The following is a 72,089-nucleotide window of genomic DNA, read 5'->3' on the forward strand; positions in this document are numbered from 1 at the left end:
GTTACAAATCTCACCCAATGCTACTCCGTTGCTCACCAACATTTTTTTTTTCTTCTAACCTCTGACGCTACTGATATACTAAACCAAATTGATTTCTCAAACCCTGTTACACCCATGCTTATCCAAAGCTCCTCTTAATCTAGCCTCCGAACCCCACTCTTCTTGTGGAACGTACAATAGCTGATCTTCTGACTCTGCTCTTGAGAACTTTTTCTTCACCTAAAACATTACTTCTAAATTCCAATATCTTCACTTGTCCTTTAAAGCCTAAATTTTTAGTCTTCTAACTCCTTATCTTCGAGGCCAGAATTTGCCTCAAAGGCTTTAACCAATTCTAATGAAGGTATACAGGTCAAGTTGTCCTTGAATCTGCATTCCTCTACTACTATAGAGCACATTACACCACTACAAAGGCAAGAACAAGACAGGAATTACTACAGGAAACAACACTGGAACCCTAACTCTTTCTTACCTCAAACCTTCAGAATTAAGAAAGGAAAATCATCTATGGTAAAAGTCATGAGTGTGCACCCTCATCACTCCTATCAAGACGTTTTCTGTTCTCAAAACCTCCAGTTAGATACAATACTATACTATCTAGACTTGGAGGAAATGGTAAATTATACCATTTACACTCAATTCTTCACAGAGAAGACACGACAAGCCCTCAACTCACAGGTCATCCTAAGGACAAACTGCTCTGATACCATTAATGTAACATCCCAAAATATATAGCAATGTATATATGTAGAATGCATCGATTATAATAATAGAAAGCAGTTAAGAGTACACAATAGATAGGATTAAGGAGTACAGTTATCCAAGTCTGGCTGGGAAGTTTTAAAACTTAAGTACAAGTTCATAATTCTCCAAAATACATGATTGAATAAAGATTCAATGGGACCTAAAGAGTGTTTCCAAAATACAGATCATGATAAAATGAAGTCTAGAAGTCTTTCAAAATGAAGAGCTATTTAACATAAGAGCTAGTAGAAATCCTAAGCACTAGGTGCTGGGTCTTCCTCAACTTCCAAAGCTTGCTCCAAAGGTACATCATCACCTACTGCTCACATCCAAAGGATTGGATGATCATCGCAAGGGGGAAAGCAAACACATGCAACACATACAAATGCAAGGGTGAGCTAGGTCTCAAACAATCATACAATTCATTTTCAATCAATCTAGCATTTCCCAGAATATCCATACGCACATAAACACCTTAGTCATCATAAACATAAGCATTTATTTCATAAAACTCATCAAGACAAGCATCCTATCATGTTAAGACTCTAGACACGTCCGGACATAGAATGTATGTAGAGCTGGGGCGGGTTGTGCACTTGTGATGGCCTCTACTGCTTTGCAAAGCCATTGCCGAGGGGTTCCACCCGACCATACACAAGGCTAGTCCGTTACCGCGGAATAGACCTTCAGTGATAGCGCCTACCCTAGGACCTCCCACTACTCCCACCACACGCGTCAATCCTCTCTAAGTGAGAATGAAAGACCGTTGGAGTGTTAGGGATAACCCCCCCATATGGAAGCCTCTCACATTCATTCAATACACTAACTGATCCCACCGAGAGATCTTAATTTCATATTCAATCCGACCACTTTAAATCACATGATATTCCTCTTGGATCAATAATGTACCTCATAAACCACTTTGATTCAATCAACATAAAATTTCATAGTCATTCAAGTGCATTCTTACTATATTGTCTCATACCAAACCCATACACCCTCATACAACATTAACCATGTCATAAAACAACTCATACATTACATACTTTCACAAAACCATCACTTATCAACACAAAATTCTTTAGGACTTTTAATTACCAATACTTAAGTAATTCAAACAGCTTGGAGACCCTCACCAATGGCTCCGGAAGGGTCAAAAACCCCCAGAACGAACTAAAGAACGTCCAAAACGGACATCCGGAACTCCCAAAACATCAAAAACACCAAAAACACTCCACCTGCGACACATAATTCGCTCAGCGCACCCCCCCTTGTGCGCTGTGCGAATTTCCCAGACAAAAGGACCGCTAAAATTCGCATAGCGCACCCTATTTCGCATGGCGAATTGATTCGCAGCGTACATAACTTCAAACCTCTCGCTATGCACCTCACTCGCTCTTCGAATTAAATAGGCAGTGATCCTAAACCACCACCAGTCGCATAGCGACAGGATTCGCCATGGCGAGTCCAAAAACAGTGAGCATCACCCTCTGGAAATTCGCACAGCGCACTAACTCGCACAGCGAATTTCCAAAACAGTGAGTACCCCTTTTCAGGGTCTCGCTATGCGAGACAACTCGCATAGCGACACTGCATAATCTGCAGTACGTGAATTCTGCATAATCACTCACTTACACTAACCCTTACCATTTCTAGGACTCTTGGTTAATTTCTAAGACCTCTTATTCGATTATTACTGGTAATTCTTCTTGTCTAGATGATCCAAACCCTCCCTAGTATTAATGTAAAGTGATTAAATTCAGTTTTACCATTTAAAACATCAATCCTTGCCACTTATGAACACATTCTCATCTCAACCATTATCTCAGGACTTACTCAGTTCTCTGACCCCTCACCAGTTCTGTTGGCTCAACTAAACTATCCCAACTGCCCAATTAGTCACCGGAGAAGAATCAGATGTCTGAACGCATCAGTCTCACCTTCGCCGCCAACACATATGACTAGTCACAACGTACTGGACCAGGCCAGGGCTGCTCTATGATCAGGGATGTGCCAACTCAGGTTTTTAAGATTCTTCTATCCTACCAACACAGTGCTCTCAACAAGTCCTAATTGCCTTATAGTACTCTAGACCCCATTCACCCAATTTTAGTACTCCACTTCCCTCACAGTAACCTAAAGCAGTACATGTATCCACTCACCATCCATTTTAATTATTTCCCAGAGATCTTACTCAAATCCAGAAACCCAGTACAGCCAACGTAATGCTCATTCAAGTCAAACAAAGTTCAGCACACTATGGTTACATAACTTCCACACATCCAGTAGATACAAATCAACATGCTCATCACAAAACATAATTAAACAGTACATAGCAGTTCAAGTCAACACACCAATTCAGGACTTAACATGCAAATATCTCAAAATAATTTCAAACAAAGAACTAGCTCCCCTTACCTCAAAGTCGAACTACCAAGCTCACAGAGACGCTCCCTCACGGTATTTCACTAACTGAGAACTGAACCAAACCTGGTCCAATCGAAAATGCGATCGGTTCAAAAGGAAGCCTTCGGTGAGATGAACGCCTGAGCACCTTCCATCCCAAGATTGAACGGTTCAAAGAGCTGAAAAATTTAGAGAGAAGGCAGAGAAGAGTTTAGGGCAAAATGTTTTCTTTTTAGAGAGAGAAAGGGAAAGGCAGAAATGGATTTTCTCTAGCTTTTGGGGAATGACCCTGGCTAAGTTAAGGTTCCCTTAGTCTGGGCCTGACTGCCTCCAACTAGGGCCCAATGGCCTTATAATTTTCCAGGTCCTCACATAAAGCCTACTCTTATTCATTTGGTGCAAAATTAATCAATTATCTAATAAAGTAGGTTAAGCAAATAAGTCATAATAAAAAAGTTTGATTCCTAGTAAAATAATTGTTACAAAAAGAAGACTTTTATAGGATGTATAAATTTCATTTTATCAATTTAAGAGATTTAACTCTGATAAAGCCTCTAGTTTATATATTTCATTTAATCAATTTAATAGTTTTTTATAAATTAGATTTATTTTATTAAAAGATAAATATTTTTCATTACTTCAAGATTTTCATCTAAATAAATAAAGAATCACAATTTCACTCAATCAACAATAGTCTATTGGGATATTTATTTGGATTTTTCATTTTATTATTTACACGATACACTTGTTAATATTGTAATAAGTTTTTGACGTCATTGTCAAAAATTTATGTTTGATTTAATAAATTGTGTTTTTTTACGAATTTAGGTTTAAAGTGTTTATAATTTGTTTATATTATTTTTATTTTTGTTATTTGTGATTTAGTGGAATTTTAGTTATATTTAATTTAAAATGTTTAACTCATTCTTATAGTGTTTCTTATTTTGTATGAGAGGCAGGATACTGGTTGATTAATTACTTTGCAATCCTAGAATTAAACGAACAATCCATAGCAATAACAATATACGTCGAAGGCTTTTCAAAGAAACATCGAAGCCTCATTAAGAAAAGCAAAAACTGTTTTAGATTTCTCAAATTTGTCTCATCTTCAATCGTCATATCAATAAAAAGAGATAAATATGGCGAAAGAACGTAAAGACATCGTATTTTGGAACAATATTCAACATTTGTGTAGGACCATTAAATTTCAATTGTATTATCAAACTGGTGGTGAATGTAGCCAACATATATATGTAGCCAATATATATTAAGTGAAAAAAAGTTGAGTACTTCCTATGATCATGTTTTGTGTCTCTAGAATAAAGACGTAATAGCCATAAGATATAGTTAATTATACAAATACTTGAATTATTGTATATTTTTCAGTCTAGTACAGCTTGATTGTTAATTATGAAAAAATAATCATTTGTAATTATCAATTACTTATTGTTCATATATATTTGATAAATATATATAATCAATTATATTCAATTATGATTATATTTTCTGAGTTCCTAAGATGTTAGTGAATATATAAAATTATAAGACTCAATTAAGTTTTACATCTTCTATAAATTTAAATGCTAAAATTAATTATTTTTTACATCTATTAATTGTTTTCATCAATTTATGAAAAAAATATTAGATCTAAAAAGTATTTGATGTTTAAAATACATTATTTCTTTATGTTGTAGTTGAGGATGACATGCTTACTTATAAAGCATGCTTTTGTAGTGTTCAATGCTTTACCCACTGAAATCATTATATATTAGAAAGTCATTAATTCTATGTAATAACATATAAAATACTGATTCGCATAGTCATTAAATCTATAAAAAAAATTAATATCATGTGGGTAACACTTATTGTTATATAAAAAAGTAATACATAAATTGTCTCATAACAATAAACCAACCAAATTACAATTATAAATTGTGGTATTTAAATTGTTATATGCTTAAATAGAAAAAAATACACTTAAAGTACAAATATTTGACATAATAATATATTAGTATATTGTTTATTCAACCATTAATATCATAACAAAAGTAACAAATTCTATTAAATTATGTTTGGAAGTTGTATTCTATATTATATTGGTGCAACCAAATAATGGTAAAGTTTTTTTACATTAGATTGGTTTTGGAAGTATAATTTATATTACATTTATCTGTCGATAATTTGATTCAATGATTACTTGTGAAGACCGTTACCTACGGATGGCAGACAGTAAATAAATTATCAAGTGATTTTATTACTTAAAAGACAAAATTTTGTTCAAAATTTACTAATATCATTGTTACGAGAAACGAATTCAACGACTTTTGGACGGAAACGTTACGTAACTTTGTATTTATAGGAATAATAAACAAATTATTTTTTAATAATTTTTTAAAAAAATAAATAAAATATATTTTGATAACTTTAAAATTACGTGACTTTATCTGTTCGAAAATAACTGGATCTGTTTTTTATTGGCTACGTCAACATACAGATAGATTTTATGTAATTGGAAATTCATCGCCAGTAATGTTTTTTACCCAATGGTATTTTTCATTTCTGACGAACTTTTGTTATAAATAATATAACTTTATAATAAAAAGACAATACGAAATATTCATGGGCATAAAAATGACACTGAATTCTTAAATGATAAAAGGTATGATGAGGTACTCTGCGTAGAATAGCTGGAAGAAGAAAACAGAATCAAAATCAGAAACATAAGAGATTTACGGAATCAAAACATAAAACATAAAAGGTATCTTTGACTACTTAATAATGTTGTGTTGAATAAACTCATGGGTCCACCCCAATGCTTTTAACATGTCACAAGCAAAACATAGGAGAAATGACTTTGATTTATGCTAGATGATGTTGGAATAAACACTTTGTAATGTGGAAACATTTTTCTAAACAGGATTTTGTAATTTTTCTCGAAAGGATTTCCACGTAAAAATCATCTTCTCTACTCTTTCAATTATTTCCCACTATTAGAAAGCTAAGATGTTAGTGCAAAAGAATAAAACAAAGGAATTCAAGATGCTTATATATTTTAACTCATGCAAAGAAAAAAACTTATAGGGTTAATTGTTACCTTCCAAAGAAACATGTGGAAGGATTCTGTGGCAGAGCTGCTTTTCACATCAACAGACTTAGAACGATACCAGAGGACTGAAGCAAGAACACCATGTGCAGAAACCTAACACAAAAATGATCAAATCATCATCCATGTCCACATTCATTAGATATATCCGTCTTAAAAGGTATGACATAATTTGATATTAGTGTTCTATTATCTGAGGAGGAAGTCACCGTGATCATTCTGCTCCAGTGGTAGGAACATGTTGTTGCACCCACAAGAATGGCAACTCCATAAATCATTTCAAGAAGTGAAACACAAATCCAGAATACCTGAAAAAAACTTATTTATGGTAAATCAAGGATAGAAAGACAAAGCCTTCTGAGATTATACATAAGAAGAACGTACCCTCTTCTGACCCAAATGCACTGACAAAGATTGAATGCCAAATTTTTCATCTCCTTCATGGTCAGGTATATCCTTTACGAAAGTCAACAGAGAGTAATTTTACTTTCCTATCGGGTACACGTGTATAATTTAAGAAAACAGGAAGCTTTTATCCTTTTACCTTGAACAGTGCTAAAACTAAACAGAAGAAGCTCATGAATGTTGTAGCAAAAATCACTGATCTTGGAAGCATAGTTGGCCTCTTGAACACATAGGTCTGCACATTTAATTTTACACAAAAATATTAACCAAAATCGTTTGACTTGGTTGGAGGGTTGCTTTGATGTATTTGAAATTGAGAGCTGCCAGACAGTATGTTATGTAAACTACTAAAAAAGCCAAAAATTCATTATTAAATTAGTTTCTATCGTGAATTAAACTAAACCTACCCAATCGCTTGGATAAAAGATTTTTTGTTGCAATTATGTGTACAAAAGCTAATTTATGCACAAATACATGACAACTGAGAGCACTTTTTGGAAGGACAAACCACCTGCATATGAAGAAAATAGGCAACTTGAAAGATTATTCCTTGAACAACTACAATGCACATGGCTGCAAGCACTGCAATTCTCTTCCATCTCAACAGGGGTAGCTGCGAAATTTCAGAGACAGAGTTATAGAAAAATAAATGTAGTGGCTATCAAATAAAGTTTCCAAACAGGTTTTAGAGAAGCTTAAATTCAAATATAACTACTGAAAAAGAACACAAGTGTCACATAATTTCAATCCTTAAACCCTTCCTCCAATATACAAAGTTTCCTCCTAACAGGAAAATTAAGTGTAAATACAGAGGTCGTATAACATTTATTGCCTAGGGTTTTCAGTAGACAATTACTGCACAGTGTTCAGAAAACTCTGATAAAGCAGAACAAAACTGGCTATTGAAAATGAGCAAATCGTACGATGACCATTAATAATTATGCCAAAAATTACCAGGGGAAAATGAAGTGTAAATGCCATAAAAATGAACTTACATCGATTGAATAAGCAGTCCCAAGCAAAAAAGTGATGGAAAGAGCCCACAGCAATGGAGGTGAACCTACAATCCATCCAATCCCAAAACTCTGTAAAGGAGATTAAAATGATAGTTTAATAACCATTGCAATGGAAAGCTTTTAATAGATTTTCTTTCCATTTCAGATATTAAAAAGGGAATGTAATACACGAGGAAATTTATACCAAGTAATTGACCAATGAGAAACGAATCGGTTCCTTAAACTCAATAGAAAAGAAGTTATATCATAAACGAGGAAAATCAAATAAGAGTGATGGTGTGCATTAGAAAGAGGAGAATGTTGTATAGAATACCAGAATCAAACATGCTGCACTGAGAATAACACCAGTCTCAAAAGAATACTCCCCTGATGCCAATGGACGATTCGGCTTGTTTATCTGCAATACAATATGTTTGCACACATCACTATTCTTTCTCAAACTAAAATTGGGTATGCCTATTATGTGCTATTCAGCATATTGATCCATATTGTTAGTAAGTTACATATACCTTGTCTATTTCAACATCAGTTAAATGATTCAAGACTGTAATATAACAGGCCATCAAAGCAGCAACTACTATGGCCTGAAATAATGATAAAAAATCTAGTTATATATATATATATATATATATATGCTCACAGGTAGGAGTAAAAGTTACGTAAAGTAGTCATGCGTTAATAAGGTATATTTTTAAGACCAACAGAGTTAAGTTCCCACCTGGAACAAGCCAATGAAATATGTTAGAGAAATATCTGATAACTTCTCTACCGCAAGGAGAGACATAGACGTTATGCTTATTGCCTGTACAAACAAAAACAACTTAAGTAAAATGATTCAAAAAAACATTACACGTTTTCTTTATAGAATACGAGGTTCATGCAAAAGAATTTGATTGATATTATATAAAAGATTGACTAATTAGTTCTAAAGTAAAAAGAAAAGGATTCGACTTAACTGTGGCAATGAGTATGTTTGGTTTGAGAAACCTGGTAAATGCATCCAAGTAATATTTGATAGAGCCCCTATTGGTTTTTTGAAAATGTTGAGGTTTAGCAGATTCAAATGATTCTCCACTGCCTGCGTTCACAACATATCTTCTAGCACGTTGGTGAAATGTGGATCCAACCTTAATGCCTCTGTAATGATTCTGATGATGCCTCGTGATATGATAGTCATTCTGGATTTTCTCAGTTTTGTACCTTGTAGCTTCTTTTACGTAAGAACCTAGAATATCAAATATGAATTTTCATTTAGATGATGAAAAGTTTCTCAAAAGTATTCGAAATGATAACAAGTACTTTGTAACAACAAAAAGAAAACATGGTCCAATTTTCATGGCTCACCAGAAGAAGAAGCTACAGGGAAAGACCCAACAAGGATAGAAACCATTGATGGTTGGTTGTAGTTTGTTTACAAGAGGCTCTCTGGCACAGTTCATACTACTAGATACCATATTTAACAGCAACTTAATCTAGATGATGTATGTATGTGTTGTTGGATAAAAAAAACAAAAATGGGATTCATCTACGTGCTGAAAAGAATGGTCAATATTTTCATATATCATATATTAAGGAAGAATGTCTTCCACCTTCACAAAAGCTTCATAAATTGCTCCAATGCACCAACCATGTTTCTTGTCCTTTCTTCCTTCATTCATTATAAAATGAATGCAAAATGTGCAGCAAAACACAATTCACTAAGAATCAAACGATGAAGAAAGAATTCAAGAGGAGAAAGAGAGAAAGCCACGGGTATTACCGTGAAGAGAGAAACATCACCGAAAGGTGAAAGACACTGTGTAGTAGAAACTGTGAGTGTGCAAAAGAGAGTTTTTTTTTATATCATCCGAGAGGGTGAGATTTATTGAGAGATCCTCAGAGAGTGAGAGAAACACTGTAATCCTACTTTTATAGTGAAGATAATTTTCTGGACTAGGTCCCGTGATTTTTTCGGAGAGGATTTTTCACTTTAAAATTTTCAGTGTTATTTTTTCCTACGTTTACACTTTTATTTTTACTCTTCCGCATAGTGTCCATTTTGGGTTAGGAGAGGAGGGAACAAATAACGCTGTTTTCCATCATGTGTATATCCTTTTTATTTTCTAAATTTAAAAGTCAGTTCCCTGGTCACCATTTTTGTTCTTATTGGAGTAAATTTCCATTCAACATTCAAAGTCTGTTAAGTGATAAAAGTACATGATGGTCGAAGTCAATCTAAAAGAAATACTTTTCCATTTCTTCTCCTTGGGATGAAATACTAATTAATGGTTGAAGATTTTTCAATAATGGTTTCATAATCCAATTATATATATCTCTCGTATGTTGTATTCAAATTTACAATTTAAAAGAGATGCATACAAATTTATTCTGATTAAGAAAAAGTCGTGTCTACCTTGTTCTTTTCGGTAAACACACCATTTTTATAATTTGTTAATAATAAATCATGCTTTAAATGACACTTTTATAATATTGTGTTTTAAATTACCAGTTACTTATTGATGATTATTTATGTAATTATCACAATTTAATTTTTTTTTCTTGTTCTTTGTTTCTTCCTTTCTTCCACTAATTTCTCTTTTTCCTTTTTCCTTTTTCTCTTCCTACTTTCCTACTCCACAACTCGCGTATTTCAGAATATCTTGGGTAAATCAGTAAATTATGAACAAATTCATATAAGATATTAAAACATTATTACACTTAACTCAAAACCTAAATCTTAAAATATTAAATTTAAAAACCATTCTACTTATATATGGTTTATCTTATCCATTTTTAAACGATGTGATACTTTATTTTAATTTTCTAACTATATTCTAATAAATTTAGATACCAATAAGAATATGAGAAGTTAACCTTTAGAATTTTGCATTTCATTCTTGCACACATTCTCATCAAAACTATATTCAAAACTTTTTAACATCAATCTTAATTTTCATGAACACAATCTTTTTTTTTCCATAGACTCCAAACATCAACTCTCTACATCCTTTCTCTATATCATGTTCTCTTTATAGTTAAGTTCCACTAAATGAAATTGTTGGAAAGATACTTTAGCTTGGTTATGATATACATTCACCACCCTTACCCAACTTATGCAATGATATATGACCACAAAAAGTATTCTATAATTATATTTGAAAGTTGTATTCTATATTATTGGTGCTTAAGATTTTCTTTGGAAATACCTATGAACTTTTATCATAACTAATACGTGCTTTGACCCAATGATTACTCATGGAGACGGTTGGCTACGTATGGGACACAGTAAATAAATTATCGACAGATGCAAGGAAATTATCCACTAATTTTATTAGTTAAAAGACAAAAATCCATTCAAGATTTACCTAATTTACATTGTTACGTCAACATTTTTGATAGATTTTATGTCATTATAAATTCATCTATAGTAATGTTTTACCTATAGGTATTTTTAATTTCGGACGTAATTTTTGCTATAAGTAATATAATTTCGAGCTTAATGCAATTTACTTAATTTAATTTGGTGTTGTGTGTAAGAACCTAAATATATATATATATATATATATATATATATATATATATATATATATATATATATATATATTAAAAGAAGATGGGTGAAAACATTATTAAGAAAAAGGGGTCATTCATTTCTTGAATTTTTTAAGAAGCACAATTATTTGCTTGGAAGCACCAGCCGCCCATATGAAGAAGTTGATTATTTTTATTTGGCAAAATGGAGAGCAGCACAATTGATGTTTTTGTCTTCTTTTGAAAAAAAATAAAATTAAATGATGGTGCATTCATTCTGCTGAAGTAGAAAGTGGAGATGCAACTTTAGGATATTCATTTTCCTTAGCCTTTTGAGAAAAGCACAAGGAGGGCCCCTTACTTTCATTTTGCACCATCCAGGGAGCACAAGGGCTTGTTCTTTTGAGTGGATTTGAAGATAATCTTTTTTTGTCGTTTTTTTGAGTGAATTTGGAGGTAAATGAGAGTAAATTTGAAAATAATTTTTTTTAATTTGTCACGTCAATACAATTCTATACTAATTCTCATAAATTTTATTTTCAAATTCATTCTCATTTACCTCCAAATTTGCTCAAAAAAATGACAAAAAAAATTATCTTCAAATCCTCTCAAATCCCCTCAAATCCATTCCCTCAAATCCACTCAAAAGAACAAGGCCGTAGGGAAGCAAGACTTGGCTTTAAAAATGTTGCACGGAGGGGATAAAAGGAGGAAGTTTTGGTCATCAAAAGAAGTTTCAAGGTAGCAAAGAAGTTTCAAGGTAAGGGGAGCTGACTCAACTTAATTTCTAGAATTTTTGTGGTTGTGAGTATGGTTCAAGTTGCTTGATTTTGATGTAGGGGAGCTAATCCTTCTTATATATGATTTTTGTACATGTTATGATCATGAATATGAGTTATGAACATGTTAAAATTTTGGTAATGGTAGTTATCTATTCACTTGTATAAATTTAGTTTTCATGATTATAATTTTCTTATTTTCGAATTACTGTGGTAAAACCTTCCTTTTAATTGTTTTTACCATTGGATTTAGCTAAAATTTTAATATATGAATCCTAAGACTTATTTCTTCACTTTGACCGTTCGAATCATCAATTAGAAGTCTCTACTTGGAGAAATAAATCCTGCATGTTTGAGTAAATTAATTACCCCTTTAGTTCCGTTACTGAGTCCTCTCAGTAAAATATAGATTCTGACCTATTTGACCGTTAGATCAACCTGAAAATTTTATATATGATTCCTAAGATATATTAATACACTTTGACCGTTCGGATTTGTAATTAGAAGTCTGTACTTGGAGAAATAAATCCTGCATGTTTGCATAAATTAATTACCCCTATAGTTCTGTTACTGAGTTCTCTCGGTAAAATATAGATTCTAACCTATTTGACCGTTAGATCAACCTGCAAATTGGATATATGATTCTTATGATGTATTACTACACTTTGACCGATCGGATTTGTAATTTGAGTATAACCGAAAACCACTTAAAATTTTGTCCCTGAGTTACCTCGGTAAAACCTCAATATCTATCTAGTTGACTGTTGGATCAATCGGAAATTTTAATATGTAGTTTCTAACACATAGTGAATTACTTTGACCGTTCAGATTTGAAATCAGAGTTACAAATTTAGAGATATTAATTTCGTATCTTCTCAGGGATCTCAATATTGCTTAATTTCTGTTTTTGGACCATTTATACAAAAATTATGAATTATAATTGTGATGATTGTATTTTATTTTATTGGATTTGAATTTATGCATCTGAACATGGTTGTGAACTATAATGATGTATTTGAGTATGAATTGGACATCTCAGGGTGAGATGATTAGAAGTGGTTGTGCGAGGTGTTGTTGTTGTTCTGTTTAACTGTATGGAGCTTTGAACTGGTATGTCTATTCCTACACTCAAAGCACTGTTTATGCTCACATAGAGGAGAACAATGTGAGTGGTGAGAGTAGAGGGAGGTCCTCGTCTATAGTCTTAGAGTTTAGACATAAACAGATTGGGGGATTTACCTTGTATAGTGTTGGGGAGAGCCAGCTGAACTATGCAAGTGCAAAGACGACCAATAGTTCGACAGTTATACAAATCCGGATGAGTCGTGTGAGTGTTTAAGTCATGGTTTAAAGGGTATGCTTTAATTGTTCTTCTATATGTGATTAAGCATGATGACCTCGATTGATTGTACTATATGATTATTGCTTGTTTACCTAGCTCACCCTTGCTTCTGTGTTGTGTGCTGCTTGTGTATGTTTTTCTTTTGCGATGATCATCCACTTGGATGGGAGCAGAAATTGTTGAGGAGATACTTTTGGAGCAAGAACTAGAGGATACTGATGCTGCAGTGCAGTCTACTTAGGAATTTCCTATTTGAACGCTTGAAGTGTTGAATACTCTAAACTGTTAAGTTTAAAATTCTGTCTTCATATTTGGATGACTGTAATTCTGTACTTAATTGCAAGTCATACTCTAATTGTTCTCTTTATTTAGATGTTGACTCCTATATTATATGATTGTGGTTATATAATTGGGATGTCACATTATAGGTAATTTTTTTCATATTTCAATACGATTTCTACAATCTTTCCAAACATACATACATACATATATATATATATATATATATATATATATATATATATATATATATATATACATACATACATATATATATATATATATATATTTGAATTTGTTTATTATTATTATTATTTCACCAACCCACCGGTGGTTTTGTTTTTAGTGAAGAAGTTAGCAACGCTCTTTGAAAATTTGAAAAGTCAACAAATAAAAGCGAAACCTACTTGTGGTCTAAAACAAAGTGTTTCAAGGACTTTAAGAATATGAAATTATAGCTATTTGTTCTTAAAAGATAAAATAAAAAAGAAGAAGATAAGCATGAGCAAGAAGGTTTGTAGAGGTCAATTATTTGTTCCAACATGGCTGCACCAATTCAAGTTTCAGAAGAACACTGAAATTCATTAATAAACTTTTTTTTGTGTGTGTTTAAATTAACTAAATCATAAGGGCCTTTCTATTATTAGTCAAACTCAAGTTTATTGAAAATTGTTCATTAGTGGTATATATATAAATATATATAATATCATGTGTGAATGTTCAGAAAGAACAACGATGGTAATTATGAATTTGAGAATGGCCACTGAAGTCAGTGTCCAATCATGTTTGTCTTCAACACACAAATGCTGACTTTTAACTATTCTTTATAACCCCTTCCCCAGTTGTTCCTTCTCCTTTTTCCTTTCGTTTTCAGCTTTTAGTCTAAGAACTACCATCTGTAAATAATATTTTAGATTTTTTTTTCAATTTCTTACGTAATTAGACTATATTTTTGTATTATATACATTGATTAAATATTTATGTGTAAGCTTTATCTTCATAGTTATATATAAAGGGTTAAAAGTATTTAATGTGTTTCGTTAGTATTGTAGAAAAGACAACACTGCAGTTTAACTAAAACATGTAGATCGTTGAATAAATCTTAACAATTTATAATATATATATATATATATATATATATGTATGAATTTTAATACGACATTATCAAAGCTTAAAATGAAAAATTTGAGACTCATTAATAAACTAAAATATCCGTTAATAATAAAATATTTAAATTATCAACAAATTTATTACTGACAAAAATATCTGTTAATAAATATCTATTTGTAAATATCTATTAGTAAATAAGAAATTTGAGCCTCATTAGTCAAAAAACTTTTATTAATAATTGAAATTAAATTTCAATAGTATTCTTTTAAACAATATTATTATTCTAAAATAAAATAATAGTAATGATAATAATATAAATAATAAGAATTGGAAAGTTGTAGATAAATTTGTGGGTATCTAAGCGGATGAAAAAGGTCTTGCTACCTCTTAGGGTATCACGCAAGTCGATACACCACCAATAACTTGCAAATAATTAAATTATACAATTTATATTATATAGTTTTAAGACCTAACATGCAAGCATGTGAAGTGATATATATTGGACACTGAACATAAAAAATGCTAGTCTCACAAGATCAAACCTCATTATTTGATCACAGGTAAACTTTGGTGTCATGCCCCATTAATCAATGTCACACAATTTATTATTTTAATTACGATAATGTCATTAACGTATCTCATTATTTTTTTATAATTATGTAACTTATACGAAGATAATTATTTTAGGTTAAAAAAGCTGTAATCCAATAATGTGAGTTTCTTTTTCTAAATCTATTGTGGTTTTGAATTTGTATTTTCTGAAAAAATATTCCCTTACTTTAAACCCTTTATTTTATATAAAGTGGAATTTAGTGCGAAGATCCATAAAATATATATCTTACATTCAGTTCGGGACTACATATTATATATATATATATATATGTATATGTGTATATGTATATGTGTATGTATATGTATATGTATGTATATGTGTATGTATGTATACGTGCGTTATGCCTATATTTGTTTGTTGGAAAAGGAACGAAGCTAAGGCAAATATATATTCATGCTCAGAAGATTCTTAAAAATTGTTGTTATGCACTTGAGCTTTTAGCCACTCAAAATAATAATATAAAAAAATTGAAGTTGCTATATATTAGAAGCAAGTTTTCTCAAGGTATTGTAACATCTCAAAAATACAGCAATAAACCATATGATAGAATAATTACATTAATAATAATCTAGATTAGTCTTACACTAGAGACGAGCGTAAGCTCATGGCCGAACGGCCTTACTGAAAGAGTTACAAATTTAAGCCGTACCTCACTACCCAAACTATGCGACCGGTTTACAAAATAACAATACCGATAGTTCATACTTAAACAAAAGGGAAGGTGAGTGGACGTCCACCTTACTATAACTAGACTATTGACCGAACGTCCTACTCTTCGGTCTTGACTTCGATTTCTTCCAAATTTTCTCCTTCCAGCGCCTTTTCCAGCAGCTCGATCCTTCTGCTCACATCCACACGGATGATCATTGCAATGACAAGGACGGACATACAAAACCAGACACGACAGGAAACGCAGGGTAAGCTTATGTAATTTAATTCAAGTAATAACATACATTTATCATATTCAAACACATCAAGTGCATTTCAACATACGATTCAAACAAGGCCTACTACTAGACTGACTATCCGGACGGTATGAATTTTGTGTAGCTACGACGTTCGTGCACCCGGGTGATGTAGTAACTGGAATACTCTCATCAGCTGCCACCCGAGGTTAGTCCGTTCCGTCCAAAGTACCCCTAAGGATTACGACCTCCTGCCGTTCCCACACATGACCTACCCTCCTCTACGTGAGGACGCGTACTCACGGAACATCAGGATGAACCGCCAGCCAAGCATTACCACATTCATACTTTACAATTTCAATATTCAAACATGAGTCGTTCCTCCCCGGAACGCTCGTTCATAATTCCAACATATTTCATTCATATCATATTCTCCTCATCTTCTATTTTCAATCATCTTAGTTTCATTTTTTTCATTATCAATCATTTCAATTTCCTCTTTGTTCAAAGATTTATAAAGACACCAAGTACTGAACGTTCAATCCTCACTCAAAACGAGGACGAACACTTGGAACGAGACAGAGAGGTCTCCAGTTCCATAATAGAATAAGACCGAGAGGTTTACTGTCGGTTTGAGAGAAAAACCGAGTGTAATAGATATAGCAAGGAAAGAATGAACCGAACGTTCATTACAAAGTGAATCAATTATATGAACTGACTCTTGATAACTCTGACCGAACGCTGAAAAGACCTCGCCAAAGGCTACGACTCTATGCTGGAATCAATCGATACAAACTCATCAAGACATTTCAGTAATAATACTTAGAAGAATTTACATGAAGAAACCGAATCGCTTATGAATATTTAGCTTAGTTGAATTTACATCAAGAAATCCGAATGTCAGTCAATGACCGAACACGGTAAAAGGAATTTTTACTGAATTTGGACGAACGCCGTTTCATCAAGTTTGATAAATTAAAACGAGTACGAGCGTTCGGTATAAGACCGAGCGCCACTCATTACAAGAGCTTGGGTTGATACCTATCACTAATTTAAACTTATAATAGAAACATTAAGAATAATAAATATGATAAGACACGTTGGAAACCAGGTTGAAGAATAACTAACTATACCACTACATATTTACAAGATTTTCAGTTCCTCACATAACACTCAGGTACATCTACGTTTGGCCGAACGCTCAAACATAGCACTATTACAAAAAGACGCTCGTCCTCCACTAGAATTCTTCCCAATTGAAAGAATTCCATTTCAAACAAATTTAACAAAACCACCGAACGGTTAAGGACCGTTCAATGACGAACGTACACTATCATGGGGAATACATATTCAGATTTCATTTATATTCAATTCATTTCTCAATACATAGTTTCATAACTTTATAAAATTCTAATCATAATCAATTTGATTACTTCATACAATCCATATCATACCAAGAAATCATATTCCACATCAACCACCATATCAGTATTCATACTTGATACATACATTCAACCATTCATCAACAAGCATTCATTATCAACGAACGTACAACAACATATAATTAAATTAGATAAGCTTCCCTTACCTCTGAGCGTGAACGTACGTCCTACAGACTGAGACTCAGTTCGCCGAACTACGATCCTTTCTACCCTTAATGCTCAACGACTCTTCGAACCAAAATAAAACAACAGCCCAAACTCATTCAGAATGAAACTAAGGACCCATGCAACCAGAACTTGGTTTGCATGTTTTCAAGAACGAACGGTTAAAGACAAGGAAAACTTACCCGTTCAGAATTTGAAACCAATCGGATCAAACTAAAGCTTGGGACGCCGGAAGTGCTCCTACGATGCCTGAATGGAGATCGGAGAAGAGAAAGTGAGTGTTTACTCAGAGAGAAGATGAAGAGGATGTAGAGAGAAGGAGGAGAGAATGAGGTTCTTCAGAAACGTGAAAAGAGGGTGTATGCAGAGAGTGAAGCAGATTTTCTGAAAATCCAAGTTTTGCTGCACACGTCACAACGAAAGTCCCCTCTTCAGTCGACACCTGCTTTCCACTAACTGATTTTCCGGGTCTCCTTCACTTGACACCTGGCGTTCGTCATCTGAATGTCGAGCCTCCCTCTTGACACGTGAATTCCACTAACTACACGTGTTTGGATTTTTACTGGTCCTGACAGGTATACTCATCAGTTTCACATTATAATTGTTTTTAAAGTAATGTAAGAAATTAATTAATTACACAATGATTATGAAAAGTAATTTTGTTGTGCTAATGTTTTTTTTATTAAAAAAGTTATAATATATTTGTGAATTTATTTGAATATGATAAATACTAAACAGTGTTGAAAGATATTATACAAGGAAAAAATGTACCGTAAATTTTTTAATATCGTTAAAAAATAAAAAAATATTGGTGGTATATATTATAATGCTATTTTTATAAATGTTAAGAAATTTGGTATAATGATTATATAAGACGGAAATTTTTTTTTACTCCCAATACATACGTTATTTACTCTTATTAACAAAATAATAGTCTTTCTTTTTTTTTTGTTTATCAAAATAATAGGAACTCCTTTAGGGTTTTGAAAGCCAGTTTTCTTTTTTCGGTATTACTAATTAAGAGAAATTAATACAGAGTTTCTTACATAACAGATAAACATAAAAGTAATAAAAAAATGACATTTTTGACTAAATTTGTACTATTATACTTGATTGAATAATATTTTTTAGTTTGTGTAGTAGAAAAAATTAAAAGATCATTTATTTAGATAATCAAGGGTGTGTTAATTATTAATAAACTTTTATCATAATTCTCAATTCATCTTAGTTTCTGTAAAACAATAATAATGATTTTTAGTAAAACTATTTTATTACCAAGTTTTTAAGTGAAATACTGAAAATAAAGACCACTCCATAATAATTTAATTTTTAAAATAATACATATCTCAGACAAATTAAAAATGTACTGAGTGTGATTTAGCAACTTACAATTGTTCACACTGATAATTAAGAACTCTAATTTTGTTTTTTGATTGGAGAAGTAATTAATAAGAACTAATTGGCAAAGACAAGTTCAAATCACGAGCCATAATCTTTCATTGATTCCATAATCAAATCTTTGATTGTTTCAGAGTCCTTAGTGAGATGTCGTTGTTTCATTCATATAATTAGTGTTTAATTTATTGCAAAGTTGGAATCTTTCTTAATCTTTGTTTAAGAATATCATTAATGAACATCAGACAACTGAAAACTGTACAAAACAAACATAAAGCAGCAACACTAATCAAACAAAAGAACAACAGAAAAGCTACCAAAAGAAGCAACAGCACCGAAGAACAGATGTTTTAAACAAATGAAGCCATTACTCGTGCCCAATCCAAAGGCTTGTTTGTTTATTTGCCCTAGTTTTGAGATAGAAGAAAGGTACACACAAAATTCATAAAATACTAACCAAAGCTTTATATAGTGATATATATTTTTTTTATAAAAAAAAATAACTAATTTAAGTGTTTATAATTCAAGTCTCACAAATTACATATTAAATAATAACATATTTATTATCTATTCGTAAATATAAAATTTATTATGTATTTTTGTTTATATTATTATATTTATGAATGTACTTCGATTTATGCTAGTTTTTATAAAAAAGAAAAATCTCTTTCTTAGAGACAAAACCCTAATTGTATTTTATAATCCAACATCAATCAAGTTAGATTTTATTTTATTTTTATTTTATTCTATTATAACTTCTCATAATAATTAATGTCTTTATATTTTGTTAAATCACATTTTCATCCATCTTAATATTTCAAATGAGTCACATAATAGAATTAATTTGTCAATTAATTATAACGTTAAAAGTATATTATTTATTGTTTTTCATATTATAATTTGATGTATGAAATCTAACAGAATGAAGATTTTATCACGTAGTAATTTCATAAATTTTATTGATTTCTCAGTCTTAAATCTATTTCATACATATAAATTATTTTCATTCTTTTAAAATTCTTAATCTTAATTAATGAATAAACAAAATTTTTTTAAACTATATCTAACTTATTCACTTTATTACTTATACAATTTAATATATTTGTCAATTTTCTAACAACTATCTGTCTCGTCCCATCTATTATTGGAAACATAGCATAAATAACATTAACTATGATCCAATGAACCAATAAGAATGGCATAAAAAGGAAAGCTGTCAAGAATTATTGGCTCTAAAAAGCAAAGCACTTGAAATAGGAATTTTTAGAGATGTTCTGTACCCATTTATTTCTGTCTGCCTCTTCTCTTCTTCCATTGTTCTTTTTATTTTGGAGGATTGCAGCATTTTGTAAGGAAATAGTATATATAGTTGCTTGCTTGAAAAGGTTCTCAACTTCAACTATTATTCATAACTTGCAGACATATTTTATGTGTTGTCGGATACTTTGCACCAAATACGCCTTCAAAGTTTTGGGGAATGTTAAAGGAACTTAACCTTTTTACCCTTTTGTTTTTCATCATCATCTCATACACTTCATTTACAATCAAATTATATTTGAATTGCTATTCATATAAATACTAAATATATATTTCTTCCTTACTTAATGACTCAATACTTAACTGAGTAACTATTAACAGAATATAAATATAAGTAATAGTTTTAATTATTTAACTTATAAATATATATTAATATTAAAAGAAGTACTTATTTAACTTTTATTTATTTATCATTATTATCATTTTAAATTTATATGGACTTGAAATTCTTGGAATAAAAATCCTTTTAACATTAATAATCTAATTGGAATTCGTCCTTAAGAAATAAGCTACCTTAAGAAAGGAAACTTAGTTCCTCTTTTTTGCCCTCATCCAAAGAATGTTTCATCTTCCAGTAAAACAAAATTATGTATTTTTTTTTTCATTGTTATCAAGTTGTATGTAACTTTCAACCTTTACACTTTAATTTTTTGAAAAATAAAAATTACATAGGGAACCAATTTATACATGTTTTTGTTGGTTTTTTCAGTGTTTAGTCCCATCATGATGAAATGTTGAGTAATGATACTTTTTGTTAAGTATTCATAAATAGGTTTTGAAGTGTTGAATCACATTAAATTTTTTTTATGCTTTTATTTATATTTTTGTTTTTATTTGTTAGTATATTTTCACTTGAAGAGATTATTTTCTTATTGCGTGATTTTTAACGGTGGCATCAAAGTTAAAAAACAATTTGTCATGCTAAGAGTCAATATGATGTGTCGAATTTCTTAGGAAAATGATAGTGCTCATTTTTTTTTGTACTTACTTTGTTTATGTGTGTGGTGGAATCTAACGGTGTGATGTTGGTGATGAAATCATTTTAAATATCGACAAGTTATTAGTGACAATGATTTGAAAAATACTAACAAGGAGTCCGATATACAATACAGTAATGATTGATACTAGAAAAAAATTGTCACTGATAATGATAATAAATACGTGTATATCATTAATGATAAGAAGAATTCAAATATATCTACTACCAATGTGAAAAAATATATATATTCTAACATGTGAGACTTTTGGTGAAAAAAAAAAATTCACCAAAATCCCCCAGAGTAATATGAGAAAGAAAATAACAAAAAAATACTATAAATATAAAAAAAGAAATATTTGAGTTATTTTTAGAATTATTTCCACAATTCAACAAGTTTTTTGGGTACTTGTGTGTCATTTGAGGGATTAAATTTTTTCATGAAGACTTTATTATTTTCTCTAAAAAAGTTGCATAAAAAAGTTTTTATAGACTAATGTAATAATGGCTATAAATTTCAAAAACTGAAGTTATTAGACAATAGAACCTATATATCGAAATCAAAACCCAGAAAAGATAATTGAAAAATAAAATAAATAGTATTTGGTAGTTTTGTAAATAATAATGAATAAAAGAGAAATAATACTTTCATACTCTTAAAAAAAAAATACACCCACTTTATAATCCACATTAATAATATAATATATTATAATATTAAATCCAAAAAAAAAAATATAATCAAATAATATTTTGATTTTAATTAAAAATGTTCTTTGGTAGGCGCTAAGTGATGAGTCTGTCTATATGATTCATAACAGAGAGATAACATCCAAATACACATATAAAAGAGTGAACACCATCTTAAATCTAAATTCTTAAAACTTAGTTTTCTCATATTTAATCAAGGTGAGAATTAAACTCATACCTTGATTTTCAATGCTAAGATACAACAATCCATTCATGAAAACTACATTAATACATTAAAAACATCGTTCTTAGAAAATAATGTTATGTATATAAGGTGACATCTCAATTATATAAGAAACATATATAATGAAAACGTCATCATGCATAATATAGAAAAACAGTCGAGATTAAATAGGATTATAATTATCCTAAAATGAGTCCGAAAATTTAAAACTTAAGCGTACTAAAGTATTTCAAAAGGATAGGATTCACCGGGAGATCCATAATAACATAACAGTAATTCAAAATACAAGAAATGCTAAGAGAACATTAAGGAGACTAAACAGCAACATCGTCTTCCTCCAAAGCCTGCTATAGAGGCACCTCTTCCGCCTCTGCTCACATCCAAGTAGATGATCATTGCAAAAGAAAGTATACCCAAGCAAACACAAACACACAAGCAAGGGTGAACTAGATATACAAAAATCATGTTATACCAATCACACACAATATGCAATTAAAGGCAGATATAAGACCACGCAACATAACTTCTTACACTTTACACTTGACTCGTCCAGACTAGAATGATTGCCGAGCTATGGCGGGTTATGCACTCGTGGTGGCCTCTACTGCTTTGCAAAGCCATTGCCAATGGGTTTCACCCTACCACACTCACGATGTTAGTCCGTTATCACTCACCTTGGGCTATATTGGAAGCACCCAAGACTAGGACCTCCTACTACTCCTCACCACATGGATCAATCCTCTCTACTTGAGAATGAAAGACCATTGGAGCGTCAGGAATAACCCCAAAACTGAGCTACCATGCATTCAGGCACCACCATGAATCCTCACCTTGAGGCCATGGAATTACGTCCATTACACATAGGGCACCACCATGCGACCTCCCTTGAGATCCATGGAATTACGTCCATTACACATACTTGTTACATTCAACCACCAAACATGTCTCACACATTCACATACTTTCAATGTAATAACATTACCACAATCATACTATGCATCCCAATCATCCCACACACTTAATTCAACCCAAAACAAGAGCAAAAGAGACTGGAATCGAACACCATGAGCTTTGGCCGAACACTTAGAATCTTGGCCGAACGCTTAGAGCCTTGGCCGAACACCTAGAGCCTTGGCCGAACGCTTAGAACCTTGGCCGAACACCTAGAGCCCTGGCCGAACGCTTAGAGCCTTGGCCGAACGCTTAGAGCCTTGGCCGAACGCTTAGAGCCTTGGCCGAACACCTAGAGCCCTGGTAGAACGCCTAGAGCCTTGGTCGAACGCTTAGAGCCTTGGCCGAACACCTTGAGCCCTGGCTGCACTCTATCAAGACCACCACTAAGACCGAACGTTACCAAGACCACCGACTAAGACCGAACGTTACATATGACCAAGCGCTACCTCAGACCGAGCACCATCAAGACCGAACACTCAACAGCGTATGGCCGAAAGCTTATCAGTTCACTTTCGGCGAAACTGCATAATTCTACAGAATTATGAACAACACCTAACATAATCATTCCTAACCATTTTTACTAACTTCTAACACCCTTAATTCTTGTTTTATACTTAATTAAACTTATTTAAATGATTCTAAACATTCCTACTACCATTTTAAAGTGATTAAAGTTCAATTTTAACTCTAAAACACTAATTTCAACAACTTATGGACCCAAATCCGATTCTACTACGTGGCACATGTTTTAGACCACTTTTATGCTTCTAACAAGTCACAATGGACTTGTCTAGGCTGCCCCCAACAGTCCAAGAACGCTGCAGCCCTCATTTACTCAAAATCACTATCTCACTTCCTCTCAAAATGACCTAAAAACTACTAAAACCCCAAATTTTCTACCCAACTAAAGTATACCAGATTTTCACACTTAAATCACTTTCAATTGGTCAATTATAGCAATTCAAACCCATCCAAATCAATTCCAAACAACTCAACACAGTTTCATGGATTTCACATATCAACACATACCATACAACATACTCAAAACGCAAAAATACAACTCCAAACAGTGCACAAAGTCAAAATCCAATATACATACACTTCATGCAAGAAATTTAAAGAAGTATTCTAGCTCCCCTTACCTTGAAACTTCTTTGCTCAACTCAAAGACCCGCAACTACAGTACCTCACACGCAAATAATCTAGACAACACCCTACAACCCGCAATGCGGTGATTAAGAACAGCTTTTAGAGCTAGAATGAACGAAGGAAATCGTAAAGGAGGGTACACTAGGCACATGCAACTTGCCCTAGGTCCCAAACAGCGAAGAACAGTGAAGAGCTACTTACCCGCTGAAGAATGAAAATCTATTCGGATGGATGCGAAGGTCTCTACGTCGTGGTCACTGGAGCACCACCTAATCCAACATGCAACCACTAAATGTGAGGGAATGGTAGAGAGAAGGCAGAGAGAAATGGGAGAGCAAGCTTTTTAGAGAGAGAATGAGAAGATGAGATAATGAACTTAGATTTTGAAAGGTTCCTTCCTAAGGTCATAGTGCCCTTAGCCTTATGGGTCTGGCTGCCTCAACCTAAGGCCCAACTGCCATATATTTTCAAACCCTTACACATACACACTCATTAATGAAAACTTAAATCCCAAAAAAAGGACTACAAAAGTATGGAGGCAATATAAAACAATGATATGAGGTTTTTCTAATTATTAGGTTCCTTTAGCTTCTACCAACTCTTGCTCTATCTATTGCTAACTTAAAGTCAATGCACCTGTTCATAGACTTCATTAGTCTTCATAAACCTAAAATTAAGTCAAATTTAATTGAGAGCTTCACAAGCTAAACTACATATAGCTACTGCTTAGTCAAATTCTCTGCACAAATTTAAGGTCAACACACTTAAAAATATGTTACGCTATTTAAAAAATTTATTTTAGTTTTGCTATTGTTTTCATTTATGAAATAAAGACAGTTTGAGAAAATATATATATATATATATATATATATATATATATATATATATATATATATATATATATATATATATATATATATATTCTTATTGGTTTCCAACCAGGCTTAACTAATATAAACTTGTAACGAATTGCTGGCTACAAAGTCTCAAATCGGATAAAATATGAAATACATATGGGTTTATATACACATAAGATATATCCCTTAGTAAGAGGCCTTTTGAAGTGGTACCAAAAATAAATTTGTAAGGACTTAGTTAAAGCAGAGAATATTTTATTAATGGAAAGATCTAGATATGTGTGTATTAACCCATATTTCACCCCTCTTAGCATTCAGATTTTATTTCCTAATTTCTTAATTTCAAAATAAATATTAAAAGAACTTCCGAAATAAAATTTTCAAAAAAGAATTTCGAAACGCATAGAATGCATTTCATTGATAAGTTTTTTCAGAATAGGATTTTTGGAATAAATTTCCCAAATGTATATAATAATGAGTTTTTTTTCCAAATATCTTAATGTCTTTCAAAAAGAGTTTTTTAGAATACATGAAATGTGCTCCAAAATGGTTTTTCTGGAACGAGTTATTTTTCACATTTTCTTCTCTTCTGCATAACAGTGGAGGTACAGTTAGTAATATTAGGGGTGTGGGAAACAATAGCCTTGGAACTTTAGACAGTTTTTTCCCCTTATAACTTCTTTTCACACTACCTTAATATAAAAAATGAATTATGTATATTCATCACGACACCTCATAACAAATTCGAAATTGTATTTTAAAATAAGTAATTTTAAATATTTTCAAATTAATTATTTCAAAATTATTTTAAATATATTTTAGACTATATATAATGTAAAACTATATTCTAAATAAAATAATTCAAAATTATATATTTTTGTATTCAGATTATGAATTACACAATATGAAATATGATTTCAAATTAAACAATGTAGAAATCATATTCTGAGTTACATAACATATTAACAAATTAAGAAACTTAAAATGTTATAATAAGAATATGTTAATCATTTTATTTTTTTCTATTTTATAAGATAAAGAAAAGAAAATATAGAGATAAAGGAAGAAATTACCAACTTTAGATTACGTGAAATCTATTGCTTCAAATGTCAAACAAATATTCATGATATTTCAGTGTTTCTAAGATTTCTCACTAAAAAATATTTAATTCATAAAAACTTGAAATAAAGTACTCACAATTTTTGTTTATTTTTATATTTTATAAATGATACCTTTATGTTATCCTTTGATAGGATAATATGGGTTTCCAATACAAATACCACTAATAATAAGTATCAAAGTGGTCTCCAACCTAACAACTCTTCCATTTTATCCTTTTTATCCTTCTTTTACATTTTAAAGTCACCATTACACGTAGTTTCTTCTTATTTTTATAATTTAAACATTAACATAATTTATTCTTACTTTTATAATTTAAATATTACTCGCCAATTCAATAACTTTTTTCATCTTTGTATTCCATCAACATTAATTTTTGTTAAATCATTGTTATGTTTTTGTTTTCGTATTATCATGTAAACATTATTTATTGTTGAAATTTTTTGCCGCAAAACAACCAACGCCTTCTCCAACGTTGCCCTCAAAAAGGCACTATTCTTAATATGATAGCAACCTGATGGAGATGGCCTTGATGGTTTAATATTTACCTTACAAAAAATTAGATCTGTTGATTCTCCATTAAAAGATAGTCTTAATTATTCCATTATATATACGAGTATGGTGAAAAATAAAATACACAATTAGAAACTGAAATTCTAAAACAACCAAAGTTTTGAAACAAGAACGAAATACTAAAACAACTGAAGATTAGGAACGGAGAACTAAAACAGCTGGTAGATGACATAATCGTCAATCCAATCACCAAAAGATAGATCAATAAGTTCATAACTGAAATCCCATCTTTTATTTCTTATGTTCCTGAAATCAATAAAAGAAAAAAAAAACACTTTAAAAACTCCAACTCGAAAACGACTGTTGTAAACTACAAAAGTAACAACTTAAGAAAGCATAAAACAAACACGGATTCCATACCAACCAAAAATCATTGCCATTTATAGTAGATATGAATTTAACTCATGAAAACTATTCCTGGATATTTAACTCATATCAAATGGTAACACAAGTTTTCTAACTGTTATTTGCGGAAAATGGAAGTTATATTGTCATTGAGCAGCACTAAGGAGAACTACCAATACCAAAACCCAGTTGCAGAACTTTGTAGTGTTACAGCCACAATGGCCAATATAGTGTGGCATCAAGCCCTGAACAAAGGCCACAATGCTTCTGTAGAAATTGAAATGTCTGTTGTTTCGACATTCTTTTCTTATTGAAGTTTGGTTTAATTACTCACTTACAGTAAAAAGATCTCAATTTTGACAACACAAATTCATCTGCTTCCATTGTGTTTTTGGTTTCATAACCTGATGCACATGGCACATAGAAACCATTTTTTGACTAAACATTTCTCATCAGAATGCACAGTTAAAGTTCGGGGGTTCAAACTAGTCAATCTCTGCTCCCTAACCCATGCATATGACCTGAAGCATTTTTATTTTTAATTCTTTGTTTTCTAGCAAAATTAGACAAAGAACAGCCGTTCTCTTCCCTCTATATATCAATGGCTTGAGGCAGAACAAACCTGTGTATGATGATGATTCAAAAACGGCTTTGGTAGAAGGGTCAATCTTGAGGTTTCATGGCAGGGAAGAAAAGAACCTCCTAACACCAAAAGAACAGATGGTAAGAACTTACGTAACTAAAGCATGGAGGATGAGCAAGAATCAGAACCTTGATATTCTGTGAATCTGTCAATAACATGGTCAATCGATCAATACCCAAGCCCCAACCAGCAGTAGGTGGCAAACCATACTCCAGAGCCGTACAAAATGTTTCATCCAAGGCCATTGCTTCATCATCACCTGATTGCCGATCCTAACACAACAAATAACAAAACAAATAACAAAACAGTTCCTCCTGCTATTATTTTCTAGAGAAAAAACCCACCAATTAGAGTAGTGCATATTACATTAGTATTGAATTTCCTTACCTTGAGTTGTTCGGAAAATCTCTGTCGTTGTACTACAGGGTCATTCAGTTCAGTGTACGCATTGCAAAGCTGAAAAGTAAGAAACAGTTGTCAGAAGAAGGATGATTGCACATTTTTTAAAATAATAACCACTTAAATGTCATGACCTTACTTCATGCTTATTAATAAATAATTCAAAACGTTCGGTCAGGCCTGGCTTCGATCTGTGCCACTTTGCTAGAGGACTCATTATCTCAGGATGGTTTATGATGAATGTAGGATTTACACACGTTTCTTCCAAAAAGTGACCCACAAGCTGCAAAATGAAAAGATATAATTATATTTCAATCAGAAACCTCATAAGAGGCCCAAAATAAGAAATAAAGACACATGAACAAAATGCATTGATTAGAATTGGACTTATTTAAAACAAACAAAAGACCGAGTAGGGTAAAATATAAAATGAGAAAAAATAGCTGTTGGCCATAATTGTAACCGAGCCTCACTAAACCTGCGCCAACATTATTATAGAAATTAATGTTACAATTCACAATATAGAAATATTGGAGCTCTGCCGTGGAAACTAGCTATATTACTAGAATGACTATCTGTTTAATGAAGACTATAATGTTTATTGACTGCATTATTCATCGTTACTGTTTTACTGAAAATTATAGTTATATTACTGGAATGGTAGCTGTTATTTGAGAAAGACTAGAAAGTTTAGACTAAAGTTCTATCCCCCATCCTACAGTTCATAAATACTTCATTTTCCCAATCATAACACATAAAACTAGTGCTTTTATATTTTGCATCCAACATACGAAACTCTTGTCCTGGTTTTAAATCAGAAATTCAGCAACACAATAAGTATGACACGGAATATAACAGGAAAACGGGCCCCTTTAAAATTTGATCCATTCTGACAAGGAAGGATCATCTTCCAAACAAAAGAATAATTTAAAAACAAGTAGATAATAATAAAGAAAGGGGAGGAGGGAGAAAAAAGAGATTACTTTATCCAACAAACGTGCAGTTGTCTCAGGAGGTGGACATTTAATCTCACACTTCAAGCATACGTCCTTCAAATATTGATTAGCTTCCTCACTCGACAAGTCTTTCGGAATACTGAGGCCTGCCATCTTCTCCAATTCTTCAATCATGTCAATTCTTCTGTAACAATTAAAAATCAAACGTATCATCCAAAAGTAGAATATAACTATGATGGCCATTAATGACAAGATGGAGTAAAAGTAGAATACACCACGCACCTGAAAGGTGGAGTAAAATCAATTTCAATAGGTTCCTTATCAATCCCATCAGCATGATACTTGATTTTATAGCTTCCCTTTGTAAGTTCCTTGACCATACCTGTTTAATGCTTTTCAGATGAGATTAAGTAGCTAATTTTATGATAAGATACAAGAAAGAAAGTCAATATCAATAAGACAGAAAAAAACATCTATATATTCTTACCACTCAACATTTGCTCTGTTATATCCATTAAGTCATTGTAGTCCTTATAAGCCATATAGAACTCACAAGTAGTAAACTCAGGATTATGAGTCAAATCTATGCCCTCATTTCTAAATTGTTTGCCAATTTCATAAACACGGTCCAACCCACCAACAACCAACTCCTTAAGATACAGTTCTGGAGCAATCCTCATGCACAACCTCATGTTAAGGTCATTGTGATGGGTTACGAATGGGCGTGCTGCAGCTCCACCAGCAATCATGTTCATCATAGGTGTTTCGACCTGAAAGTAATGCAACAAGTAGGTGAACAGAAGAAAAGAAACCACAGGATCTAGTACCAAAATTCCCAGAAACAGAACAAACCTCTAAGAAATCAAGGTCATCAAGGAACCTCCTAATGTAAGAAATGATTTTAGATCTGGTCTTAAAGATTTCTCGGACCTCTGGATTAAGCATCAAATCCAAATGGCGTAAGCGATATCTAGTTTCCTGAAACATAAACAGTTAACTAAATAAAACATACAGCCGTCAGTACATAAATGAAACAGAAATTAATTTCCGGGCAGTTTTCTAACTACTTTATGCAAAAATGAAACATTTTTTTTACCAAAGAGGGTCTTTGTCTATGATGAGGCTCCTTTTACATACTTGAGGGAGAATAACTGTTCCTCCTTCATTTTTTGAACTTTGAATAAAAAATAACAATAATGTGTAATAATCTAAACAATTAATCTTTTCAACCGTTAGGATAGTCAATTTCTGTTTCATTCTTCAATCGATCGGCTCAGGTCCTTCGCTGCTTCCCACCGTTCGGCCTGCTCGCTCCTCACCTTCCTCTATTCGGCTTGTTTCTCCCTGCCTCCTACCGTTCGGCTCCCGCTCTTCACCACCTTCCACCGTTCGCTTAGACCTCTCCACGCCTTCCACCATTCGGCTACGATTCGGCCTTTACGGTTAATACCGTTCGGCCTCACTTCCCTCCTACCTTCCTTCTCCTTCTCATATACTTTCCAAACCTTATTATTACCCCCTACCTTATACCGTAACAATTTCCAACAAAAATCAAGAAAATCAATCCATTTTGTGACCAAGGGCCTTTAAGCTGCAATTAAGTTAGTTCATAAGGAGGATCATAAAAATGAGAAATGGAGTAAATAAATAGATAAACACATTCAGAATATACTTACAAAAACTATACATTACAAAATGAAAAGATAAAAACACTGCATAATAATGATAAGCCTCTAACTCATTTCTATTTGTTGAAAGTCGCACATCGACTATCGACTAGAGATAAGGTCAATTTACAATATCTAAGTGGATACAAACCTCACCTTACAAAAAGGTCTTATAGGGTTGAGTTAGACTTAAAGTCTACTTCTTTACATGGTACCAGAGCCGTGAGTTAGAGTTTATCCTAATACATTTGTTGTTTGTTGGGTCTATTGTTCTATCCACTATCGGACTACCCATTAATGTCTAGTCTCATGCTTAAGATATATATATCAATATATAAGCGGGTATAAACCTCTACCAAATGGTAAGGTAAATCATGTATCCACCCTCTTACTGTTGTCACAAATTGGTTCCAACAGAACAGTAGATGCTACAAATGTTTAAGGAGACTAAAAACATTGAAAATATTTAAAGAAGTAAACATTTCATGCCAATGATACCTGATCTTTCAAGATATATATTTCAGGATTCCTGGTACTTCCTGGTACCCATGGATTTCTCTGGAGATCATTAAAGATGTAATTATGTCATTGCATATGGTCATCAAACAACATTAAAAATAAAATAAAAAAGAAAGGTTCCTGATCTTCAAATTTACATTATCAGCAGCAGCAGCAGACTTTTGCCTGGGCATCATATGCAAACAATGAGACAGCACTACAAATGTCTTTGGAAAAATACTAAGCTCACCCTTCTTACTTTTTCCTGGATAATTAAAAAATGAAAAACTGAGAAAGTTCCTGATTATAGAGTTGAAAAATTATAATTCACAATATAATAGTAATGTACAATGCCTCCTAATTATGGAGAATCAGAATAGAAACATTTATGCTTGATCAGCAAGAGTGAGTCCTTTATAATGAATAAAGAGTGCAAGTGTGCAACATTATAAATTTTGCCAATTAGCTAATATTTACAGAGTGACTTTTGGACTTAAAATGTCTCCCAATTGCTCAAATGAAACACCACATTCCTAGTCTTGAGGCAGAAATCATCTAATAAAATGCACATAATCGAAACAGGATTTATATCTTTGCTTATTCCTATTTACCTAGACTTAACTCATTTAAAGAAGCTCTTATAATCATAATTTCTATATATGTATTCATAGTCATGGTCATAGAAATTCAGACAGACTTTATGCATATGAATGACAATAAGTTTGGCATCACGAACCAGGAAATCCAGTGATACCAACTATGTCACCACGCTTCACATTAGAATGAAATTTGGAAAAGCCAGCCTCATTCAAGTCTGATTTACTGCATTAAAGAAATATCAGTTGTTTCATCTGTCCTATTAAAATACGACAAGATAAAAGAAAATAAAAATATATCATTATGAAAGAATTAAAAATACTAAACACTAACTTGGCAAATCGAAAGTACAAACAGCTACGTCCAAGTTAGTCAAACACCAAGGTAGCAAGGAATGCCATAAAGCTGACTTCATAATTTGTAACCATACTATGTGTAGTATAAAGTAACAACCTCCTAAATATCTATCCTTTATAACACTAGGACCTTCATTACATATTTATCCTATGGTATATTAGTAAAAGTATTATAATACAAGACCCCAAAGGATAATTCAGATATTTCAAAAGAGTGCCAATAAGAGCATGACTGGGCTTCCATTAAAAATTATTACAGATTATAAGCCATGCATATTTTTTCAAATTTTCCTCTAATTTAAATACTTAAAACAAAAAAGTTTAATAATGGTTAATACTGATAAGCTTTTTCACCTGATTCAACAACAACCCTACATGATCAAGTCTTATAATTTTATTAATATTAATAAAGCAGAACAAGATTGAGTACCTCGCATCGGCCATAACCTGGACCTTGAAACCACCACCATGCAGATCATAAAAGACAAGCTTAGAACCAGAGGTGCGCTTGTTCATGATCCGACCTGAAATGCAGAAGCATTAATGAATCAACATACAGCCACAGATGCAGCAACAGATAAAAAGAGCTATCAATGCAGAAACTGCTGACTACCAGACAAAGACAAAGAAACATCCTCAAGGTGCTGCCCTTCACTTAAACCTCCATATTCCTTGATGTATTCATCAAGAGACATAGTGACAAAGAATTTGTGGGGATATGGATTTCTGCCTTCTGCCTTTTGAACTGCAAGATACCTCAGCCTATTCTCAAGGTATTGCTGCAATGAAATGAAATCACCCAGAAAATTACCAAAAAAAAATGAACAAACATAGAAGGCAATTCGTCATAAATTCCACTTCACAGACAAAATGGGAGCCATACAGTCGGGTCCATATCATCCTCATCAACTGGTGCAGACTTGTTATCCTTAGCCCGCTGCATTTCAGCTGCCTAAAAGAATAAAAATACGTTATAAATAAATATAAATAAAATTTCATCTGTGACAAATTGAAATTGAAATGCAGAGAATAAATGAAATTCCACAAAATCTTTCCAAAACATACAAAAATTTTAATTAGTACAGAAAACAAGGCTTAATTGCATATTTTACCACTCAATTATCATCACTTTTGCACAATTTACAGTCAAACTTTTCAATATCACAAATATTAATGATCAATTAATTTTCTAAGGTGATAACATGGCATGAAAAATAAATAAATAAAAAGAAGACAAGGCAACATCATACAAAAAAAAATGGTAGCAAAATAATGTTGTATTGCTGTGTTTTCACGCTATATCTTCTTCAGAAATTAATTTAACAGATGAATGACACATGCAAAAGTTTATAAGATTGTGTAATGCAAGACAAGACAAAAATTAGATTGCAAAATGCATAATGATCATAGGTAAGTGGAAAAACATGCAATTAACAATAATAAAAGAAAAATCTATAGCTGCTAATAGATAGCTACATTGCGGAATTGGTAATAACATTGCAGATAAGGGAAAAAGAAGTACCTTTTTGGCTTTCTCCTCCTCCTTGCGCTTCCTTTCTTCTTCTCTCTGTTTGTTCTTCAGTTCTCGCTTCAGTGAACTGCGAAAACAAAAGAACAAAAAATTTAATCAATTGTGGCAAATTGAAATTACACTGTGAAAAAGATTTTCATGCTCATACTTTTTGCTTATGGTTTCGCCGGCGCCGTTAGACGGCTGCTCAGAAACTTCCATTGGAGGCGGAAGAGTGAGAACAACTTAAGTTAAATTAAAGGATAATGATACAACATTTTTTTAATTAAAACTCTGGAAGATAGAATCTGAAAGAATTTATATATATATACACGACATTTTAATTTTCATTATTGGTTGAACCAAATTAATAATTCAATCAGGGTTAGCAAATTTAATAAAATGATAATTAAAGAATATGGATATTATTAAATATATGTAATGTCATAATTTTATAATAAAAAATAAAATAAAACAATCACTACACATGATTCTCAGTATTCAAGATAAATATAATATCTAAATTAAATATATCATAATACTTAATTTTATGTTTTGATAGAATACACATCTATTACCGATAACAAAAGATAAAACAATAAATTCATATAGTATAAAATTATATCAATTGTAAATTAAAAATAATATATTAATATAAATGATTAAACCATATATTTTATAAAAAACTAAAAATAAATTACCATAAAAAATTCATTAAATCATAACGAAAAAATAAGTAGATTATAATATTAATTTTAATATCAATTTACAATTAAATTGATTTTTAAGTATAAAAACTAATTTAAAATTATATCAATAGAAAATAAACACTAACTCTATAATGAATTTTAAATTCAAATATATATAAATATTTACCTAAAGTGAGGAGAAAGATGATTTAATATAAACAGGTAGTTATTTGTGCTGACTATGGTGTGAGTGAGTGGTATTTATAGGTTTTAAAATTTCTCATTCTTTACTCCTTTGCTTGGACATAAAGGTTCTAAAAGTGGTCAAAGCCGGCACCTTTATTTTATTACTATGCTTTTACTTGGGTATCAAGAAATAGAAAGTTACAATAATTTATATAAAATTACTGAAAAATATTTAATAAAAACCATAATCCAAAGAGAAAGAGAGTATATGGTGAAACGGTTGACATAAAATGGCATATATAGAATATAGACAAGCAAAAATATTATATTATGTTATTTAATGTTATTTTTCAGGTTAAAGGTTTTACTTACATAGATTATATATACAATATTTTATTGATATAAAATTACTTAATACTTTGCTTAAATAAAAATTGACTTAAAGTTCAAAACTTCCTCAAGTTTCTCATTTTGTTGTTTCCATGTCCTCCCTAATAATTTATTTTATAAGCAAATAATACTAGAAAAATATTACAAAGTGTAGTAGAAAATGAAAATAAACCACACACAATAAGAGAATTTTTACTTAATTTCAATCTCCTTTAACTGATTCACTTAAAGTGTTGAAAAATTAGAAAAACAATTACCATTCTAATGTTACTTTAATAAAATTATTTAAATAAATAAACATTAAATTTAATATAAAGATGGGTAAGTCAGAGTAGTAGAAATCAATTTATGTTGAAAAAATCAGAGTTCAATTTTTATTTTTACTTTGAAAAAGTCGTGGTGTATAGAATGATATATCTTTTTTCTATCAAAATCATTTGCAGCATATATGATTTGTTTTTATGCAATTTTTATCTTGTTTTTATGTATCATACATGATAAACACAAATTTTTTGAAAATGGTTTTCATAATTAATGATTTTACTTATTGTGAAATAAATAGTATTCTAATGTGTTTTTAATTATTTATTATTATTTTAAATCACTGAAATATATTTTAATATACTATGGAAATCAATATATGGGAATTACTACTTTTCTTTCAGTATTTTTATTTTAATGTTATTTTATTGTGCTTTTAAAAGGAATAAATTTTTAAATATTCTATTTGCTTTAAAAATATATTTTTTAAAAAATACTATTAAAAAAATGTGATGTTTTTAACATTGGGCTTGTTGTTGCTATTCCGCACCTTTTCGTTGGCCTCACTTTAGAAGCAGACACAATGGGCTAGATGCATTAACTTTTATTGCCTATGTTTAGGATTGAGCAAAATTAACTAAAGAAAAAGAATACTTTGACACGGCCAAAGTATTTGACATTCAAATGACACGGGGTGGGGCCCAAATTTCTTGAATGTACAGAAGGGTAATATTGTCATTTTCCCTCTAAATGAAACGTTGCGTTTTATTTAGGGTGTTCTCTGTATTAAGTTTTCCAGTTTGTCTAATTTTACATTTTGGAAGAGCTCTTCGTGCTTTGCTAGGGTTGGGGGTGATAGAGAAGCGGAGAAGTGGAAGAGCGTGCTGTGGTAGGGTTCGGTTGATAGATAAGACGAGACTCCTCGGTTCGGTTGATAGAGAAGACGAGACTCCATGGGTGCCACTTAATCGGATGGTGTATGGTTCTTCTTTGTTTCTTCTTTTGTCATGATTTTTGTATTTTTCCATTTGTATTTGCTTCATTTTGGTGAACCCTAGACTAAGGGGCAAGGTGGTCTGAGGGAGAGTTGCGGTAGGGAGAACACTAAATTCTCAATCCTTGACAAGCACTGAGAGAAGACGGTTTGGGGAGTTATCTCTGTCTAATTTGAAAATTTTGTTTAAATGTCTAATTTGGCATATTATTTTGGTTAGTTTCCCTGTTTGACAAATTTGATCGTCCTGTATTGTAAACTAATATTGATTTATGACAAATCTGGTTTGCTTGATTTGTAACTTGTGTCGTGCCTGATGCGTGCGAAATGCAATGCTGGTTTTCGGAGGGATGCATTTTATTAGAGGTGGTTGTCAATGTATGAAAAAGGGATACCTATTAAGGATTGTAACCAACGAGGGAGTTGATTGAAGTGGAATATTTACATTGGATTCTCCCCTGAATAGGTAGCTGTTGAGAGTGAATTTTCGTAGTGCTTGAGTATTTCTCACATTGAATCATCCAATATTTAGAAGCTTTTGAGTAAAATAACTTTGACTTTTTGGATTTTATCAACTGAAAACCCTTATTTGTAGACCTGTTTAGTTTGGTTTTCAGATGGTAACAATGAAAGCAATTTTAGTGTTCCTCTTTGAACATTGTATGCATTTCTCCCTTTTGTTTTGTTTTTTCTTGTGTATGGTTTATACAATGTCATCAACATCTTCTTGAATTAGTTTAAATGCACGTCCACTGGCAACTAACTTTTTGCATTCTCTTCATGATAGGTGGCTGCACTTGTTCCTAAAGGTGATGTTGATGGTGAAATGGGTGATGCTCACATGAATTGATGAGTCAGGCACTTAGAAAATTTAGGCATGCCTTATCACAGACATAGCATATCTCTTTTCCATCCTTTTTTTCAAGGTAGTAACTATCATAATTATTGAGCCTGGTTAGATAGAATGTGCAGACTTGGATTTTTTGCTATGTAGAAAAAGAATATGGGAATTATTTCCATTAATTGAAATTTGTAATTATGCATTGGCCATGCGTTTGTAATTATTGTAAAAATTTGTTGTAATCAAGTTTATCTCATTTAATATAAACAAATGAAATTTATTGTTTGATAATGCTTTAAAATATGTATATGTGTAATATAAAAAAACGCTTTGTAATAATGTGAAATTTATTTAATTAATTTTAATAATGTTGGATGTATTTTCTATGCACAACCACCATGGTTCTTATAAGTTGGATGTCTTTTTGGTATATGAGTGGCAGATGAAATTGAGTAGGTTGAAAATATACTTATTATGTAAGGTTTATGAATGTGATTTTGTTGTGAGAGATGTGTCTATATATGTCTTCCAGTTAAATATTTTATGGCTAGAAGTCTAAGTTTTTTATTTTATGGACATGCAGTCAAAGCATAGAGATAGTTGGAACAATCATTATGGAAGAACAGGTTTGAATGGACATGATGATTTTTTGTGTTTAAAATTGATTTCCTGAAGTGGTGTATTTCACTTGTTGAATTGTTTACTTTGATATATAGGTTTATGCACGACATTCATGCAGGACAAAATACTTGGCACATGTGAATACATTATTACGGACGTGCAGAAGACGTTCATACAAAGAACTCCTTTTGGATGGCTACTGTCCATTAATGTGGAAGCTAAAATGAGTAGGACACTACTTATAGAATTGTGTAGTAGATGGTCAGAGAGGAGGGGTGGGTTTGAAGTTAGGTCTGTCTTTATTCCATTCACCAAGTTAGACATTTGCTTAGGTTTAGGTGTTAGGGTTAATGGAGACATGTTTAAGTTGTTTAAGGAGGAAGTTGATTGTTATAGTAGAAGATTGTTGATACAAATGATGTAACTATACATCATGTTTATGAAGAGCTTCAAAAGCATATAAAAGGGGATGAAGTGGCTGATGTTTGTAGATTGTATTTGTTGCTAGGGTTGACTGAGTTTTTGTTTCCAAATAGAGGTGGAAAAGTTCATTTTGGTTTATTTGAATTATTAGATGATTTTTCATGTATGGGAAAGTATAACTGGGGGGGTGTTATTTATGAGTATTTGGTTTCTAGTTTGTGTGATGCTGCATTGTGTGTAAGGAAGAGACAAAAAAGATCACACTTTCATGTGGTTGGTTGTGTATTTGCATTACAGGTATATTTTGGTTGTTGTAAGAAAATTTTTTGTGTTACAATTTATAATTGTTAGTTAATGGAAATTGAATTTTGTATGTAACAGATGTGGGCAATGGAACATGTTTTATTTGGTCAGAAGAAGTTGGCTAAAAGAAAAAGTGTTTTTACCTAGAATTCTTCATTGGATTCATGTTAAGGTTGGTGAAGAAGAAGTTCAAAAAGCCTTTTTGTGTAATGAAGTGAGTTGTAAATAGCGAGTTGTAAATAGCTTCTAGTAATTACTTGTTATGTAATTTGTATTCATTTTAATATGATTTGTTTCCTTTTTTTTTATAGATGATTACTGAGGTATATGTAACCAAGGAAGAGATGGCAACTGAAATTGTTAAAGAAGCCTTAGATGGTCATCATAATGCTAGAGTGAAGCAGAACTACGGAAGGAAATCTTTAGCTGATATTGTTGCTGAAAATGAAGGTCTGCGTGCTATCATTGGTGACCAAGAGGCATCCATTGTCGAGCTTGAGAAATTAGTAGAGAAGCTACAAATGTTTGCTGCACAAAAGAGGCAACAGTTTAAATTTCTTTAGTGTGAGAACTTTAATAACACCAAATATTTATTGCAATTTATAACAGTAACAAATAATGAAATAAATACTTACAACAATACCAATGGATGTTAGAGTACTAGCTTTTGCTGATGGTTTCTTCCTTGTTATTCTCTCCGTTGTGGATTTCAACCTTCTTGTCCTAGGTCGACCCTTTCGCTTCACAGATTTTGGGCTTTGGATTTGAACATTGTATATAGTTGTGTCAACATCATGGCGTATTTCACTATCATGTAGGTGTTCTTCTTGTGTGTGGCTATTGTTGTTGACGCTTGGTGAAGGTGAAATTTGTAATCCATGCTTGTTGACAAAGGAACTAAGGTTGTCAACCAATAATTGTGTCAAGTGTATTGACTCACAGGCAATCTCAGCAATATCTCCAAAATTCTTGCATAAGTTATCATACCGTTCAATATGGGGATCCTTTTCCTTGTTGTGGTATGATGCTCTAATATACGTGTGCTTTCTGCGGACATTTTACACCATCTTGTGAGTATGTACTTAGCAGGAAGCTCTGTTACTCGCTCTTGTGCCAAAACACATATAGAATGTCTACATATAATGCCCCTAAACTCAAAAAGCAAACAACTGCAATTAACATCCATTGTGTCTCGCTGATATGTAACCATGAATACCCTCTCTTCCCTTATTTCGTTATGAATGGAGTCCTCCATGACATTGTACAACAATGAATTATCTTGTACCACAACACCATCAACGAAACAATTAATTTTACCTCTAAATTCGGACTGTATTTCTGCAAACTTAGCATGTGTGTAATGCTTTTGGAATTGTCGCTCTATGAGTGATTGTGACCCGCATGGAAGAGTTGTGTTTAATGATGTGAAGTCAGCTAGGCTCTCTTTTTCTGTCTTGTGTTGTAGTGCATTGTCATATTGTTTAACAAATTCTTGAAGAGTTGTTTGTGAGTTAATATATCCATCAAAGAATGCATTCATGCTCTCGCTTCTTTGAGTGGTTGACATGCCTGCCCAAAAAGTCTTTCTCAAGTAACAAGGAACCCACCTCTGTCGTTCTTCATAAAGTGAAGAAAGCCATTCATTCGTTTGTAGTGAAAAAATTGTTATCATCCTTTCCCATTCATAAACAAAACTATCAACTGAATCAGAATTGTAGACAACTTGCTTAAGTTGTCGCTTGATATCTTTGTAAGCCGCATAACCTTGTAACTTCTCAGGTATTTTTTTCATTATATGCCACAAGCACCACCTATGACGAGTGTTAGGAAACACGACTTCTATTGCTTTCTTCATTGCTTTGCACTGATCCGTAACAATTCCTTGGGGTGGTCTGTTGGACATGCACCGAAGCCATGAATTAAAGAGCCAAACAAATGAATCAGTGTCCTCTGAACATAACAAACCACAACCCAACAATATAGATTGCCCATGGTGGTTAACACCAACGAAAGGAGCAAATGGCATATCGTACTTATTTGTTAAGTATGTTGTGTCAAAAGATATGACATCACCAAAATACTGACAAGCTGCCCTACTTCGTGCATCGGCCCAAAACACATTCAATATACGGTTGTCGTCATCAACATCAATGTCGAAAAAGAAATCCTTATTTAATTGTCTCATGGAAGAGAAATGGTTTAAGAGTGCCTTTGCATCACCATCTTTTGTTAATGCTCTTCTTTGTTTGGCCACATAATTTCTAACATCGTGTTCGACAAACTCGAGGTTCTCGTAACCGCTTCTAGCACAAACCAAGGACCGGAAGCTCTTGTTAATCCTCACTCCTGCTTCATCATTCAAGTCTAGTGTTCTTTTAATGTTAAGATTCATCCTTTTATTGCCTCGGAACAATCTTGACTTTGTTGGACTAAGATCATGACTATGTACATCATCAAATGCTGAAATGTACCACTTCTCATCTCTTTTTGATACAATCATTCGAGCTGCACAATCATTAGCCAGTGTTGGACGTGCAATCATTTGATTGTCAATGGGGGACATAAATTTTCCAGCCCTAGAACACACCATCATGAAGTAACATAATTCGTTCTTGTTGTTCTTCCTTGAAGTCCTTGTTCGAATTCCAAAACCCTTTGATATTGCATATTGTCTATAAAATGACTTGACTTCATTAATAGTTTCGAACACCATTCCAACTGTTGGAGGGATTGACTTAGGTTGAATATGGTTTTCATTTAATTCTTGCTCTACATTGTCATGTTCTTCATGAAATTCTATATCATCAAAAGATGTATTTGTATGGTCCATGTCCATGCTTCTCCTACAATAGTTCAATACAAGAATAATTATTACTAACTTGCCTAATTAATAACATGCTTAACTTAATAAAATTTGTAGATATCCATTACCACAATAATAAATAACCACATATGAATGAGCAAATAGCCACTTAATGCACCTGTCAAAGTTATTCATGAAATAGAATATTATCCAAATATGTATTTATATGGTCATTGACCGTACTTGTCCTAAAACAATTCAATAGAAGAATAATTACTACTTATTGGCCTAATTAATAACATGTTTGATAATCATCTTAATCATTTCTTTAGATGCTCATAACCAGTATAAGAACTAGCCACTTATGAATGAGCAAATAACCACTTACTGCACCTGTAACAGTTATTCATGAAATTGAATATTATCCAAATATGTATTTATATGGTCATTGTCCGTACTTCTCCTAAAACAATTCAATAGAAGAATAATTACTACTTATTGGCCTAATTAATAACATGTTTGATAATCATCTTAATCATTTCTTTAGATGCTCATAACCAGTATAAGAACTAGCCACTTATGAATGAGCAAATAACCACTTACTGCACCTGTGAAAGTTATTAATGAAATTGAATATTATCCAAATATGTATTTATATGGTCATTGTCCGTACTTCTCCTAAAACAATTCAATAGAAGAATAATTACTACTTATTGGCCTAATTAATAACATGTTTGATAATCATCTTAATCATTTCTTTAGATGCTCATAACCAGTATAAGAACTAGCCACTTATGAATGAGCAAATAACCACTTACTGCACCGTTAATTTTGAATTTTTATTTTAAATGACCACTCTCGAAACAATAACTTCACAGTTAACATTACAAACCATTATGCTATCTCATTAAATGAAAATGGGTATAAAGTTAAATAATTCAACGCGGAAGAAGAAGTCAAGTTGAAGTAAGATGACAAATATAAATCCAAACATTAAATAACTTCAACAACCTCCTGGGCAACACAAAAATTTATTCTTTTGCACACAAAAAACTTGTAATCACTCACCTATTTAATAGAACTTCAATGGTTGTTGACAAATATGGACCTCAATAAATGGTGTAGACCACTTCATTCACTCATTTAATCTTGTATCAATTTTAGGGTTTACGGTTGCCTAATAAGTAAATGCTGGAAAAACTTTCTCCCCCACCTCTCATTGCAGTCGAAACTTGAAAAAGTGTCTTGAGCCTTAAAATTTTGCAGAGGCATTAAATGGAGTTGTCATTCGATGACTTCTATCACAAGAAATGTTAATTAATGCTTAACGGGGCATATTCGTAATTTCGGTTGAATGTTATTAAAAGTTGTGCTCATGTGGGGAGAGCAAACACTTTTGTGCAAGGGAACCAACATTATTCACGTTTTGGAGGTATGTCCACTGTTAGGGTTACGTTACCTTCAGCCCCAACGTTCTCTTTCAATAGCTAAATCATGGATTAACTTTGTTTTTTTCCCTTTCTTGTTTTTATCTTTTAATAAAGAAAAACAGAGTTTGGCGATTCTATGTTTTGTGTTTAGGTATTCTCAATCTTTTGGTTACATTACCTACACAAAACCAATTCGTTTTTATGTATACCCAATGTTTAGGTTACATGGTATAATTTTTGTTAGTTGACTTCGTCTTCATTTGATGTTTTTTTCTCAACATAAACAGAGAGTCATGGAAGCTTGGGAAGAACTTGATATTGATGAAAGTGATCTTGATAGTTTTATTCGCCGTTGCAATTCCAATAACAATGTCATTCCGGGCCCTGCTGGTGTCATTGAGGCAGCCATGATTAACCGCCAAGTGAATGAAAACATTTCGACACAAGTATTTTTGAGTGACATTGCAAAAGCCAGTTTTGAACGTGACTTCACATCCAATGCTTGGGTATGGGCTGAAAAATTCATTGACATCCATGGTAAGTACAATAATTGGGAATTCATCTTCATACGCAACATTCATTTTTTATTTCAAGAACATTATGGAAATAATAATTTGATTTGCAGGATTATTGCTTAAACATGAGGTTGAGCATATCTCAACCCTTGATTCCTTGAAAGGAACTTGTAAGGTGTCCTTGTTGCGATGTCTTGTTAAAGCCACTGAACATAACGGACTGGGTGACATGAAAATAACAATTCGGGTTTGTTGATGTATATTGTAAATGGCTTTAGTGGAATGTTTAGTTATTTTGAAAACCATATTGAACTGTGTTTAGGAAAAATGTACCTCTTGACAGGATCCAACAGGGACTGTAAAAGCAAGTGTTCACCACAAGGCCATTGATCATCCTGAAATAGGTCCACACTTAAAAGTTGGAAGTGTGATAATCCTACAAGATGTAAGTATATTTTTTGTGATCAATAATTACTTATTGACCTTGTATTCCCACAACAATTTATGCAGTTAACCATTAATGTATGAATAGGTTGCAATATTTTCACCAATACGCGGAACATACTATCTTAACATAACTCTTAGGAATATTGTTAAGGTAAAGTTTACATACTTTTGTATTGTGGTGTTATATATTTTCTAAACTGTTTTGACCAGTTTGAATGACAGTCCCCGTATGTGTAGGTTTTTCCAAGTGATATTGGCTGCCCAACTGATGACCTAGTACGTCTAACAGTACCAATTGTTATGAACAACCCGCCAACACGTTCCGTTGATGATATCCTTAGCAAATTGATTCCACCTGTTCACAATGACAAACCTGAAGGCAGTGGATCTAACAACAACAATTAATAGTGGAACAAATTGAGGACATTCATAATTTCCTTATTTGTATTCTCGTTTTATTGTTGTTGACTATTTCGTATTTTGTGTGTGTTGACACGGATGTGTTATTTAGTACAATTTCTGAAGGACTAATGTTAGTTCAATCAATGTGTTGCTGGTTTAAGTGTTGATGTAATGTATGCAATGTTCGAAGATTGATATCATGTTCCTTTATTATGCATCCTAACAATGTAGAAATGATGGAAGTGTAATGTGATATAATTATGTTCAATTGTTTTAAGACATGTCCTTTAATTAAATAAGTTTCAAGTCTCGGTACACACCTTACAGTTTCAAAACAATTATTGAATAATCCGTGTTGTTCCTTGAGAAACTGACGTGTTATACAGTTCCACTATTCCCTTATGTTCCCTTGTTGCAGTAAGTGGTTGCTCACGAAGTCCTATGTGGTGATTTGTTAATTAGTTTCTGTACAAGAATAAAAGTTGTTTAATTCATTATGAATAATCACAGTTCTTAGGTGCAGTAAGCATTATCTACTAAGTTCTCTGTGCTTATTTATGAAGGAGGTATTGTAGAATAATAGAAGTGGTTTAATTGGATATGAATCATCCATTTGTTAGGTGCAGTAAGTGGTTATATAGTAAGTTGTATGTGGTTATTTATGAAAGAGGTTATTAACAAGAATATAATTCCTTTAATTGAATATCAATCATTAATTTCTTATGTGCAGTAAGTGGATATGTACTATCTTATATGTGCTTATTTGTGGAAGACGTTTTGAACAAGAATAAAAGTGGTCTATTTCAATATGAATAATCCCTTTTTTTAGGTATAGTAGGTGGTTATTTAATAAGTTGTATGTGGTTATTTTTCAAAGATGTTCTGAACACGAATACAATTGATTTAATAGGATATCAATCATTCATTTCTTAGGTGCAGTAACTGGTTATATGCTAAGTTTTATGTGGTTATTTATGAAAGAGCTTTTCAACAAGAATATAATTGGTTTAAAAAAATATCAATCATTCATTTTTTAGGTGCAGTAAGTGGTTATGTACTATGTTATATGTGGATATTTGTGAAAGAGGTTCTGAACAAGAAAAGAAGTGGTTTAATTGGATATGAATCATTAATTTCTTAGTTGCAGTAAGTGGTTAGCTACTAAGTTGTGTGTGGTTATTTATGAAAGAGGTTACGAACCAGAATATAATTGGTTGAATTGAATATCAATCATTGATTTCTTAGGTCCAGTAAGTGCTTATGTACTATGTTATATGTGGATATTTCTAAGAGAGGTTCTGAAGAAGAATACAAGTACTTTAATTGGATATCAATCATTCATTTCTTAGGTGCAGTAAATGGTTATATGCTAAGTTGTATGTGGTTATTTTTGAAAGATGTTCTGAACACGAATACAATTGACTTAATTGGATATCAATCATTCATTTCTTAGGTGCAGTAAGTGGTTATATGCTGAGTTGTATGTGGTTATTTATGAAAGACCTTCTGAATAAGAATATAATTGGTTTAATTGAATATACATCATTCATTTCTTAGGTGCAGTAAGTGGTTATGTACTATGTTATATGTGGATATTTGTGAAAGAGGTTCTGAACAAGGATACAAGTGGTTTAATTGGATATCAATCATTCATTTCTTAGTTGCAGTAAGTGGTTATCTACTAAGTTGTATGTGGTTATTTATGAAAGAAGTTACGAACCAGAATATAATTGGTTTAATTGAATATCAATAATTGATTTCTTAGGTCCAGTAAGTGCTTATGTACTATGTTGTATATGGTTATTTTTTAAAGAGTTTCTCAACACCAATAAAAGTGGTTTATTTTAATATCAATCATCACATTTCTTACGACAAATTTCATTAATATGGTTGGTACCCAAACTTGTATGAATAAACAAACTTAAATTTTCATCAAAATACCATTTTATAACCAATAATAAAATTCATCAACATTAAATAGTACAACATATTCTTCATTACATAAACTAAACTACTTTAAAACCAGTAACCTTAATTGAATCCTAATCAATCATATTTTGTGGGCATTCTATTCAAAATGTACATTAATTGTTCCCCTACTTCAATGTATTGAAGTTGCTAATGTTGTCCTACTTCATGCCTTAATCAATGCCTAAAGGATCCCATCCCACATTTCTGCAATACCCTTGTACGATGAACATTATCTTCATGTAATACCCACTGACAAACCATTTGTTCTCGCAGAACTTGTAATTGTTCCTGCAATAACAATACTCTTGTTAAATTTTATACTAAAAAACGTTTTATCATAAATCATATTTAAGCATATACATAAATCATACTAACCATTGTGTAATCGGGCATTTTTTTCCCATCAAATTTAGGTGTATGATCCCATAACTCAATATACTTGATGACCAATATACCACAATCATACCTACAAATTAAACAAATATTATAAAGTGATCATATGACACAACTTAATAAATTGTCAACACCAGCAAGTTCACTAACGTATTTGGTTGCACAGGCAAATCTTCTTCGATCACTTTCAATTCCTGCTCCTTACAGTTTGAGTCTATGTCAATCATATTGAATAATTGTTGCAAAGTGGCAACCTTACAAATTGATATTGAACACATTCAATACTCTTGTAAATCTTCTATTGTAACAGTCAAGTGCACTTAAAACAATAACAATACAACAAAATATGTCTTACCATAGCCTTGTCAATACTTTTTCTACGCCGCCTTTTGTGACCAAGAGAATCCAAAATAAACATTTCTCTTGATTGACAGTTTACAGCATAGCACCACCAATGGTCATCACCAACAGTGGGCACAAATAACTAAACAACCACAACCACAAACATCAATACATTCAACAACACATGGTATGATAAACCTATAACAGAACACATATACTTACAAATTCAGATGTTAACAACACATTTAATGGAAATGATTGAGGTTGGAAGAAATGATGATAATCTGTTGTTGGCAATGCTTCTCGCTTTTTTTTGGGAATCTTCATTCTCTCCATAACCATTGTCTAAAAAATTTCATCCATAAAATTGGTTCAAACAATTGAATCCTTAAATACGCCAATAAGTAATATCAACAAGGACAAAGCTTTATCATTCAACAATTTAATCCTTACATACCGCAAAAAATGGATTCAAACAACACCGTTTAATCGTTCCAGATATTTGCAATTGATTATACACAATCATCCCAGTGGCAGACAACATAACCTACACCAAAAGTTCATCAAAGTTATACACTCACATAATTGGTTGTTATACAACAAGTTTTGGTTCATTACACAACTTACCATGTTATCAATTTTACCACGTGGTCGTAAGCATTTGAAGTCTGCTATGGTCAACATGTTGTTTGACACTTCCAAAAGTACTCTACATACAACACAATTTCATGATAATCTTCATTTCAAAGACAATTATAATTCATAACATATATATATATATATATATATATATATATATACATATATATATATATAAACATTGTTTTGTGTATAACTTACTCAGCACCATCATTACAAAGCCCCGAAGTGCAAGTTCTGTAAACATTTGAAAAAACAATGTTCTCATTTGTGGAGGGTCCCTCCACACCCCCATCCAAAAAATTGACAATAGCCAAATCTCTTGCTTTGTCATCTGTCGAAGGCCCTTCCATACCATCATTAAAAGATGGCATCTCATTCAAAACTTCTTCTTCCAACCGTCTTATTCTTCTTTGTAACTCCAAAAGGCGTTCTGCATGCTTATCAACCCTTGTCCTCAAGAGCCTTTGCTCTTCGACAACTCTAGCAAAGTCAAAGTTGTCATTGTAGGACTTACTATTAGTCTCCCCAATAGAACCAAGTGATTCCTTGATTTCCTCATTCTGAAATTGTTCTTCACTCAAATGGAAATCCCATAAAATCTTCAAAAACAAATACAATTTTACATAATGAACAAATAATATCAAGGCAATAACACGACAAATGTAACCAGAATATCAAAACAAATGGAATTACCTCAGTGCGTTCAAAAGTTGATATTATTTTTCTCCTTTTATCTTTAATTACAATCCAATGAAGAATTCGAGGATAAATACTCCTACCACCAATATCATACAAACTTATGTGTTCCACAACCCATAACTGCAAAGTTCATCAAAATAGTTCAAATTTTTTCGACAAAAAATACACAGTTATTTTGTAACAATTAAATAAATAATTGTTAAAGCACACCTGTAATACTGCTGCACAACCAGCAAAGTGTATAGCATCATGGTATGTTTTGCAGTTGTATTTATCCGGTGTCCGATTCAAACTACTTTCTATCAAACTATATACAGCATCACCCTAGTTGTATATATTTAGTTCATCAATGTTATCTAATTTACTAAAAGGGACACTGTTTATCACATTACTATTCCTAGGAAAATAAAATATTCCAAATGTTAACAATATATACAACCTACAATAATTGTCAACATTTTTTTTTGTTTTAAATTTCTTATCCCTCAACTTTTCCATTATAGTCAAACTTGTTATGTCCTCATCCCTAAAAAAGTTATTAACAATGCCACCGACATCATTTTCTAGATTACAAGTTTGACCACAATTTGACAAACCTAAAAAAAAACACACATCCTCAACTGTAAAAGGGACTAAATTCTCTCTGATCCTAAAAGCCTTATGTACGACATCCCACCTACTAATTAATTCTACAAGAATGGGGCTAGAAATAACGATATTGTCCACCAAATCGACTATAAATTTAAAAGGTGTCGACTTTATTCTTTCCTTATGAAAGGATGACAGGGAAGCATTTAATTCAACTATAGGTTGGGTTTGTACTCGGTGCCTAACTCTAACTTTACCCTGCAAGTATAAACCAAACCATATCTTAGTATAATAAATGCAACAATCTACCTAATAAATATTAAATTCAAACAATTACAGCATACTTACAGCTTCATTAACTTCTCTGTCCATATCACTATATCCTGCACATTTTACCAAACACAATCAACATCATTGTATAATGAGAGTGACAAGTTCAATTTAATATTTTAGTAAAATAATATGTATTTAACTCATTCATATCATCAGATTTTTCACTCAATTTCAAGAAGTATTGTTTTTAGAAAAATAGCAAGATTTTATACCAGTTTTATAACAACCAACAACAAATATTTTATCTTGCTTTTTAACCATTACATCAAAGATTTTTCTGCATAATTTACAGCAATATAGCAAAGCTTTTATATATGTATCATAACAACAAATAGCAAAGCTTTTTGGTTCCATACAACAAGGCTTTTGGGAGCAAACAACAAAGCTTTTGGTAGGAAACAAGAAGCTAAAAACAAAAACATACAACAACAATTTCTGCAGCATTTTTATGTTAAAACAGTATAGGATTTTACTGCATTTTTAACAGCACAATACAACAAGAATTTTACTGCATTTTTAACAGCATGGGACAACAAGGTTTTATCACATTTTAATCAGCCCAAAACACCGTAAACAACATTATTTCGATGCAAATAAAGAACTCAAAATATACTACAAAGTACCACCATTTTAGTGTACAATTTGTTTTATAAAAGAACACACTTTGGCTTTTATAAAAACACAACATCAGTATTTTTATTACAACTAAAAACAGTACTTGGTATATCATGAATAAATGGAACTTAAAAATAACTTATACTTAGGTAAGAGGTCTCCATCCCTTTGTTCTTTCTATGTCATAATAAAGCTTTTTCATTCCTAAAGTGCTAATCAGGACAGAGGAATTAAAGAAACAACCCAAACCCACCACGGTCAATAAAGTTCTTAGATCAAAAATTATCACTGCCTTTCTCAAGGTCCCCAACAATGAAACAAATGGACCCCATACACTAACGGAGTTACAACCCACATTCTCTGAGTGCAAATATTCCAAGAGGCGTCTTAATAAAGAACCATCACATATCATAAAACTATCAGATATATATTAAACAACCATATGCTTATTGACATGCACTTTTTCAAAGGTTTAATTGATGAAACTTTTTTTTCCTTCTACTAAAGATACCATAAGCTGCAACAATATAAAGATTTGAGTCTGCATATATGTACACAACTTTTTATTAGCAAAAATATTAAGAAAAATGTGTTTCTGCTGCAACTTACAACAAGGAGACAATTCAATATACACAACACAAAAAAAGTTATATTCTACACAAATAATGGCTACTAGTATACAGTTTGATGCTTCAAAACGTTTGACATATGCTGCAAAACCAGAACAAGCCTACTCTACAAATCCCACAACCATCTATCAGAAGGGGGCAGAAGATGAACAACAAAAAGAAGATGAAAAATTATCACTGCCTTTCTCAAGCTCCCCAACAAAGAAACAAATGGACCCCATTTTAGACCTCAATCGACCCCGCTAAAATAACACATACATGCTGTCTACACATATCGACAGATAAATGGGTCCATGACCCCAAGTGCTCAAAACGGTAAAACTACCATAGAAAAAAATTGGAAAAAACCCTACCTCAAAGTCACACACCACACAAGCGACACAAATCAAAACGCCAACAGGAGACCTCCACAATCCTCAACTGCACACCCACCCGAAACCTCCACAACCACCGATTCAACCACCTCAAAAACACACATGGGAAGCAATGCAAAAACACAAATGGGAAGCAATGAACAAGGAGGGACAACGAGAGAGGAAAGTAAGAGAAAGTAAACCTAGATGGTATTTTTCATTCACCAGGGAAAGAAGAAGGAAACCCAAATTTACCTTTTTCCCATTTTTACCCTCAATCAGTACACCTTTTTTTAAAAAAAAAAATGACGTGGCGCGTGTCATATGAATGTAAGTGACACGTAAGCGTGTCATTGTATTACTGCTCTTAACTAAATTCTCTTCTTTTTCTTACGCTTTTCTGTAACACTCAGTTTTTTCTCTCTTCTCTCTCTTTTCTCTCTTCTCTCTCCTCTCTCTCCTCATTCTGTCACCATTGAAACTTGACAAGGCTCACCACGCTGTATTTAGGCTTTAATAATTTTTCTGGATCAATTCTCCCTCTATAGGTAATTTGATGAATTTGGATGCCCTTAGTCTCGAAGCAAACAAACTCTCTGGACCAATTCCTGATATAGTTGGAAATTTGAAAAAGCGGCTTGAATGACATTACTAGCCAGAAATCCTTGTAACTAGCTGAGAATGGTTTCACCGGCCATTTACCTCCTCAAATTTGCACCAGAAAATTCACATTCCTCTGGAGAAGATTCCTCATGAGTCAAAACAATGAAGAAGGCACTAGATTGGATTGAAGGTAAAAGACGTGGATCCATTATGCACAAAGGAACAAGAAGAGTAAAACAAAATGGAGAAACACATAGAGTTCACCAAAATCATTAATTGACCAATGACTTCATCTATTTACACCTTCCTACACTCAATAAAATTGCTCACCAAATCACTTCAGGCCACTTACCCTCCATGTTTGAATTCTCCAATTTCTGGCCAGCGCTCTCTACCGCCGCCGCTCTCACCCATACGGGTGATTGATTGTTCTCCTTGCCGACGGACTACGACCCACGATGGATCTAGCTGCCCCGCTGTCGATGCGGGTAGCCGGTGACCTGGATCGACGGCCAGAATTCTCGCCAGCATCTCGTCAACGAGGCTGGTTCCCACTTACTCCATTGCCCATTTGAATAACTCTCACCAACCCAACATTTCTTCTCCCCGGCGATGCTTTCAACGTTGGCATTGGCGTCTTACAGGAAGGAGAAGAGGAGGCGTGGGGATCTTAAGTGGGGATGGAGGTGACCAAGAGAGAGAAAAAACTAAAGAGGAGAGAGAAAAAACTGAACAGGATAGAAGAAAAGAGAAAAAGTGAACGCGGTTGATGCTCATTTAACGGATAAGATTGAATTGATACAATTTTTACAACTTTAGAACCCAATGTCTTCATTTTTAAAACCGGATACTAAACAGAAATTCACCTTTTAACCTGCTGACAAAGTAAGCATTTAAGCCAATGGTATATTTCTTTTTTTCAATATAATACAAAACACTTCCAGCAGCTTTTGTAGAAAATATACAATCCAAAATACCCACAAAATTGTAGCCTAAAGTATCAACAAAAACATCTGTTAATAATTGTAATAATAAATTATTAATAAATTTTTCCAACAAATTTTATAGACTTTTTTTATTCTGATGGATATCTCTGTCAATAAATTTAAATGAAAAAACATCTAATAGATTAAGATTTCATTAGTAATAAACAAGATTCTTAGTAATAAACAAAATTCTTATAATATTTTGTTAATAATATGTATTAAGTGAAAAAAATGTTTCATTTATATACATTTGTGTCTATGTGACATCCCAATTACATAGAAAGCATATATATAAGCATATATATAATAAGGACGTCATCATGTGTAATATAGGAAAGCAATTGAGAGTAAATAGGATTACAGTCACCCTCAAAATAGCTTCAGAATTTAAACTTAAACTCCAAAGAGATCTAAATACATAAGCTGGAAGGGAAATAGTATTTCAGAATACAGAATCAACTAATAACATCCTAGGAGACTAGGCAGCAGCATTGTCCTCAACTTCCAAAGCTGTCTCCAAAGGAACCTCCTCGCCATCTGCTCACATCCAATTGGATAATCATCGCAAGAAGAAACATACACAAGCAATACAAACAAGCAAGGGTGAGCTAGATATAAAAATCATGTTATTCAATCACACACGACATGTAAAAGCCACTCAAACATGATACATTGACATCACAAGACTCATTGTTTTATAGACCGACTCGTCCGGACCAGAATGATTACCGAGCTATGGCGGGTTATGCACTCGTGGTGGCCTCTACTGCTTTGCAAAGTCGTTGTCAATGGGTTTCACCCTACCACACTCACGAGGTTAGTTCGTTCCGCGCCCTGGGGCATACTGGAAGCCTCCAAGACTAGGACTTCCTCACCACATGGATCAATCATCTCTACTTGAGAACGAAAGATCATTGGAGCGTCAGGAAAATGTAACACCCAAATATAATAAAAGGGTATTACTGATAGTAGAGACTAAATTAATTTGATATCTCCTATAAACAATCAAACTTTATTTCAATTCCTCCAAGGTACAATACCAAACTTACAAACTTTAAACAATATAGTCTTCATCACTTTAACATAAATTTGAAATTTCAACTTATAAGTCTTGCACAACATACTTTTTCCAATACAAATTTATTCTTTTTACAAAAATCCCTGAAAGTTTTTCCCCGCATCTCTCTCATCTCTAAGTTTTTTCAACCGCATCTGCAACATTATCTATTCACATATAACATGAGTTATATGATCATAGCACAAACAAATAAGGGTAAGCCAACCATATCATAAAATCATTAAACTTGTGATAAAAAAATATTTCAATCATGTATTTCTGCAATTGATCAAATATCATTATCCCGATGTCATTAATTCATCATTGTCAAAATCATCTTTCTCATTTTCATAATCCTTACAAGTGTACCATGCTTACTCACGAAGCCTTATGGTCAGACCGCTCTCTGCCTGCTTCCTTAAGCCTCACCTGTATACTATGTCTCACTTTCTGAAGCCTTATGGTCAGACCTCTCTCTGCCTGCTTCTATAAAATTTATGAACCATATATTTATGTCAAAGCCTTATGGTCAGACCACTTTCTGCATGCTTTCATAAACCTCGAGTGTTACTTTGCTCATATCAAGCTCCCATGGTATAACTCGAACATACTACCACAGTAGTAAACATCATTTCATAAGTAATGATTTCTCATATCCACTCCAACATTTCATAAAATCAACAATTCATACCCTCTTATCCACCTAACTCAATCATGTTCATTCTTTAATCATAGATTTACAATAACCCGTTTTGGTGTCAATAAATTAAACATATTGCCAGATATCATACTTCATATTATAAACTCATTTTGCCCATAACGAGTATAACTCAACATATTTTCACCAATCAAAGATCATAGATTAGCCAAAATAAATCAACATATATTAAGAACTACATATTAAAGTCTGGGCTCAATGTAACGATAAATGAAATATATATGAAGTTTTTACCATGATCACATTATGCATCTACAATCAACTTGTTGTATTTTATTTTCATCCTAGTAGAGATCTTTCTTTACCCCAATTGGTCACCGGAGAGGACCCAGATGTCTGAACGCATCAAACTCACCTTCGACGCCAGCACATATGACTAGTCACAATTGACTGGACCAGGCCAGGGCTGCTCTATGATCAGGGATGTGCCAACTCAGGTTTTTAAGGTTCCTCTATCCTACCAATAAAGAAAGGCCATCAATAATTAACAATTGATTTATTTAAATTATCTACCATGTTCTCTTATGCTCTAAATCTGAAATGCCAAATTTTTAATATTTTCACTTCTTCTCACAGCAACCTCAAACAATATATGTACATCTATTTAATACCCATATACAAGCTATTACAGAACCCTTACTCCAGACCTTCCAACAAGATCAATTTCAGTCAACAAACTCATTCAAAACAGATTAACTTCATCACTTCACAACATGTACAATTTCACAGTTTCAGTTATAACACTCAATATAATAACAGTCATAAAATAGTTTCACAAGAGCACACCAGTTCAACATTCATATGCATATATTTTTATAAAATAAATTCATACAAAAATAATTAGCTCCCATTACCATCAAAATAATATTAATATAAAAAAATTCAGGGGAAACAAGAAGTTGAATCTGGCAGAGCCGGTTAGACAACTTCTCATCCTTCCAGAAAGATGCAATAAAAAAAATAGATAAAACAATAAAATTTCTGGGGAAACAAGAAGTTGAATCTGGCAGAGCCGGTTAGACAACTTCTCATCCTTCCAAAAATACAATATAAATAAGGAATAAAAGGTGTGGGGAAAGAAGAAGTTGAATCTGGCAGGGCCGGTTAGACAACTTCTCGTCCTTCCAAAAATACAATATAAAGATATAAGAAACAACCAAAGCTTTGGGGAAACAAGAAGTTGAATCTGGCAGAGCCGGTTAGACAACTTCTCATCCTTCCAAAAATACAATATAAATAAGGAATAAAAGGTGTGGGGAAACAAGAAGTTGAATTTGGCAGGGCCGGTTAGACAACTTCTCATCCTTCCAAAAATACAATATAAAGATATAAGAAACAACCAAAGCTTTCGGGAAACAAGAAGTTGAATCTGGCAGAGCTGGTTAGACAACTTCTCGTCCTCCCAAAAATACAAAAGAAACAAATAAATGATCTCATTCAAAATTCAAGACCATACAAAAACAAAATACTACATATTCAAGAATTAGGATTAGAGAAAAGCAAAGTATAAGAGTGACTTCCCTTACCTCTACTCCAGACTTAATTTCCTCCTCTGAAACCGTTCTCCGAAAACTTCCAGAATTGCCCTTCTACAGTTAGAATTTCCTCCAACTCTCTTCTCTCACAAATTTCTCTAGAATTTTGGTGTAAGTTTCAGCTTCTCTCCCTTGCTATTTATAGCCAAAAAATTTTACTATTCATTTTCACTATTCATTTTTTTACTATTTATTTTTACTATTCATTTACTATTACAAAAATATTATTTTAATCACCAATTGCTAAATTCTTATTTCTGATGATTCAATTCTACGTGGAGTGTTTATCTCTTTCACAATTTTTTTTAATTTAATTTAAATTTTATTTTAAAACACATAAAATATATTTTTTTATTTTTTATTAATATTTACAAGTATTTGTGAATTTTAAAATATTTATAAGTATTTTTTAAATAAATATCACATAAATAACAGATACAATTTTAGCGACGAGTTGGATTGCAGGTTCGTTATTCACACAAAAGTGCTGAGACTATAATATGGTTGTAATTTCTTTCGTTTTCAGAAGTACTGATATAACAGTAGTCTGTCACATCACATCTCATCCAATTCTGTGATCTTGTCAGACTCCAGATAGAGATAAGTTTGATAGGTTTAAAGTCTTGTAAACATACATTAGTTATCTTTTTCTTTCATTATATTTCTATTTCAGTTTTCACTATTTGTTTTTCTTAGAAAAGATTATGATTTTAGCCTTTAAGGTTTGAGATAAGTTTACTTCAATATTTCCATTTAAAAATAAAGTAATTATTTCACTACAAAAATATGTAATTTTACCGGGGGTTTTTTTCAATATTACCGGCGGTTTTAACCCCCGCAAATCACATTTCCCGCGGTTGGACCAACCGTTGGGAACACGGCCGTCGCCAAGTAAGTACCGGCGGTTCTGGAAAAAACCGCCGGTACTAGCGGGGGTTTCCGGAAACCGCCGGAATTACCAGAGGTTTTGTCGAAACCGCCGGAATTAGCGGGGGTTCTGTGAAAACCGCCGGGAATTACGGGGTTACTCAAAAACCGCCGGAATTAGCGGGGGTTCTGTGAAAACCGCCGGGAATTACGGGGTTACTCAAAAACCGCCGGAACTAGCTAGGGTTATCTCAAAACCGTCCCTATTTTGCATGTGTAGTTTACTGGGGTTAAAACCGCCGAGAATTTATACAGTTCATTCTTTTTTTATTGTGATAAAATTAGATTATGATAAAAATGATTTTATTGACAAAACAAACAATAAATTAATATGAACTAAAATTGAATAATATTGTATAAAATAAACTATATTGTTCAACCTAATATCATTCATACAACTAATTGTTCATGCATAAAAATTAAAAATAAAGATGTTCATTACATATGTTCAATATAGATGTTCAATACAAATGTTCAATACTAAAAGTATGACTCATAAAAATATTCAATAACAATATCTAATTTTCTTCTTCATTACATCTATTGTTTGGCCCACTCCCTTGATCAGATACCTACAATATAACATAATAGTTAGTCGATAATATATTTAATTAAAAAAATCATACAAATAAATTTAATAATTATTACCGATGATCGTTGAAATACTACAAACTGTGAAGGCAATGAACCTTGATGATTTTGCAACAAAAGTGTCATCATTGCCTTCATTTCATTGACTTGTGATGTCAATGAAGATACCTATAACAGAAATATTTATTTAAAAAGTGAGAAATATGATACCTAACATGTTAATCTTAAAAGGAATAAACCAAGTAAATATTCATTAACCTGAGATTCTAATTTAACATTAGAAGAAGTCAATGAAGATACCTATAACAAAAAAATTTATTTAAAAAGTGAGAAATATGATACCTAACATGTTAATCTTACAGGGAACAAACCAAATAAATATTTAAATATTCATTAACCTGAGCTTGTAATTCAACATTAGAAGGAGTAGATGAAGATGATCCAAAATGAGAACGAGCATGGACTCCAAAGACTTTAGATGGGCAAGGACCCAAACCTAGACCGCGAACACGACCACAATGCTCTTGGCTTCCTAAAACATGAGCTAATGAATCTAAACTTGATATTTCTTTTGATTGAGACGATATTGTAGATTCATATGTTTGAATTTTTTCCTACATACAACATAATCAATGATGCCAACATTAAAAACATTGCATTTGTATAAAGAGACAAACTATTAAGTTGGCAGTAGTATACTTATATTTAAACTTAAGATGTGTGCAAAAACAGTAGCAAAAACAGTAGCAACAGAAGCGCTTTAATATGAGTAAAACAGCCCAATAAAGTTACAAAACAACAATGTTTTAGTGCAGACACAACAGTCAGAACAGTCTAATACAACAAGGATTTTAATGCAGTAACACCAATCAAAACAGTCAGGATTTTACTACATAACAGCAGTCAAAACAGCCAGCAAAGATTTTAATGTGGCATATTTACAGTCCAATACAGAAAAATTTACTGGTATAAAACAGCAAGGAAATAATGCTGAAACATCCAACAACATTACATAAAACAGCAAACAATCACTACTAAAATTCTGATACAGCAATTGCCCACATTTCTAAAAGTTTTGCCTTCTCTTATTGGTATGACACTAAATTCCCTTGTTGTTGCTACTGATTAGAGATTCCACAATTTTTGTCTTTAAATAAAATTTTACGTTTACTGTTTTTACTAATGTAATTGAAACACTTACATTAACTTGAACTGATGACTGAAAAAATGCATCTGGGGACTGAATAGGTGCAGGAGTCCATGCTGATTGAAAAGCAAATGCATTTGGGGACTCAATATGAGTAGGAGTGCATGTGCTTTGGCTTGTCGAAGGTAGCTTTAGTTTGTATGTTCCTATAAATAAATGAATGTCAAAAAATGATAACATGAATAAAACAAGTATTAGACATTTAAAAAAAAGGGAACTTACTTCTTTGAGGGGCAGAAAGAGAGGGTGAGGATTGGACTTGAATATATAATTACCATATATGTAATATATATAATTGTTTTTCAATATAGTAATCAATTTTCTTTTCCACCCAAATCGAAATTGAATTGGATAAGGCTAAAGACACGGTTTGAATCACATGTAGAACCCCACACATGTCACACATGCCAAATAGAAAAAGTTTCGAAACCAAGTACATGCATGTGCCTTATCACTTTATACATATAGAATCTACTAAAATACGCTGATACGCATCTAATAGTGAATTATGTATAATAAAATTGTTATTTTTTATAATAAATCTCTCTAAAAATATTAGTTGTTAAATAGTGTAAACTATTTTATGCAAACAGTATAAGCTTGGAATATTTAATTGACAAGAAAAATATTTCTTGAAAAATTGGTAAAATATTTAATCAAAGTAACATTTAGGAAATATTTACAAATTACAATCAATTTTTTATATTTTGCATAGTCAGATGCATATTTAGATAATGGATTTCTATATTTTAAAGTGGACAATCTTTTAGATGTAGTAGTTGATATTAATAGTATTATTTTAATGAATAAAGTTAGAATATTAGCAAAATCTTCTATAAAAAATATTTCCTTCGGTATACTTAATAGTTTTATATAGTTCAAAATTTTAAAATTCGTCAAAACATTGTTTAAATTAATTACTATATTTATAAAGTATTATTCATTTTAGAATCTAAAATTTCATCATAATTTTATTCTGATATCTTAAAAACTAAAAACAAGTATTTAGATTTTTACCTGTAAACGGATTGGAAATAGGTGTTGTAAGAAGACTAATGAATAATGAATAATAAATAGAAATACATGTATTATAATTAGGATTGATTAATGAAATGAAAGTGTGAGATTTATATGTAAGTATAGAAAATGGGAAATAAGAGTAATTAAATGGATGTGTGTGTGAGAATGGAGAAAGAGAAGATTAGATCTAATCTTCTCTTTCATTTCTTGGACTTGAGATGTACAGAAATAATTTATCCACTTTTATGGCAAAAAGGAGACACTATGATTGTTAAACTCCTTGTACGTCAGTCAAAATCCAAACAAAATAATGGCCTTGTATCCTCCAGCAAGGGGAGAGAGGACACCAAGATCTGTATGCAGTACGAAGAAATAGGGCAAGATAGTGAAGAGAGTGGGTGGCATAATTTGAACAAGTGGAGCAAATATATGTGAACCAAGATTGGACAGCGATGCCAGCACACAAATTTCCATGATAACATCTTAAATAGACTGAATTATCACTGTCATAAATATTCAACAATATATTATTCTGCAAAATAAAAACCTTCTACTACTTAGATCTTTGACCAATAATGTATAAAACAAGAGGGGTAAATAATAATGGATCTATGGGATGAAATATCTCTGCTGTTGAGATTATCTACCAAGGGTTGAACCGACCAGGGCTTCATATTGTAGTGATTTTTGTGCATGATAAAGCCAAAACTTTGACATGAATCTAAGACAAAGTCCGTGGTTGGACAAAACCAAGTTCCAAGCCAGCTTCAATTTTCAGTGATCCTCATATGCAAGCCACTTGGAAGAATGTCCATATTTATAATATATTTCATTAATTCCACCATATAATATTAAATGTCGTAACAAGGACATACTGTTAAACACGGGAATCCCACCCCCCATCCGATAAAACTACAACAATCAATAATTAAAAGCACTAGTTTATCAAGGTAACAATTCAAAATCCTCTCACTATATACCTACCATGCTCTGCTAACTTTTCCAACCATTTAAATCCTATGTTGTACTCTCGTGTTTCTCTAATCAAACCCTTTTCTTTTTCTTTTATCCTTCGACCTTTCTTCCAACTTCCAAACTTTTCAACCAAATGGCAGTTGATCTTTGCTCAGAAAACTGTGGAGTTTCTTCCTCTTCTGTGAGTCCTAGAATCTCATTCTCACACGATTTTTCCCACTCCGATGTCATTCCCGTTGAGCAACTCCCTTTTAGAACAAACTCCTCTGGTTTGATCTCATTCTCACACGATTTTTATTTCTTCATCCTTCTCCTATAACTTCATCACTATGATTTTCGTTGTCTGTAATGGTGTTGGTAGTTGTATATCACTACTTTTGTATTCAATTGTCTCTGTTGGTGTTTTAATGAAATCAATCATTTTCATTTTAGGATAAATGAATATTAGATTCTTAAAATTTAGAAGAACAGAGAATATACATCACAGAGTGGAGAAGTTCAGTACATAAAAACACTCCTGTTAAAATAAGAAAATGTTAACTGTATGTTAATTTTTGCTAGTTGTGTGAGTTGTATGCTTTAGTGGCTTTCCCGTTCATAGGCAGTTGTCATTTATGGATCATAGCTCCCTAAAATTCTACATATACATGCATAGAGGAAGGGTGTGAATTATCCCCTGAAAAACATATTTTTCCCTTTGTTTAACATTAAGTTGGTTTCAAAGCAAGTACACCCTAGTCTACCTGTCTTAGCCATCTCAGAAATGAAAAACCACAAAGATTGAGTTTTATTTTGTTGCTCACACTTAGACTTTTTTAATTCTGTTAGAAGGTTGAGTGCCTCATTAATTATAATCCAAATAGTAATAAACTCTTGAATGGTTGTTCATACCAACACCACCTAACTAACCACTCAGTATCCTAACTACCTTTGCTCTAAGTTAGAATGTAGTGTGTACCAACTATGATGGTCTGGTGGACACAGCATCATCAACATGTCCACTCCACTCCCATCTGATATGCTTCCAACAAGCAGTAAAGGCAGTTCCGCAAAGTGTGTGTGCGTTTCATATCTCATGACTACATATCTTAAGTGGAATGTAATTTAATAAATTTCTTCAATATAATATTTTCTACTTAAAGAAAATTTAATAGCATGAAGAAGACAGAGAAGCTAACATTTGACATGGAAGAAATTTTTGACGATTACATTGAGTAAAATTTGCATTGACAAATTATTAACAGTTCCAGGCATATATACATGAATTGGCCAACATATCTTATGGAAGTATAAGCTCACCTTTCACAATTTTTTCTTTTCTCGGCAAGGGCTACTGCAACTTTAGCTCCACACTGATTCTTTCAGCTATACTGTGTGGATCAGTAGCCTGTCCTCTTCTAGCGCGAACTCTAGGTCACACTGTCGGTGGATGTGGGGCAGTCGGAACAGTAGTTGGCATAATCGAATACAAGAGTTAACAACAACAGCAAAATACAAGAGTTAGACACAATCGAATCAATGAACGCGTTCAATAGACTAAGGTACAGGAGACAAACGTGTAGAGTGAAAATGAACGAAGAGAAAATGAAGTGACCTCGCCGCTTTCTAAGCTGCGTGAACCATAGATGCGAGAAATTCCAAGAGCAAATCTACAGTTCAGTTCCGAGAGCACCTCGACGAACAATAAGGCGCCTCCACGCTGCCTCGAAGCCTCGCTCAACCCACAAATGCCTCCACACCTCGACACTTTGCTCAGCCCTAACAAGGGGAGACCAACACGAAGATGGTGCAGAGAAGGAGCGGGGAAGGTAGAAGAAATGAGTGAAGGTAGAAGAATTAGGGATTGGGAGAAATTAGAGAATCAGGGAAAGGTAGAAGAAATGAAAGGCGCGGGGATACATAATCAGTCCTACTCATACTCATAATCAGTCCCCAAATTGAAAAAATGAAAGGCACCTTCATTAAAATTGAAGGAAATTAAAAAATTGAAAAAAATTAAAAAAGGGGTAACTGCGGTTTAGTCAAAACCGCCGGAATTTATTCGGGGTTTCTAAAACCGCCGGAAACTAACCCCTCCTAAAATATATTATTTTTGTAGTGTTTCTCCTTATAATAATAAAGAAATTAATTTTAATTTCTTTTTCATAAATAATATTACACTAAAAAACCTCATCTCTTAATATATATATATATATATATATATATATAAATCTAAAATATCATATACACATATAATATAATAGGATTCAGTTATTATAATATGTAAAAGCAGGTGAGAGATAAAGATAATAGTATTTAAATATGTATACAGTCATCCAAAAGATAAAAGGAATTAAAACGAAATCAAACATGAGTACAAGTTTCCAAAGTTCTCCAAAATACAAGGCTATTGAAATTTTAAAGAGACCTAAAAAGTTTTCCAAAAGTGTCGAACTATATAAAATAAAAGCTAGGAGTTTTTCAAAATAACAAGCTAATCAACTAAGAGCTAGTAGAAGGCCTAAGTACTAGGGGATGGGTCTTCTTCAACCTCCAAAGCTTGCTCCAATGGTACATCATCACCTACTGCTCACATCCAAAGGATTGGATGATCATCGCAAGGGAGAAGACAAACACATGCAACACATACGATGCAAGGGTGAACTAGGTCTCAAACAAACATACAGATAATTTCAATTCAATCTAGCATTTCCAAGAACGTCCATACACACATAAACATGTAAGTCATTATAAACATAAATATTTATTTCACAAAACTCATTAAAGCAAGCATCCTATCATGTTAAGACTCCTAGACACGTCCGGACATAGAATGTATGTAGAGCTGGGGCGGGTTGTGCACTTGTGATGGCCCCTACTGCTTTGCAAAGCCATTGCCAAGGGGTTCCACCCGACCATACACAAGGCTAGTCCGTTACTGCGGAATAGACCTTCAGTGATAGCGCCTACCCTAGGACCTCCCACTACTCCCACCACACACGTCAATCCTCTCTAAGTGAGAATGAAAAACCGTTGGAGTGTTAGGGATAAACCCCCATATGGAAGCCTCTCACATTCATTCAATACACTAACTGATCCCACCGAGAGATCTTAATTTCATATTCAATCCGAACACTTTAAATCACATGATATTCCTCTTGGATCAATAATGTACCTCATAAACCACTTTGATTCATCAAACATAAAATTTCATAGTCATTCAAGTGCATTCTTACTATATTGTCTCATACAAAACCCATACACCATCATACAACATCAACCATGTCATAAAACAACTCATACATTACATACTTTCACAAAACCCTCACTTATTAAGATTTTTCTGCATAATTGAGCAACTCTAACTCCCTTTTACCAATTCTAATCATTTTGGTGAACTTCTACCACTCATAAATCAACTTTCATGCTAAATTAAACTTACCTAAACAATTCTAATCCTTTCTAACATTATTATAAAGTGTTTATGCATTGATTTAGGTTTTACAACTTCAATTTTATCAACCTAGAGGTCTAAATTCAATTCTACAACTTGGAGTTGGTTTTTAACCATTTAAACATGCCTACTAAGTCACACATGACCTACCTAAGTTACCTAAACTGATTAGGATCACTAAGAATGCCTAACTCTAAATTTGACCACCACACTTCCTTTCTAACTCTAAAACACCAATTTTTTTCCAACTTAGAGACCCAAAACCTGATCTTACCTCTTTGCACTAATTTTGACCAATTTAGTGACTCAAACAAGTCACAATACAGTGGATAAAACTGTCCCAACACTCCAATAACGCTGCAGACCTCATTTGCTCAAAATCACTACCTCACTTCTTCTAAAATAGCCTAAAATTAACCCTAAAGACACTTGATTTCCTTTCTAACAGCACTACCACAAAGTTTTCATGTCAAAACAGTTCCAACATACACAATTCCATCATTCTAAGTCATTCCAAACAGTTTATAGCCATCAATCACCAAATTCACATAACACACACTTCCATACATGCATTTCAAGTTTAACTAGAACCAAGTTCATGCTTCCACAACATACCACTACAAATTTTATCATGCATTCACTCCATACAGTAAAATCAAGAGTAGAACTAGCTCCCCTTACCTCTAGTGTAGACAACCAAGCTCAAGTAGGAACCCTAGACCACTTGCTTGCACTTCTAAAATGTTAGAATCACCTATAAATCATCAATTGATGATGGAAAATGAATCTTAGAACCAAATAGAAGCTAGATTATGGAAGAAAACGAAATGGGTTGCATGCAACAGTTCAATCGCATGCTTACAACCCTAGGGCACACAAGAAAGGGGGTTTTCTTACCGTTTGGAGAAAATGGAAAATCAATCGGTAGAAACATAGCTCTTGGAGTCCTGAAGGTCTAGGTAGCTTCAATTCGGAAAACAAATGGATAGATTTTGGAGTTGGAATAGAAGAATGACAAGACAAAGAAGAAAAGAGAGAGTGCTTGAAAGAAAAGAGGGAACGTTCTTCTGAAGCACAATTTAGATGTAGGCTTTTACTTTACTAATTTTGTCCAACCTATCCTATGCTACCACATGTACACATTTGTTGGTTATATTTTATAAGGCCTTTTATATATATATATATATATATATATATATATATATATATATATATGAGATGAATATAGTCTTTAAAATATTATAAAAGTTTATATTTTATCTTTAAATTAAATTATAAAATTTTAGTTTTTTTATTTAATTAAAGTTATATAAAATATTCTTTTTAGTAGAATGTTTATCTGATAAACAAAATTTTGCAAAAAAATTAAGATATAACCGCTAGATATCTTTTTAGTAAGGATATTTAAATGACTTTATAAAATAAAAAACAAAAATATTTTATAATTTAATTTGAAGACGAAAGATATTTTTATATAATAATTTGAAAAAAATATTTAATCCTTATATTAATAAACTAAAATATAATAAATAAAATACATAATAAATGCTAATCAAAAGCAACTATAGCTGGGTACACATCATTCCAAAGAAACACATTTGACATGTGTTTAGATTTATGAGTTAGGTACAATAATAGATTGCACTGTACTTCAGATACCAGACAAAATAACAAAGGAAAGTGACTATGTGTGGTGAGAATAGCAACAATAGGACCACCAGACACTTTCCAGGTTAAAAGCCTTATATTCCTTTGTCAGCCAATCTATTACAGACACAGCCAATCTACTATTAGTTTAATTAAAATAATAAACAATAAATCAGTGTCTTCATATGCTAATTGGATTTTAAATATTATGACAAAAGAGTGATGGGAAACATAATATTTATATCCACTTAATTAAAAAAATACAAAAACAATATAATCTCCTCGGATTAATTCAATTATATAAAATAAATTGGAATTCAAAATTTTATACTTTAGTTTCTTTACACCCTTATATACTTAACTTTAATTATATCATGCATAACATCTTAAATATTTTTTCATATGTAAAAGTTTTGCAATAAAAACTTATCAATGATTTTATAACACCGCATTTAGTGGTTCAAACAAGAATCACTAAAATAATTTTATCAACTTAAAATTTATATTTAAATTGAATTCAAACACATAAAACTAATTTATAAAGTAAAAGTTATCTTAATTTATATGATTGAACTTAAGGTATATATATTTGTAAAGTTTTTTTCCTTTATAATTAAAATAATTGTTTGTCAGAAGAGGAAACGTTATTGGGCACAAATTTGAGCCCTCTTTTAGAAACTCCTATGGCACAATTCAACTAAGTCTATTTTGTTTTGCATTCCTACAATTTCTCCTGTACCTCTAATGGGTGTGTAAAAGACAAAATACTCAATTGATATACCATCTCCTGTCACCATTTTATTTATGTGTTGTGTCTTGGACTCCTACAAGAAAGTAAGTAGGAATTCAAAAAATATATTTTAGAATTGTGAAATTTATAAGATACTATTACAAAATTTGCAATACCCTTTCAAATTTTACAATTTAAAAATATTTTTTTATAAAAAATTATAAATTGAGTCATCCAAATTACACGATCTAGAAGTGTCTTCCAGATTTTACAATCCCTAACTTGTGATGATTAGTGTATTATGCAACGTGAAAGTTACTTTTGAATCTAAATTTCTCTTTTGAATTATATAATTTTGAAGTGATTTTTTTATTTATAAAAAAATAAAGTATGCAGATTGTGTAATACACAATACAAGCACGGTTACTATATATATATATATATAAACAAGTGCAGATCAACAAAGTGCTATAAATGTGATAAGTTGGTCACATTGCACATTTTTGTCAAGAAAGAGAAGAGCCTCTTATAAACATTAGTACAAAAATCACGTACAACATCGAATATTTTAGACTTTTAGTGACGAAATTACAAACAACGTCATATCAGGAGACGTTAAATTGACCTCGAATTTTCTCAATGTACGACGTTAACGTTAACGATTTTGTCAATATTCAACGTTAATCAATGTTTTTTTAATTAATTGTGATCTTTTTTTACAACTCTACGAAACCTGAAAAGCATAAAAACGACAAATTTCAGTTATTGGTATTTTATAAAGCATGAACTATGAACATGTAATGTAGTATCAACAACAAACAATAATCACCAACAACAAACAAGTTCAATCAAACAACAACAAACAAGTTCAACCAAACAACAACAAAAAAACAACAAACAAGTTCAACACATAAGTTATTCAAAACGAAAACAAAAACTAACCTTCAAACGGTGGGTTCATCGGAATAAAGTTTAGTCACCGGTGAGAGAGAAAGCAGAATGCGCAAATGAAGGACAAGAGCACGAAAATAATCAATTAAAACAAACAAAAATCATACATAAAGTAGTTAATTAACATGCATTTGTATCAAATGAAAGAAAGATTACATGTGATACTCGTCAAACTTCATTCGAAAAAAGTTTGAGAAGAGAAGAGGGTATCACACGCTAAGATAAAGTGAATGAATTTTCAATCTCCCGCTCAAATTTTTATTGAATTCAGTAAACTTTTGACGTCGAATTTAAAGGGCATTTGACATTTTATATCCTTTTACGTCGAATTATAATTCTAAACGACGTTTAATAATTGCATTTATTTACAAAAATGTCATCGTTCATTTTTAACGTTGGTTATTCAGTGGTTGGACGTTAAACGCGTGATGTTATATGTTGTTTTTGTACTAGTGAGGGGAAGATGAAGAAGAAATAATTTTATTGATGTTAAAGAGCTCGAAGCTGACCTGTTGAGGTGGAGATCGAATGTCAAATTGTGCTCAAGTTCTTTGGTGATGAGAAGACCAAATGTAGAGTTGTTTCTGGGTTGTCCTGAGTTGTTTTTAGGTTGTGCTGGATCTGGATTATGCCGAGCTAGTTGGTGTTAAGTTGGTTGGTGCTGAGCTGATTGATGCAGAGCTGAATCTGAGTAGGAGACTGGAAGTTGGGCACAAGGAGAACTTGACGAGTGCACTAAATAGTAAGGAGAGGTCGACAACACAATTGAGTATCATGAGGAGCCCGACATTGTGGATGGAGAGCTCGATACAGTGTGCAGAAAGCTCGACAATGAACCTGGTGGAGAGCAAGGAAGCTCGATTAAGCCAGTAGGAAGCTTGGTTCAGTTGTTTGAAAGCTCAATATGGAGAACTCATAAAAAGAATAGGTCATAGTGAAGATCTCAAAGAGCTTAGGAAAACAAGAAGGAAGCTTGGACGAGCAACTGAAGAGCTCGACATGCTTGGTTCAGCTTGATGGGATGCTTGGAAATCTTGGCTGAGGACGTGTAGAGTGTGACAAAGTTGGTAGAGGACGTGCAGAGGTCGACAAAGTTGATGGAGAAGATGAGTAGCTCATCAGACTACAAGGATAACACAACCATGATTATGTAAATCTCTACAAAAACAGATGAAATGATGTGGAGCTCGGCGAAGATGGATAAAGTCATGATGATGCGAGTGACAAACCTAGAAATGGAAATGAAGAGGATAAAACACGATAAAATATTAGAGTTGGAGGAGTACCAAGTGAGACAATTAAATATCTTGGTGAAAATAATACAAAAGGTCATGAAGAAGAAACTCAGAAAAAAAATGAGGAGATACAATATCTAGGGAAGCTAAATTAGATGTTTCAAGAAAAAGTGAAGAATCTAAGCGTGAAGAACCAAATATGGAGGGAGTTGGCACAAAACAATATGAAACAAGAGCATACAAATGTTAGCAAGTAGAACCATTATCATAGTGAATTAGTCACTAACAAATCGAATTTTGGAAACAGTGATTGATAATGACATATTTTACCATGAATTCAGTAATGAATTAAGAGAAAATGTCAACCATTCCTTAACTTTTTACCTTGTAAATCCTAGTTTTCTTTTAGTTTGTTAAGTGGTTTCACCTTAAGCTCTAATGAGATATTTTGATCATTATTCCATGCTTTTATGTGCTTAAAGTAGTTGGAAGAAGTCTATGCATCAAATGAAGACACTGAAAACCAAGGAAAGCAAGAAAAACAACAAAAATGAAGAACCAAAATTCTACTGAAGCTAGCCCGGGCGCCCCTGGCTTAAGGGCGCTTGAGCGCCAGTGCAACACGATTGGCGTGCGCTTGAGCCCCCTCCTTATGGGCGCTTGAGCACCAACTTTGCTGACATGGCGGATTTTCCCTATTTAACTTATAGGCGCGAAGAGCTTTGGATCTTTTGACACCTAGACACGATTTATCTCATTTGGAGCTCTTGGAGGCGAGTTAGGAGCTGTGGGAACAATCCATCTTCTTCCTTGGGTCTTCTTCGTTCTTCCATTTCCATAATTGTTGTAAGCTCAGGCTCTCTATTCACGGAGAGCTAGTTTCATTGTTGTTGGGGGATTGATGTAGCCACTGAACTCTTATGTATTGCTACTGATTTGAATATATTTTATGCTTCTTTCATTGATTGCTAGTATTTTGTTCCTTCTCATAATGCTTGTTGTGATATTACTATCCATGGCATGATTTTAGGGTTTGCTTGATGTTGGGAAATATTGTGTGAACCCAGAACTAGAACAAATTACCCAAAGGGAATTGTATCTAGGGATAAAACTTGAACTTTTGGTTGTCTCAGGTCTCAAGGCTTAAAGCAGATTAACTTGTTAGGTTTTCTAAGGAATTAGAGTTTAATAAGGAAGTCTAGGCTCTCTCTAACAAGGGATTGGGCTTGAGTAAATTAGAAGATTGACATTAGTAAGTAAATGAAGAAGGTGTAATTTTACATGCATAAGAGTGAAGTTAGGTTCAACTTGAAAAATGAAACAACGTGACACGACAGTTGGCATCAAACCTGGCATCGCCGTTTGCCACATCTACTAAAACTTAACGCCGTCCATTTTTAAGGACTAATACTAATAGTTTCAAAACTACGAGGACTAAAAACCATCAAAATTTCGAGTAGGGACTAAAACCAAAATCGTGTAATACTTAAGGGACGAAAAACATATTTAACCCAAATTAGAATTGGATGTAACTCCCGTGCTTTTTTACATTTTAAAAACAAAATAAAAATTTCCATTTATTTTTAACAAATTAATTATTCTTTCACAATAACTTATTCATAATTCATTTTACCCACACTTCAACTTGGCATATTAAATGAAATCAAGGATAAAAGTATTGTTACATATTTTTTAGAAATGTAGAAACTAGTGGATTTAAAATTAAAGAAAACAAATATTATGGATAAATCTAAATAGACCAAAATTACCAACAAATTTTTAGTATAAAGTGTATAAGTAATATAATTTGTAATCAATTGAAAATATAAAAAATATTATTCTTATATTCATTGTAGAGTGCTCAAAATGTATATTTATGTGTGTGGAATTAAAGCCATTATGTGAGCAATAAACAAACAAGGCATTAGTAAGTTATTCGTTTCTTTCCATAAGTTTCATACCTTGTCTATCTCAATGTGGGATAATTGATTCAATCCAACTATATAAACGTTCATAAAAAGTGCAGCTGTGACGGCCTACAATATTATAGTTAAAGGTTTAATGTCTCAATAGGTCCCTATTTTTGTTCAGAATTTGAAATAGGTCCCTCTATTTTTTGGCGTCTCAATTGGGTCCTTATTTTTGTTAATTTGATGCAAATAAATCATTTCCGTCAATTTCATCAAACGGCGTTAATGAATGTGTGACCTGGCCTTACACGTGTCAATACTGTCCTCAGGCCACGTCACACATTCATTAACGTCGTTTGATGAAATTGACGGAAAGGATTTATTTGCATCAAATTAACAAAAATAAGGACCCAATTGAGACGCCAAAAAATAAAAGGACCTATTTCAAATTCTGAACAAAAATAGGGACCACATTAAACCTATAGTTAAAAAATGTAAGTCAAAATATGCAGGTGCATCAGATAATAAACAAACAAACAAATTTGAGACCCACCTCCAACAAACCAACAAAAAATGCTGGAGAAATATCTGATAATTTTTCCACTGCTAGAAGAAGAGACACAGAAATTATGCTCAATGTCTGCACAAACAACAACAATTTAAGTATTAAAACATAGGTTTACTATTTTTATTCTATAAACTTCTTCAAATTTTTCATCTGATAGAAGTGTTTGAACTTTTCCCATTACTTTTAATCTATGGGGTAAAATACATAACAACAACCTGAACCTTTTAAGGGTAATGTTTGACTTAACTGTGCCCATAATTGTGTGTGGCCTGCTAAACCTGTAGAAAGCATCTATGGAGTTTTTGACAGAGCCCCAAATGTTTTTTGGAGGTTGAGATTCAAATGATTCTCCAGGAGCTGCATTCACAACATAACTTCTACCACATTGACGTGTGCTTCCTACCTCAATGCCTCTGTAATGATGCTTCAAATCATGCTGCTGCTGCCTCACTGTAGAACATTCATTCTGAATTTTCTCCGTTTTGTACCATGATGCTTTTGTCTGGTAAGAACCTAAACGACCAAATCTGAAATGTTAGTAACAGTGACTTAGAAAAAGAGATTTATTTTTATAAGTTTTCGATTACTTATCTTGTTTGCAATACAATGACAATTATAAGGCAAACTTTGTAGATATAAGTATCAACACAAACAAACACACATTGCCAAAAAAGCATTCTTGGATAGCAAAACTTTTTTATCAACAATTACATCTTTTGCAATCAATGTTCAACAATATATGTGAAAAAGGCACACCAAACAGTGTCCAAATCTTAAGATGCAGATATTATACATACTTGAACAGTAACTTGTGGCACACTTTTGACTCCTCCACCAGCTTCCAACTGCCAATGTCTCACATGTTAGTCACAGCAGATTTTTCTTACAAAAAAAATGAACAAGCATCTTAAATTAATATTATAAAAAAATGAACCATTTTTCATTGTTTACCAGTGGAAGCAGAAGAAGAAGCCAGAGGGAAAGACCCAAGAAGCACAGAAGCCATTGTTATCCACACAAACTATTCAGTGAAGTTGGGTCGTTCAATTTCATCAAACCCAACAA

The 72,089-nt window shown here is 32.5% G+C and overlaps 7 protein-coding genes and 1 pseudogene across 7 annotated transcripts in view; 2 read left to right on the plus strand and 6 right to left on the minus strand.

Moving 5' to 3' along the window:
- Window positions 1-5,566: 5,566 nt before the first annotated feature.
- On the minus strand, window positions 5,567-9,113 carry LOC124822627 (homogentisate phytyltransferase 1, chloroplastic-like). The gene is made up of 12 exons (XM_047294657.2): window positions 9,019-9,113; window positions 8,631-8,899; window positions 8,393-8,476; window positions 8,184-8,258; window positions 7,988-8,071; window positions 7,654-7,743; window positions 7,170-7,271; window positions 6,798-6,893; window positions 6,638-6,709; window positions 6,463-6,561; window positions 6,245-6,349; window positions 5,567-5,837 (listed from the first exon to the last, which is right to left on the minus strand). The coding sequence occupies exons 1-12, from the start codon at window positions 9,062-9,064 to the stop codon at window positions 5,796-5,798; spliced, it is 1,164 nt and encodes a 387-aa protein (XP_047150613.2). The 5' UTR covers window positions 9,065-9,113; the 3' UTR covers window positions 5,567-5,795.
- A 17,991-nt stretch (window positions 9,114-27,104) lies between these two features.
- On the minus strand, window positions 27,105-34,344 carry LOC148195922 (lysine--tRNA ligase, cytoplasmic-like). Its single transcript, XM_088094639.1, has 17 exons — window positions 34,231-34,344; window positions 34,074-34,149; window positions 33,435-33,503; window positions 33,165-33,330; window positions 32,982-33,075; window positions 32,335-32,420; window positions 31,757-31,863; window positions 31,599-31,658; window positions 30,286-30,411; window positions 29,921-30,203; window positions 29,716-29,815; window positions 29,461-29,617; window positions 28,617-28,760; window positions 28,466-28,534; window positions 28,207-28,350; window positions 28,058-28,137; window positions 27,105-27,336 (listed from the first exon to the last, which is right to left on the minus strand). Exons 1-16 carry the CDS (start codon window positions 34,281-34,283, stop codon window positions 28,099-28,101), a joined length of 1,773 nt encoding a protein of 590 aa, XP_087950765.1. The 5' UTR covers window positions 34,284-34,344; the 3' UTR covers window positions 27,105-27,336; window positions 28,058-28,098.
- Window positions 34,345-36,268: 1,924 nt separating this feature from the next.
- LOC148195923 (uncharacterized) lies at window positions 36,269-39,332 on the plus strand. Its single transcript, XM_088095322.1, has 6 exons — window positions 36,269-36,564; window positions 37,369-37,507; window positions 38,006-38,048; window positions 38,139-38,763; window positions 38,848-38,983; window positions 39,081-39,332. Exons 4-6 carry the CDS (start codon window positions 38,735-38,737, stop codon window positions 39,330-39,332), a joined length of 417 nt encoding a protein of 138 aa, XP_087951448.1. The 5' UTR covers window positions 36,269-36,564; window positions 37,369-37,507; window positions 38,006-38,048; window positions 38,139-38,734.
- A 27-nt stretch (window positions 39,333-39,359) lies between these two features.
- On the minus strand, window positions 39,360-41,605 carry LOC148195924 (protein FAR-RED IMPAIRED RESPONSE 1-like; annotated as a pseudogene).
- A 2,027-nt stretch (window positions 41,606-43,632) lies between these two features.
- LOC148195925 (uncharacterized) lies at window positions 43,633-44,672 on the plus strand. Its single transcript, XM_088093932.1, has 4 exons — window positions 43,633-43,764; window positions 43,861-43,962; window positions 44,050-44,115; window positions 44,202-44,672. Exons 1-4 carry the CDS (start codon window positions 43,747-43,749, stop codon window positions 44,367-44,369), a joined length of 354 nt encoding a protein of 117 aa, XP_087950058.1. The 5' UTR covers window positions 43,633-43,746; the 3' UTR covers window positions 44,370-44,672.
- A 1,620-nt stretch (window positions 44,673-46,292) lies between these two features.
- On the minus strand, window positions 46,293-48,559 carry LOC148195926 (uncharacterized). Its single transcript, XM_088094016.1, has 9 exons — window positions 48,408-48,559; window positions 47,913-48,313; window positions 47,700-47,781; window positions 47,530-47,619; window positions 47,295-47,417; window positions 47,086-47,214; window positions 46,881-46,984; window positions 46,713-46,803; window positions 46,293-46,625 (listed from the first exon to the last, which is right to left on the minus strand). Exons 2-9 carry the CDS (start codon window positions 48,083-48,085, stop codon window positions 46,512-46,514), a joined length of 906 nt encoding a protein of 301 aa, XP_087950142.1. The 5' UTR covers window positions 48,086-48,313; window positions 48,408-48,559; the 3' UTR covers window positions 46,293-46,511.
- Window positions 48,560-57,150: 8,591 nt separating this feature from the next.
- Window positions 57,151-58,412, minus strand: LOC148195927 (uncharacterized). Its single transcript, XM_088095323.1, has 5 exons — window positions 58,398-58,412; window positions 57,747-57,962; window positions 57,607-57,648; window positions 57,406-57,516; window positions 57,151-57,329 (listed from the first exon to the last, which is right to left on the minus strand). Exons 1-5 carry the CDS (start codon window positions 58,410-58,412, stop codon window positions 57,276-57,278), a joined length of 438 nt encoding a protein of 145 aa, XP_087951449.1. The 3' UTR covers window positions 57,151-57,275.
- A 12,100-nt stretch (window positions 58,413-70,512) lies between these two features.
- The window catches only part of LOC148195928 (naringenin 8-dimethylallyltransferase 2, chloroplastic-like), a 1,617-nt gene continuing 40 nt past the window's right edge, over window positions 70,513-72,089 (minus strand). Inside the window, exons 1-4 of the mRNA XM_088094887.1 lie at window positions 71,976-72,089; window positions 71,822-71,869; window positions 71,272-71,537; window positions 70,513-71,096 (exon numbers count right to left, since the gene is read on the minus strand). The exon at window positions 71,976-72,089 is cut by the window's right edge and continues 40 nt beyond it. Coding sequence (XP_087951013.1) covers window positions 70,974-71,096; window positions 71,272-71,537; window positions 71,822-71,869; window positions 71,976-72,030 — 492 coding nt within the window. The 5' untranslated portion in view covers window positions 72,031-72,089 and the 3' untranslated portion in view covers window positions 70,513-70,973. The remainder of the gene's footprint in view (window positions 71,097-71,271; window positions 71,538-71,821; window positions 71,870-71,975) is intronic.

Source organism: Vigna umbellata, chromosome 7, assembly GCF_029865625.1.
Source record: "Vigna umbellata cultivar VRB3 chromosome 7, Vumbellata_1.0, whole genome shotgun sequence".
In the NCBI taxonomy this organism is placed as follows: Eukaryota; Viridiplantae; Streptophyta; class Magnoliopsida; order Fabales; family Fabaceae; genus Vigna; species Vigna umbellata.

What these genes read in the sequence shown, in the direction of transcription:
- LOC148195926 (XM_088094016.1), bottom strand. Translation starts at nt 48,085, where the DNA reads ATGCCATCTTTTAATGATGGTATGGAAGGGCCTTCGACAGATGACAAA. An exon ending in CTTTGTAATGATGGTGCTGA is followed by an intron (nt 47,782 to 47,912) that starts GTAAGTTATACA and finishes TGTTGTATGTAG; the next exon opens with AGTACTTTTGGAAGTGTCAA. An exon ending in TGTTGTTAACATCTGAATTT is followed by an intron (nt 47,215 to 47,294) that starts GTAAGTATATGT and finishes GTGGTTGTTTAG; the next exon opens with TTATTTGTGCCCACTGTTGG.
- LOC148195922 (XM_088094639.1), bottom strand. Translation starts at nt 34,283, where the DNA reads ATGGAAGTTTCTGAGCAGCCGTCTAACGGCGCCGGCGAAACCATAAGC. An exon ending in TATATATCTTGAAAGATCAG is followed by an intron (nt 30,412 to 31,598) that starts GTATCATTGGCA and finishes TTTATGTTTCAG; the next exon opens with GAAACTAGATATCGCTTACG. An exon ending in GATTTTCCGAACAACTCAAG is followed by an intron (nt 28,351 to 28,465) that starts GTAAGGAAATTC and finishes TTGTTGTGTTAG; the next exon opens with GATCGGCAATCAGGTGATGA.
- LOC148195923 (XM_088095322.1), top strand. Translation starts at nt 38,735, where the DNA reads ATGTGGTTGGTTGTGTATTTGCATTACAG. An exon ending in GTTGTGTATTTGCATTACAG is followed by an intron (nt 38,764 to 38,847) that starts GTATATTTTGGT and finishes TGTATGTAACAG; the next exon opens with ATGTGGGCAATGGAACATGT. An exon ending in AAGCCTTTTTGTGTAATGAA is followed by an intron (nt 38,984 to 39,080) that starts GTGAGTTGTAAA and finishes TTTTTTTTATAG; the next exon opens with ATGATTACTGAGGTATATGT.
- LOC124822627 (XM_047294657.2), bottom strand. Translation starts at nt 9,064, where the DNA reads ATGGTTTCTATCCTTGTTGGGTCTTTCCCTGTAGCTTCTTCTTCTG. An exon ending in ATTTCATTGGCTTGTTCCAG is followed by an intron (nt 8,259 to 8,392) that starts GTGGGAACTTAA and finishes TCATTATTTCAG; the next exon opens with GCCATAGTAGTTGCTGCTTT. An exon ending in GGACTGCTTATTCAATCGAT is followed by an intron (nt 7,272 to 7,653) that starts GTAAGTTCATTT and finishes GAAATTTCGCAG; the next exon opens with CTACCCCTGTTGAGATGGAA.
- LOC148195927 (XM_088095323.1), bottom strand. An exon ending in ATGTTAAATTAGAATCTCAG is followed by an intron (nt 57,517 to 57,606) that starts GTTAATGAATAT and finishes TTTCTGTTATAG; the next exon opens with GTATCTTCATTGACATCACA. An exon ending in TAGTATTTCAACGATCATCG is followed by an intron (nt 57,330 to 57,405) that starts GTAATAATTATT and finishes GTTATATTGTAG; the next exon opens with GTATCTGATCAAGGGAGTGG.
- LOC148195925 (XM_088093932.1), top strand. An exon ending in GTGTGATAATCCTACAAGAT is followed by an intron (nt 43,963 to 44,049) that starts GTAAGTATATTT and finishes ATGTATGAATAG; the next exon opens with GTTGCAATATTTTCACCAAT. An exon ending in CTCTTAGGAATATTGTTAAG is followed by an intron (nt 44,116 to 44,201) that starts GTAAAGTTTACA and finishes CCGTATGTGTAG; the next exon opens with GTTTTTCCAAGTGATATTGG.